This window comes from Colletotrichum lupini, chromosome 7 (genome assembly GCF_023278565.1).
Source record: "Colletotrichum lupini chromosome 7, complete sequence".
In the NCBI taxonomy this organism is placed as follows: Eukaryota; Fungi; Ascomycota; class Sordariomycetes; order Glomerellales; family Glomerellaceae; genus Colletotrichum; species Colletotrichum lupini.
In genome coordinates this window covers 4,875,895-4,947,983 of record NC_064680.1, presented here as the reverse complement: position 1 = coordinate 4,947,983, position 72,089 = coordinate 4,875,895, and the positions used below count along the sequence as shown (strand labels likewise).

Below are 72,089 nucleotides of genomic sequence, written 5' to 3'. Positions count from 1 at the left end.
ATACGAATAGAAAACCCGTTTAAAAAAATAGATAATAAAAAACTAAAAAAGCTAATTATAAAAGAATAATAAGGAATAAAAATTAAAAAAAAGTTCCTATATATAACTATATAACGTCCCCCCGATAGAGTAATCCGCCGGGGCCGTATTATATATTACGTATTAAAGAAAACTAAATATATTACGCTCTATACCTAATTATTAATTAAAATAGCTCCCGACTTTCCCCTATATAAAGTCTTCTAAGTTTTAGCTATTTAAAGGGCGAGCTATACTTATTTTAACGTATATAAAACCTCTTAGTATTAGCCTACGTAAGTAGCTAAATCCCGTATTATATACTCCTTCTTATTAAAGGTTAGGGGGCCTTTTATATATATTTTTATATTTATAATATAGCCTATATCGGAGGGATTTTTAATTTTATAAAATATAATTTCTAAACTAGCGTTAATATATTAAATTTTAATATCCGTACTAGCCCGGCTATTTATAATATTTATATTATTACTTAGCTAAATTCCGTACTATTAAAAAGTACTTTATTAATCTTTAAGTGTATTTATATTAATTATAATAGTTATAGTATTAAGCTAGTTAAAGAGAGCGCTTAGCTTAAGAGGGGTAGACTTATTAACGAGTATCTTTAGCTTACTAATTACTAATTATATACTAAAAAAGTAGGTTTTTATTAAAGTAGTAGTTTATATATTAATAGGTTTATTTAGTAAATTTATTTAGTAGATTTATTTAGTTTAAATAAAGAGTAGCTTTAGGCAATATTAGAAGCGATAAAGATAAAAAAGATCTTTATAAGCTTTAAAAAGTAGTAAATATTAGCCTATTTAGTCCTTTTTTTAAAAACCTCTATATTATTATTAAAGTTTAGAACCTTTATAGTTAAGGAAGGCTATTTCTAACTATTATAGCTAACTATTATAGCTAATTATTATAGCTAACCTCTATTATTAACTTTTTTAACTAGCGCCGCTGCGTAAGTATATTACTTAGCTTATTATTAATAAGTAGTAAAGTAATTTACTTATCCCGAATTATATGGCGGGTTTTATATTAAAATTATTATATTACGTTAAGCGCGTGCTTAGGGTATATTATACGTATTATGTAGTTAAAAAGTATACCGTATTATATAATTTTTTTTAAAAGCGTAATCCCGTTAAGGTCGATCTTTTATACTTATAAAGCTAGAAAAGAACTACTATATAATTATATAACGTAATAATATATACTTATAAATTAACCTTAATATTTATAAATAAAGATTAAATACTATTATTAATAACGGTATATAAAAAACCTATATCTTATTAAGAATAATAAATAAACTTAACTTATTATAAGTATATAAAAATAAATTATTTTAATTATAAATAGTAAAAAGAGAACGAGTTAATTATAATTATAAATATATTAATTAAAAAACCGTATACTTCTTAATATATATTAATAATTAGTAAGAATAATTATAATATAATATTACGAAAATTGGAAATATTAATATTATCTTAGGACTCTCGTAGTTATAAAAGTATGACTTATAAATAAATTAAATTACTAACTAGATCCTTTAAAAAAATCTAATTACTAAACGACTTAAAAAAAAAGGATTTAAACGGATTTTTAAGAACTTTTAAAAAACGAGAATAAATACGATATATAGCTTTTATTAAAATAGTAAAAAGCTATAAGAAGTTTATAATTAATATTAATAATTAGGGATCGTAATAACTCTAAACTATACTTAAAAAATATTATATATATATAAAATTATTTATAAAATTTAAAACAATAGGATTATTAAAATATAATAACTAAGATATAAAAATCGAACTTAAAAAAGAGATATAACCTAGGTTCTATTTAATATACTTAATAAATTAAAAAGAATAAAAGTACTTTAATAAATATATTAATAAAAAACTTAAAAAAGGATATATTTAATTATTAAATTCTCTTATAGGATCTCCCTTATTTTTTATACTAAAAAAGGGGAAAAAATTAAAACTTATTATTAATTATAAAAGACTTAATAAAATTATTAAAAAGAATTACTATCCCTTATTACTTATTACTAAGCTTAGAGATCTATTTTATAAAGCTAACTAGTTTATTATTATAAATTTTAAAAAAGTATTTAACTAAATTCGAATTAAAAAAAAGAAATAAATAAAAAACGGTATTTTAAACTCGTAGAGGACTTTTTAAGTACCTCGTTATACCCTTTAGACTTACTAATACTTTAATAACTTTTTAAATAATAATTAACTATATACTCTAAGAATACGTTAATATTTTTATTATTATCTATATTAATAATATTTTTATCTTCTCCCCTAACTTTAAAATATATAAAAAGTATATTTATATAGTATTTTAAAAACTCTAAAATACTAAACTATATACTAAACTTTTTAAATACGAGTTCTATACATAAAAAGTAAACTTTTTAAATATATTATTATATTAAAATAAATTTATATATAAGTATTAAAAATAAAAGTAATTAAGGACTAGTTTATATTATAAAATGTTAAGGACGTATAAGGATTCTTAAGATTCGTTAATTTTTATTAATAATTCTTTAAAAACTATACTAATATAATTAAACCTCTTAATAACTTAATATAAAAAGATACCCTATTTATTTAAAATCTTAAGTATAAAAAAGTATTTATTAAAATTAAAAATATAGTTATTTCTAAACTAGTTATTATAATCCTAGACCCTTAAAAGCTTTTTAAAATTAAAACCGATACCTTAGACTTTATTATAAAAGTAGTCCTAAAATAACGAGATAAGTAAGAAAAGTTTTATTTATATTACTTTTATTTTAAAGTATTTTATAAAGTAAAATTAAATTAGTAAATCTATAATAAAAAACTAATAACGATTATCGAAGTATTTTAAAAATAAAAACTATAGTTATTTAAAACTAAGTACGAAGTTATAGTTTATATAAATTATAAGAACCTTATAAACCTTATAATAAATAAAAATCTAAATAAATAATAAGTTAAATAGAGCGAATTCTTATTTAAGTATAACTTTCGAATTATTTATTAAAAAGGTTTAGAAAATAGTAAAATAAACGCTCTTGATAAAAAACCTAATTATAAAATTGCGGTCCCTAAAGAGATATAAGTTATTTTTAAATAAAGAAAGGACAGTAGCCTCGTATTAATTATAAAACTTTTTATAATAATTAAAAAGATTAATACTAGCCCGATTAGAAAAATAACCCTTAAACTTATTATAAAAATTTATAATATACTTATATATAGCTATTAAGGAATTATTAAAATATAAAAACGGATTCGTTAATATTACGATAAATCCGCTATACGTATTAAAATTATAGAAGTAATTAAGGACTACGTAATTTATAAAAAAATAAAAATAGCTCATATAAACTTTATAACGAGCTATAATTATTATAACTATTAATAAAAGTATAGTAATTAATTATATAGGATTTTATAGTTAAATTACTAAAGTTTAGAGAACTATTTATTAAAGTATAATATAATAGTATCTTAGTTATAGTTAATTAACTTACTAAGTTTACTTATTTTATTTTTTATAAAGAATTTAGTACTATAAAAGACTTAGTATACGTATTTACTAAGGTTATATTTTTAAACTACGGTTTATTAAAAAAGATTATTTTTAATAAAAATAAGCTATTTATTTTAAAGTTTTAAAAATTTCTAATTTCGTAACTTAGTATAGATTATAAACTATTAATATTATTTTATTTATAAACCGATAAATAGATAAAAAGAATTAATTAGATCCTCAAAATATACTTTTAATATTATATAAATTATAATTAGGATAATTAAGTAGCGCTTTTATTAATAACCTAGTTCGTATATAATAATATAATTAATAAGAGTACGAGAGAATCTCCGTTTTATCTTAACTACGGATTTTAGTTAATAATATATAAAAAAGTATAATAAGGATTATAAGTTATAAAAGCTATAATAAATATAAATAAAATTAAAAAGATCTATAAGTAAGCTTTACTAAACCTTAAGTTTATATAATAATATATATAAAAAAACGTAAATAGATTAAGGACTAGAGGACTATTTTTAAAAAAGGGGGATAGTACTTATCTTTTTTATTATAATATTAAAATAAAATAATTAAGTAATAAGTTAAACTATAAAAAACTTAGACTTTTTAAAATTATTAAAAAAGTCTTACTAATTAATTACGAATTAAAATTATTAAATATAATATAATATTATTCCGTCTTTTATATCTTATTATTTAAACTTATATTAAGAGGTTTATATATAGAAGATTATATTATTATTAAACTAAATTAATTAGAGTACGAAGTCGAACGAATTATTAATTATAGAGTTAGGAATAAAATACGGGAATTTCTAATTAAATAAAAAGACTATAAATATAAAACAAATATATAAGAACTTATTACGAACTTTTAAAACTCTTAAGAATCCTTTTTAAAATACTAAAGTTAAAATTAAAACTAGAACTCTTAGTTATTATAATATTTTAGTTAATTTTTCTAAAAGTACTACTAAACTATACTTTTTATATAATAACTAACTTATTCTTATTAATAATATTAAGAGGATTAGGGATTACCTTTCTCTTTTTAAATACTATCCTTTTTTTTTTAAATAATCTAATTTTAATAAAGATTAATCTATTTTAGCTTATGTACGATATAAAGCCTTTATTTATTTTTTAAAAAAAAAGCTCTTTTACTTTTTCTTTATATTCTAGCCTATTAGCTTTAAATAAAAAACGATTTATTATAAATATAATTAATATCAAAAGTATTAATAAAAAAAAAAGACTTATAATTATATATAGTATTAATAGTCGCGTTATAAAAACGATTATAACGTATATACTTATAATACCTCGATTTACTTTTTAGTATTTTATATTTTTACTTTAATAAATAATAAAATAAGTAAAGCATTGTAACCTTAAATCCTCGCTCCTTAATTTTAAAAATAAGCTTCAATTAATAATATATTAAAGATTTAATAAATATCTTAGTATTTTTAAAAAAACTACTTAACGAGCCCTAACCTAGGCTATAACCACTTATTTATAAGTCTATAAGAATAAGACTTTTAAAAAAAAGACTTAATATTATAACTTAATATATATAACTAAGACTAGGGCCCGCCCCATAAGCTTATAATAGCTACGGTATATCATATATATAAGAATATAAAAATATAAAGTAACTTTTATAAAACGAAAGAACTATAAATAAATTATATATAAATAAAAAATAGTAATTATATAATAAAGTAATTATTATAATTATTCTAAATAATCGCTTATTAATATTTACTAAGCAATTACCTAACGAATAAAAATAATTATTAATAAAAAGTATATTTATAAATAGACTTATATATAGTATAGACTTAAACTAGGCTTAAGGATAGACTTTTTATAGCTTTTTTAATAATTAACTTAGTATTAAATCTTACGATTATTTTTAGCTATTTTTACTAAAAACCCTCTTTTAATAAGACTATAATTAATTACTAAAGCCTTACTTATTTTACGATTTATAAATATAGCTTTAAAAAGGCTATTTACGTTTATAATACTATTTACTTAGTACTCGTAGCCTTAACTTTTACTAATATACTTATTACAACTAACTAGCTATAATATTAAGGTAGTAGTTTATATATTGATAAGTTTATTTAGTAAATTTATTTAGTAGATTTATTTAGTAAATTTATTTAGTAAATTTATTTAGTAAATTTATTTAGTTTTAATAGAGAGTAGCTTTAGGCAATATTAGAAGTAATAAGGATAAAAAAAATCTTTATAAGCTCTAAAAAGTAATAGATATTAGCCTATTTAGCCTTCTTTTTAAAAACCTCTATATTATTATTAAAGTTTAGAACCTCTATAGTTAAGGGCCGTTTCTAACTATTATAACTAACTATTATAGCTAATTATTACGGCTAACCTCTATTATTAACCTTTTTAACTAGCGCCGTTATATAATAAAAAAAGTAGCTTACCTATCCCGAATTAAATAGTAGTTTTCGTATTAAAATTATTATATTACGTTAAGTACATACTTAGGATATATTACGTATATTATATAGTTAAAAAGTATATTATATTGTATAATTTTTTTTAAAAGCGTAATCTCGTTAAGGTCGATCTTTTATACTTATAAAGCCAGAAAAAAACCACTATATATTATTTATATTATTATTATTTTTTAATTATTTATTTTAAGTAACGTTATACGTTATTAAAATACCAAGACGCTATTAATAACTCGTTAACCCTTAGGGCTTTTTTAATAACTAAAAGTTCGATCCTATAAGTATTATACTAAACGACCTCTAGTTATAAAAAGACCGTTTTAATAAATACTATATTAATAATATTAATTTATAAAAACGGATAAATATATTATTATAAGCGTTACCCTTATTGAATATTTTTTAATACAATAAAATATACATAAGCCTAAAATTTATAATATAATTAAGAACTTAAAAAGAGTATAAGTAAATATATTAAATAAGAAGATTAATAAGGAGAGGTTATTATTGAATAAAATAAAAAGAGAAAGTAAGGAGTAGTATTTAGTTATTAAAAAGATAATTAATATATTATAATAACGGGGTTATTAGTATTTTAAATTTAGTTAGTATTAATAGTTAATAATAACTATAGCTAGCTATAGTTAGTTATGAAGTTTTATTAAAATAATTAATAAAAATACTTAATATTAACCCTAATAAACTAGCTTATTTATAAAAATAAAGATAGCCCTTAATAAGGCGGGCCGGACCCTAAAGGACTAGACTTTTAGTATAATTAATATAATTATAGGCTTAGCTTTCCCCCTAACGGAGCAATCCGCCGGGGCCGTATTATATATTACGTATTTAAAAGAAACTAGGTATATTGCGCTTTATATTTAATTATTAATTAAAATAGCTCCCGGCCTTTTATTACCTATTTAAAGAGTAAGTTATATTTATTTTAATATATATAAGACCTCTTAGTCTATCGAGACAGTGGGAGTATCCATTAATACTATGTATTAATACCGTGTAATCGATATCGAGAATCGCCCGAGTAGCTAATAAAAGCAGAAATAAAAACAAATATAAGACCTCTTAGTACTAGCTTATATAAATAGCTAGATCTTATATTATATATTCTTTTTTATTAAAAGTTAAGAGACCCTTAATATTTTTTTATGTTTATAATATAGCTTATATTAAAGAGACTTTTAACTTTATAAAATATAATTTTTAAACTAATATTAATATATTAGATTTTAATGTTTATATTAGCTTAGTTATTTATAACGTTTATATTATTACCTAGCCGAAGTCCGTATTATTAAAAAGTATTTTACTAATCCTTAAGTATATTTATATTAATTATAATAGCTATAGCGTCGAGCTAGCTAAGGGCGCTTAGCTCGAGAGGGGTAGACTTATTAATAAGTATCTTTAGGTTCTCTTCGAGGTAGTATTTTAACTAGCTAACTTCTTAATTAGTTATTTAACTAGCTATTTAAGTAATAGTTAATATATTAATAAGTTTATTTAGTAAATTTATTTAATAAAATATTTAGTTTAAATAAAAAGTAGTTTTAAGTAATATTAAAAACGATAAGGATAAAAAGAATTTTTAAGAGCTTTAAGTAGTAAATATTAGCTTATTTAGCCTTTTTTTAAAAGCCTCTATATTATTATTAAAGTTTAGAACCTCTATAGTTAAGGGCCGCTTCTAATTATTATAACTAACTATTATAACTAATTATTATAACTAACCTCTATTATTAACCTTTTTAACTAGCGCTACTATAAAGTAGCTTACTTATTCTAAATTATATAGCGGTTTTTATGTTAAAATTATTATATTATATTAAGCGCGTACTTAGGGTATATTATATATATTATATAATTAAAAAGTATACTATATTATATAATTTCTTTTAAAAGCGTAATCCCGTTAAGGTCGAATTTTTACGCTTATAAAACTAGAAAAAAAACTACTATATATAATACGGTATACCCCCCTAATAGAGTAATCCGCCGGGGCCGTACTATGTATTACGTATTAAGGAAAACTAAGTATAATACGCTCTATACCTAATTACTAATTAAAACTCCTAACCTTTTACTATAGTCCTCTTAAGTTCTAGCTACTTATAGGGCGAGCTTTACTTATTTTAACGCACATAGGACCTCTTAATACTAGCCTATATAAATAACTAGGTTTAGTATAATCTATTTTTTTATATAAGTATTATTATTACCTAGGGGGTCCTATAAGAGCTATTTAAGGCACTAGCTTATTACCCTAACTTTATATACCTCTAGCTTATTTATTATAACTATTATAACTAAGCTAATATTAATATATTAGATTTTAATATCCGTACTAGCCTAGTTATTTATAGCGTTTATACTATTACTTAGCTAAATTCTATATTATTAAAAAGTATTTTATTAATCCTTAAGCGTATTTACGTTAGTTATAATAGCTATGGTATTAAGCTAGCCGAGGGCGCTTAGCTTAAGAGGAGTAGACTTATTAATAAGTATTTTTAGCTTACTAATTACTAATTATATACTAAGAGAGTAAGTTCTCGTCGAGGTAGTAGTTTATATATTAATAAGTTTGTTTAGTAAATTTATTTAGTAGATTTATTTAGTAGATCTATTTAGTAAATTTATTTAGTAAATTTGTTTAGTTTAAATAAAGAGTAGCTTTAGGTAATATTAAAAATAATAAGGATAAAAAAAATCTTTACGAGCTTTAGTACGAGTAATAAATATTAGCTTATTTAGCCCTTTTTTTAAAACCCTTTATATTATTATTAAAGTTTAGAACCTCTATAGTTAAAAAAGGCTACCTCTAATTATTATAGCTAACTATTATAACTAGTCATTATGGCCGACTTTTATTATTAACCTTTTTAACTAGCGCTATTATAAAATAACTTACTTATCCCGAATTAAATAGCGGTTTTCGTATTAAAATTACTATATTACGTTAAGCGCGTACTTAGGATATATTATATATATTATATAATTAAAAAGTATACTATGTTATATAATTTCCTTTAAAAGCGTAATCCTATTAAGGTCGATTTTTTATACTTATAAAGCTAGAAAAAAACTACTATATATAATACGGTATACTTTTTAATTATATAATATATATAATATACCCTAAGTACGTACTTAACGTAATATAATAATTTTAATATAAAAACCGCTATATAATTTAGGATAAATAAGCTACTTTTTATATAGTAATACTAGTTAAAAAGGTTAATAATAAAAGTTAGTTATAATAATTAGCCATAATAATCGGCTATAATAGTTAGAAGCGGCCCTTAATTATCGAGGTTCTAAACTTTCATAATAACGTAGAGGTCTTTAAAAAAAGGGCTAAATAAGCTAATATTTATTACTTATATTAAAGCTTACCCTTTAGGGTCCGGTCCGCCTCATTAAGGGCTATCTTTGCCTTTATAAGCAAGCTAGTTTATTAGGGTTAATATTAAGTGTTTTATTATATAATAAACTTTATAACTAATAATAGCTAGCCGCAGCCGTTATTAAATATTAATAATCCTATTATAATATATTAATTACCCTCTAAATAACCGAAAACTACCCCCTACTTTCTACCTTATTTAATAACTTTAAAATATCCCTTTTAATCTTTCTTAACTTATTTTTATACTACGTTTTTAGAGTATTAATAATACTCTAGAGTTAGTTAGGTATTTCGAGGTTATTATATTATATAAGCTAGGTACTTATTAAGGTAATAGTTATATTAATATATATTTTTCTGATTTTTAAATTAATAGTATTTAATCCGTATTCCTTAAGACGGCTGTATTATAATTCGGGGTCTTTTAGTATAATACTTATAGGATTAAACTTTTAGTTATTAAAGAAGCCCTAGGGGTTAATAATAACTACGCGTCTCGGTATTTTAATAATATATATTTAAAATAAATAATTCGATAGTAATAATAATAATAATAGTAATAGGGTAATAGTAATAGGGCGATAGTAATAGGGTAATAGTAATAGGGCAATAGCGATAGATAATAAGGGAAGCGTTTTTTAATTTTAATAAAAAAAACGAGGTAATAAATATATATATATATATACGAGTCGAAGTTAAAAGCGTATAGATATTAATAATAAGAAGGTTGGTATTATTCTTAATAATAGTAACGAGGGTATCTCTGATACTATACTATTATAAGCTACTATTACCTAGAGGATAGTAAACTTAGCTAAGTAAGCGGCTTATAAAGTAATAGCGTTGGGCGCTTAATATTACCGTTAATAATCCGTAGTTATAAACTTTATAAGAGGGAAAGTTCAAAAATTAAAAAATCTAAAAAAAATAGTCTATTAAAATAGTAAGAGTATTTATTAATATTATATATTAATACTATATAATTAATATTAAGAACCGCCCGAGTAATTAGTAAAGGTAGAATAAAAAAAATAAAAAACAAATACTAAAGCTTATAAAGATTTTTTTTATTTTTATTATTTTTAATATTACTTAAAGCTCTATTTAAACTAAATAAATTTATTAAATAAATCTACTAAATAAATTTATTAAATAAACTTATTAATATATAAACTACTACTTAAATAGTTAGTTAAATAACTAGTTAAGAAGCTAGCTAATTAAAATACTACTTTAATAAGAACCTATTTTAAAAATGCCCGTTAATAAGTCTACCCCTCTTAAGCTAGGCGCCCTCTTTAATTAGTTCGATACTATAGCTATTATAACTAATATAAGTATATTTAAAAAGTAGTAAAGTACTTTTTAATAGTATAAAATTTAGCTAAGTAATATTATAAATATTATAAATAACTAGGCTAATATAAATATTAAGATTTAATATATTAATATTAGCTTAGTTATAATAATTATCATAAACGGGCTAGAGGTATATAAAGTTAAAGTAATAAGCTAGTATTTTAAATAGCTCTTATAAAACCCCTTAAGTAATAATAATACTTATATAAAAAAAGAGATTATACTAAACTTAGTTATTTATATAAGCTAGTATTAAGAGGTCTTATATATATTAAAGTAAGTAAAGCTTATTTTATAAGTAGTTAGAATTATATAATAAAAGGTTAGGAGCTATTAATAAAAGGGAGATAATAATCGAGTTAGTTAATTACTATTTTAATTAGTAGTTAGGTATAGAGCGCAATATACTTAGCTTTCCTTATTACGTAATATATAGTACGGTCCCGGTAAATTACTCCGTCGGGGGGATTATTATTATTATAACTACGGTCCTTAACCTACTTTTACTTAGCCCTAAGTATAATATCAAAATTAATATAATAAATATAAAGTTGTTATTAAATATTTAGAAACTACTCGTTTAGTATAGCCTTTATTTATTTATCGTAATTTATAATAATAAAAATAGGGTAATAAACCAAGTATTAGTTTATAAATTAGCAAACACTTAGTAAAAAAAACTAAAAACCCTTTAGTTTTTTATTATTAATAAAGCTAAATGCGGTATTATAAATAAATCTAAAATAAGCTTACTTAAAAATTTTAATAAAAAAGGGAGCTTAAAACGATTAGTATTATAAGTATTATTAAAGCTAATTACCTTAGGGAATCGCTTTTATATTTAAAAATAGTAAAAAAAGGTCTAAATAAAGCTAATAAGGTAGTTTAGTTCGTCGTTTACTTATTTTATTATATATAGGATATTTCGCTTATTAAATAGCTTAATTAACGCTATAATTAGCGAGTATTTAACTAGTTTCTCTTAGTTTATATAAGCCCTAATATTATAAATATTTTACTAAGTAAATAAGAACTTTAAAAACTACTTTTAAATAATAATACGTATATCGCGAGCTTAAATCCTAACTCGTTAGCTTATAGTTTTAATAATACTCTTAATTATTTTAATAAGTTTATAATTTAAAAGGTATATAGAGGCTTTAGAACTAAGGCTATAATTATATTAATTATACTAAGGGTCTAAATAATAATATAATAGCTACTTATTCTCTTCTTAAGCCTTAGTAATAACTTACTATTTATAATTATATTTACGAGATTTACGTTATTAAATATTAGCGCTTTATATAGGCCTAGGCTTACTAAACTAATTATATTAAAAAATATATTAAATAATTCAGCCTCGAGCTTTATACTTATTCCGCTTTATAATACTAAATTTGTTAGTTTTTATAAAGTTATTAACTTAGTTAAAAAGGGTATTATAAGTTTATTTTAAATTATTAAGAATTAATAAGTTTAGGATTTAAATTATAAAAAGAGAGAAGAATTAGTTATTTAAAATATAATAAGAAGTTATAGTTTAGAAAAATACTTTACTTTAAATAGAGGATAGCTATAGAGGTAAATAGGGTAATAAGTTAACTTAAGGACCTTATATTTATTATTATTAATAAATATATTTTTATTATTAAAGTAGTATTATTATTAGTTATTAATTAATTTTAATAACCTATTTAATAAGCTAAAGAGTATTACTAAACTACTTTATTATAAGATAAGAAAGTTATTAAGACTATTTATTAGGAAGAGAGGGGTTATATTTTAAAAAAAGTTATAAGAGGGTAGTCCGCTAGGTTTTTATTATTCCCTTAGGGAAATAATAAGTAAAATATAATATAAGCTCTATATAATAGTTTTTTTCTAGCTTTATAAATATAAAAGATTAACTTTAACAGGATTATACTTTTAAAATGAATTATATAATATAATATACTTTTTAACTATATAATATATATAATATATCCTAAGTACGCGCTTGATATAATATAATAATTTTAATATAAAAACCGCTATTTAATTTAGGATAGGTAAGCTACTATAATAGCGCCGGTTAAAAAGATTAATAATAAAGGTCGGCCGTAATAATTAGCTATAATAGTTAGTTATAATAATTAAAAGCGGCCTTTTTTAACTATAGAGGTTCTAAACTTTAATAATAACGTAGAGGTTTTTTAAAAAAAAAAGGGCTAAATAGGTTAATATTTATTATTTTATCGTACTAAAGCTTATAAAGACTTTTTTTATCCTTATTACTTTTAATATTACCTAAAGCTACTCTCTATTTAAACTAAATAAATTTACTAAATAAATTTACTAAATAAATTTACTAACTAAATCTACTAAATAAATCTACTAAATAAACTTATTAATATATAAACTACTACTTTAATAAGAACCTAAAAATACTTATTAATAAGTCTACCCCTCTTAAACTAAGCGCCCTCTTTAACTAACTTAATATTATAGTTATTATAACTAATATAAATATACTTAAGGATTAGTAAAGTACTTTTTAATAATACGGAATTTAAATAAGTAATATTATAAATATTATAAATAACTAGGTTAATATAAATATTAAGATCTAATATATCGATACTAGCCTAGTTATAATAATTATAATAAACGGGCTAAAAGTATATAAAATTAAAATAATAAATTAATATTTTAAATAGCTCTTATAAAACCCCCTAAGTAATAATAATACTTATATAAAAAAATAGATTATACTAAACCTAGCTACTTATATAGGCTAGTATTAAGAGGTCTTATATATATTAAAATAAGTAAAGCTCGCCCTATAAGCGGGCGGTAAAAGGTTCGGAGTTTTAATTAGTAGTTAGGTATAGAGCGTATTATACCTAGTTTTCCTTAATACGTAATATACGGTACGGCCCCGGTAAATTACTCTGTCGGGGGGAATATAAGCTTTATATTAAGGTAATTATTTATAAAAAGTTATGTATTTTATAGTATATTAGCTAGGAGCTTAGTAATAAGGTTATACTACTTTTTAAAATTACTAATTTTATAAAATTAGCTAATATTAGGGTAGTTACTTTTTAAAAAGGGAGATAATAGTAGTCAGCTAAATACTAATAAGAGGCTATAATTAATTAATAATCGCTTTTATAAAAGGGGAAGTCTTTTAATAAGGGTATTATTTTAAAATTAGCCTTAAAGAACGTTTTTAACTCTAATTATAAAAACTATTATAAATAAATATTATAAATTAAATTTCGAACCTTAATAATATAACTTAAGTATAAAGGGAGTAAAAAAATAAAAACTTAGGATATTTTATAGGTATTTAATAGAATTTAACTATATTAATAATTTTTTTTAAACTAATTAAAAAATAAAATAGCGACGCTTATATAAGAGCGACGCTTATATATTAATTTATAACGCCCGTATATTAATTCCCTAAAAATGTTAGCGTAGTTATAAACTTTATAAGAGGGAAAGTTAAAAAAGTAAAAATTTTAAAAAAAAATAGTTTATTAAGATAGTAAGAGTATCTATTAATATTATATATTAATACTGTATAACCGATATCGAGAATCGCCCGAGTAGCTAGTAAAGGTAGAATATTAAAATAAATAAAAATATTAGCGGGCTTTTAATTATATTTATATAATTATTATAATTCTTTTATTTTACCTATTTATCTATTTTATTTACTTATTATTTACGTTATAATATATTTAATTTCATTCTTTTTCTTTTAAAAATATTATTATATTACTATATAACTTTTTTTCATTAAAATTTACTTATTTAATAAACATTTTCAAAATCTTTAATTATTTTAAATACTTTCAAACCCCGAAACATTTTAAAGTTAAGATTTTAAATAAGACCGATATTAACTCATTAAAGCCTTACCCTTAAGCTATATAGAACTTTTTATCGGAATCGACTTTACCTAAAGTCGGTAATTAGGCTTTATTAAATATACTAGAAAATCACTCGTTAATGTTCTAGTCGCTAGGTGAATAAGCTCAGGCAGAAGATTCCCACGTTAAGGTGTTTGAAATTTCTCAGGATCAAATGTACTCTTTATATGTTTTATAGGAAATGATCGTCGATTAAGTAGTACAAAGTATTTAGGTCTAGACGTCCTGACGTAACACGTACTCAATATTCTCTAACTAAGTTAAAGTATGACGTCAAGGTAATGCCTAAAGAAGTTCTGAAAGTTTAAGCATTTGCTTTGGCATAGAAATTGAAAATCCTGCTCTCAAATATCCGAAGCTTTTTATCTCCCTTGTCGAAACAGGTTCGTCCATCTAGTTAATTAGCGAGACGGACCCCTTTAGAACCTTAAATAAATCTTTTTTTCGCTTAACGCCATAAGGTTCGTGTCTCGCAGAAGAGTGCGTTATATTGCAATACAATAATCGCTAAAATTTCAATACACCCATTCAAGCTTCCGTTATCGACTGGACTAGACGGGAGGTATATTATACCTCTATTACGCGGCGGAACAACAAGCTTAAACTACTAATACGCCGAGACCCCTTCTTAACGTTTATCTTCGCTTCAGATATCTTTTTGCCAATACTCTCGCGGAGCCGCTTTATCGCAATAAAGCTTTTCTCACTCTCAAGCCTTCTTTTTGCGACTGTTGTGCTTCGGCCTGTTTTTTATAAAGTAAGTGTCAACTTCCCTAAGACATGACGAACACCTTAGGGAAAAGTACCCGTGCTTACGAATTGTCTTTTGCAGCTTGCGGTATGCAACCATGATGATGTGGAAGCTTCGAAGTTACTATAAGACTCACTATCTGCTTAGGGCCATAGCGCGTACGATGTCACGGAAGATAGAAATGAATATTCCGTCTTTACCAATGGTTACGAGAGAGGTCGGATCGCTGTGACTAGGGTCATCATCAAGAAGCCAAAGACACTCGAGATCAAGACGGCATATAACGGCAAGGATACGACCAACTCGAAACTACACCTTAATCAAATTCTGATGGCGCTGTGGACGGAAAAGGGAGGTTTACGAGCTTCGTCTTTAAAACGCGTCAAGTTTCTTGAGGTGGCAAACGACAGTGTCAAGGCTGCCATACAAGCAGCTCGACAAGAATTGGAACTAGAGGATGTTGATGACTTCGAGTTGGACGTAGAAGACGCCGATGAGGATCTCTTGTCTAATTTCCGAAACTCTGTGTTTGGTAAGGTCGTCGCCAGATTGTGTGAGGCTTCTGGGCATACACCGGAGTCTATTTCAATTGAGCACACGGCTGGCTGGGACGATATCACCTGGGATCTCGCGTGAGACTCGCCGGCTGCCAGTTGTTCTCAGACATTTTCTTTCACTAGTGGCACCTATTCATCATAGACTTTGAGGTCTTAAGTCAACAGTGAATAAATAATGGCTAAGATGCCAGCATCAATAATTTCCAACCGGCATTCAGATGTTGACGGAAGCACCCTTATTCTCAAGCCAACCACATCCGTCTATAGCAATACTCAGTGATGACACAGAACTTTCTTTTCCTGTTTTCCTGCCAACTACGTCTGACTACCTTCCATAATTTGAAACCTCCAGTCGACTAGCTTCTGTTATGATCAAGGTAGGTATATCATATGAAGCATCAACGCGGCCGAGAACTTAGTAGAAGATATTGAACGCAGTTTGATACTTGCCTACGATTGCTCTTGACGTGGTATACAAGTAGAAGGGCCGTTTTCATGGCTTGACTACCGTGCAGGTTCATAAATCTTCGAACTGTGCAATTAAACAGTCTTATCTATGCCATCTTCCGGTGCCAATTATTCTAAATGACGGCAGTCCGAGGGCTTTTGAATAGGCTCGGAGAAGGGCTAATAAAAGCTGCCAAAGTTACATTACAGCTTCATACATTCGTTTGTCTCGCGGGCGGACCCCAAAACGGACTGCGTAGTGGTTTAGCTTAAAAAGTCCCCTCGTGAGTCAGATCACCTCATGTCTCGGTGATCGCTTCAGAATGAACTCCGAAAGAAGGAAAGTTCGATATATTGCAGCACATAATCGTTCAAGGTGTTTGAAAAGAAATAGGACCAGTCTCAGATCTCTGTAGCTCAGCTGGGGCAGACAACTCATCGGTTTCTCTTCCAATTGATTAGCTCAAGCTGGTATACTCTTTCACTCTCAATTAGAATTTCCCTAAGCATCTTATACTCATGATCCTTGCTAATCGATAGAGAAAACATTCTGCATCACCACATAAGTACATAGATTGAGCTAAGCAATTTAAGGATAGCTGCTACGAGGGCACGACCAGTAGTGCAATGCGAGGGAAAAGATGACAAGATATCACTTGAATAAGTTGAATAGCTGCTTCATTTACCGTGGCAAAAGGATTTGAAATGCAATATTTGTCAGTAAGTGAGCGCGTGTGAAAAAGAGAGAGAAGGGAGGGCTTAATGTGGGACGCGAGATCTGAAGTATGAGGTCTCAAGTCGACGATCAGTCGAGACATTAGAATACACGCACATGATAGATAAATATCACAGAAATGTTTAAACTTTCCCTTTTCCTTCCCAAGAAATACGCGAGTACTTTCCCCTTGGATACCTATTTAGGACGCTCAGAAATTTCGGCAGAAAGATTGGCTAAGCAATTTGGGTGGTACGGCAGATGAGAGTCCTGCTACAGGTTGAATCATCTACTATTCCGCCTTAATTCCTCTGAAGTTATTGCGAAAATCGAGTCAGCAAAGCACCGAAGAGCAATAACAACAGCGTGGCCTACAGGAATATGCACATAGTTCACGGTTAGTATACTAACTTGTGTACGTAACCTAGGGTCAATCTAGCTATTCTTCTTGCCACATCTGGTAGAAGCCTTACTCATAATGATGAACCTAGGCCATAGAGATAGATCATTGTGGACTTCGACCCAAAAAGCAGCAGGCACAATAGTCTTTCACGCCCAAGACTTCTCATGGGGCTGAATCTGGGCACAACAAGTGGCAGAGTCATGGGCTGCAGCAACCCTCCTCACAGACGGAGAATAAAGAAGGAGATAAAACTAATCAATCAGATCATCTTGATGAAGTGATGAGCCGTCATGCTATCAAACACTGCTTTGAGAAGAGATTCCAGGATGCGGTTTTGGTGGTGCTGCAAACGCTCAAAGCCATGACTGATGTTCTGTGGTTTCCTCACTTTTTGGCCTCTTATCAAGCTTTGTTAGGTCGGAAAGCAGGGAATGATGGATTTGTATCTTCATTAAGATGAAATAAACCTTATTACTCAAGTGGGCATTCATACACCGATGTGCTCTAAGTCCCTGACACTCCACATGACACCTAGCTGCAAGAGCTATTGTCATCACATCTGCAGACCTACTCTAATCAGAGATCTACTCATAGAAGTTCTCCTAAATCGTGAGTGTACCTTAACGTCGGCGGTTCCTGATCTTTTGTGGCGAGATGTTTTTCGTCCCCGAGAAATGGCCATTCGCAGAATCACGAACTGGCTTCTACTTCTAGGCGTGGTATTTTTGGATTGGCATCGTGATGAGACGAAAGCCGGCATTATCGTAGTCAGAAACTCTTTTTTTTTCAGGGCGAACCGAGTCAGTAGACATTACCGGACCTCCTGGCGGTCGTGTTTCTTGGCGGTCTGAAGCAAATTGAGTTTCATAGTGTCGCTGTCAATCTCAGTAAGGTTTATCTATGCGCCAAGTGCTTTACTTCATTTAATTGACTTTCTGCTCAGACTTGTGTTCAAACTCTAATCATAACATTTCCGGATCAGCTCGGTTGACTGAAATGAAAGACGAGCGAATTTCAGCGTCTCCAATGAAAGTCTAACAAAGGCCTTTGGGGCATTTGTAAGCCTGTCGTCTCATGTCATTCCCATGTTGAAGGCGGGAAAGTTCAATCACGATCAAATCAGCTCTTCGTCGCATAGGTCCTGCAACTCCATCCGATTGTGATTAGCTTTTTGTCTCAGTCTTGGTTGTCAGCAAAATCGAAAATGGCCAAACAGACCTTTCCTAGAAGTTTCGTCACCCCGAGAGTTCGTCCCAGAACTTTGCTTTTGCTGGCTTTTGCTGGCATTGTCATTCATTTTTGCTTCAAATTGAGAAACGAATCGAGTGTGCAGCTTGTCTCCTGGCACGATGTTACACACGAACCTCCTCCCGAGGGCCTTGTCGACCAACCGCCTGTCTCCTCTATCGAGCAGCCCATTTCACCTATCGACCTGTCCAAGAACAGAGACGAAGAACTGCAACAACAAAAGGCAAAGGCATCAGAACAAGAGGCTGAGAGCTTGAAACAAGAGGCTGAAGCATTGCAACAAGAGGCGGAGGCATTGAAGAAGGAGGAGGAAGCATTGAAAAAGGAAGAAGAAGCCCTCAAACATGAAGCAGAGGCTGTAAAGCAGACCGAAAAGAAGCAGAAACAGGAAGAAGAAGCAAGGAAGCATAAGGAGGAAGAACACGAACAGAAGCTACGGGACCAGTTTGCTAGGGAATACGACGCGGCTAAGAAGTGAGTATTGTACAAACGTCCTGCCGTCATCGTATACACACACAGAGCTGACTTGACTTTGACACTAGGCTTCCCGGTAGTGGTGCGATCTATGGCAATACCTTGAACTCCCTGGTCGACATAGACAACAGAACAGATCTACATGCGGCGCGATTACGAGAATCCAGCGAGGAAGAACAGCCATATTCAAATCATCGACCTGTCCATTTCAACCCATATCCCGATTATAACGGAGAGGATTGGAAGAAGGAGAAACATCGCCCATATGTACCATGTATCGGTGCTACTGGGGAGCTTGTGGAGGACTTACTTGTGTTCAAGGGCAGGCCTGCTAAGTTTCCGAAGCCGTCTTTTGGCAGCTTCGACATTTTCAACATGGACGGCAATCTCTGCTATGAACGCGAAAGTAGACTGGGACCTTACGGCCACACATTGCAACTCAAAGCGAACAGTCTACCAGTAAATTGGGACAGCGTCGATTGGGGTAGCCTTCAAGAAAACTGCGTCAAGCAAAACGCCGCTCGTTTTGGTACTGGAAAGCCCAATGCATTCGTTGACACCGTTTATGGAACTTCCGGGACCGCTCAGAGACGAGAGGTCAGAGCAGATGGAGGGTTCATGGAGGTCCCGAACAAACTGTCAACAACATCAGCAGGGACTGAGTCCCGAACTGCTGTTCTTCTTCGCACTTTCACTGGCAAACGATATACGGAAAACGATAAACAAGCTATCAGATCGTTGATTTCTGAGCTTTCCCTCCGTTCGGGCGGCGAGTACCAAGTCTTTCTTCTATTGCACGTTCACGACCGTTCAGTCAACCTGAAGGGCGACAAGACAGCGTATCAACATGTTCTAGATGAACACGTGCCTCGAGAGTTCCACGGAATTACCAAACTATGGAACGACCAAATCGTGTGGGACATCTATACAGCTCTCACCGAAGATGACGAGAAAAGTGTTCACCATGCGCAATGGCTATCAGTTCAGAAGTTTAGCATGGATCATCCCGAATTCGATTATATATGGAATTGGGAGATGGATGTACGGGTCGTCGGGCATAACTATGATTTCTTGGAGAGTCTGAGGGGATTCGCGAGGAAGCAACCACGAAGGGGTCTTTGGGAACGCAATGAGCGTTACTACATTCCTGATCATCACGGAACGTGGGCTGAGTTCCGCGACTATGTCGAGAAGCAAACCGCTGGTACCCAGGTTTGGGGTCCACCAAGCGTACCCTTCATCAATCCGGTCGGACCGAAGCCACCTACTAGAGATCCCCGAGATGACCAATATGACTGGGGAGTGAACGAGGAAGCAGATCTGATCACTCTCGGTCCCATTTTCAACCCGATCAATAGTAGCTGGATTTTCGCAGACCACATTTGGGGTTACAAAGATCAACAGCATCCAGCAACGTCGCTACCTCGACGATGTACTATTGTTACACAATCGCGCATATCGAAGCGTCTCCTAGATATCATGCACGTCGAAAATCTTCGTGGTAACCACATCGCCTCGGAAATGACGCCCCAAACGGTTGCACTTCTCCATGGGCTGAAAGCAGTTTTTGCTCCCCATCCCACTTGGTTTGATCGACCTTGGAACGGAAAGTTTCTTGATCATTGGTTCAACCCTGGGCCAAAAGGTGAAAGTGGTGGTCAAGGGAGTGCAATGGGGTACGGGAGAGAACGCAGATACCAAGGGATTACTTGGTACTATCGTGCTGAGCCTCCTTCTAGGTTGTACAACAATTGGATGGGGTATATAGATACCGATATTGGGGGTCGGGACTGGGAAATAACCAACGGCAGACCTTGCTTGCCGCCCATGATTTTACATCCCATCAAGGATGTCAATCCAACCAGCCCGGGGTTCGCGACTAAATTTGAGCTTTTCTACGGCTAGTAACCTCCAACAAAAGAAACCATAGTGTGATGGATCTTAATCATGAATAGAACTCAATTACGAAAGGAGACCCTAGTGCTATATGTGATGAAGAGTTGTTTCCATCCTGCGAAGAACATGGAAATTCGTGGCCGTTAAAAGACCTGTCAGACAGGAAAGGTGATCCAGTAGAAAGCACGCAGAATAAAATTAGGTTTAATATCATCACAGGCTTGACGCCGAGAATCGTAGATTCAAAGGACAGGAAGGATAGATGAAAGATAAAAGATGCTAAATCTTCACTTCCTAAAGTCATATTAGTTAGCCACGTCAAACCTTCTAGTGAGGTCTCCGCTATTTAATCCGCAACTTTTGCAGCACGAATAACCTTTTTTTAACCAGTCTCACGGCCTATGCATGTCAGGAATGTTTTGTTACGACGCTCATTTCATCGAGGAAAGTACAGGTTGACTCCAAAAGGCCATTATGTAGTCCACGGAGTATTTGCTTGGACTATAAGTATTAAAAAGTCATCACGTAATACCAGAAACAGCCGTATAAGTATTTCACACGGTCTGGACCCCAGAGGGACAAAGCCAATGACTGGTAGGTCCACTTCGAGGTCTCATGTTCTAATGCAATATTCTGCCCATGCTTGAAGTCTCAAAGTTGAGATCATTTGCCTTACCAAAATTCCCTAGCTTTATGACCACAAGTAGGAACATTGAGGGCAGATCCTTAACTGTAACTGAGACAACTACGGTAGACTATAGACATAGCACACAGTCAAATCATGAATTTGGACAGCACTCAGACTCCTTTGCACAACAAGGGCCAAGTCAGGGGTTATAGTTGAAACAGTCTTTTTGCTAATCTTCCCACTTTAGTTGTTTCAATGCAGAATCGATCTTGACCATATTGAATAAGAGAAACATCCGTGTTTCTGGTATTAAGGATTGTCATGCTCATAGTGGACGAGTCTTCCTTTGTCTCTGATTGAACGCGAAAATAATGCCCTCTACGGGCACTTCGCAGTGGCCAGCTTAGTTGACTGTTTGACGACACCATCAAGCTCTGTGATAGAGATCTCACCCTCGCCCGGGCCATCACTGCTCATGCTCAAGTAGTTATTGATAATCATAGTGAACTTGCCTCCGTTAGAGTTGCAACCAGACTGGAATTCGGTGGAAAGATTGTTGGTGAACTCGGTTGCAGCATCAATCGGTGCTTTGAAGGGCCATTCCAGGTTGATAGTTCCCCGGCTTCCTTTGAACTTGTATTGGTTCTGGTTCTTGGCCCACGCCCCTTCGGTCAATCTGACGTGTCCCTTATAGGTTCCGCTGCGAATTGTCAGTGTGTCAAACATTTCTAAAACGTTTGGCTACATAAGAGTCGCCATGTGAAGATCTTGATGCATACCTCAAAATAACCAGCTGTCTATCAGCAGCTGTCTGGATGTCGACTTCGATCTGACACTTGACCTTTACTTTGTGGTCTCCAGCCTCTGAGAGAGAGACATTCAGTGGTTAGTATAAGGCGCTTGCATTTATTCTCGAAAAACGTACTGATCGTGGTGTTCAAGGCTTCATATAGCACATCAAAGCTACCACTAGGGTCGAGATTTCCACTCAGGGACCCAACAGGACAGCCCTCTCCAGTGTATCTGATACCAGTGACGGCAAGAGTAGCATTATCTCCAGAAACCTGACGTCCTAGGACGTCACGTGGCGGACTGGCGACAGCAGCACCGGCAAGGAATGAAACTAGGATCGAAGATATATGGACCATGGTTGCGATGCAATCGAAAAATCTGGAAAGCCTAAGATAGTACAATATAGTATATCGTGAGGACACGAAAGATTTAGTCCTCATGAAACAATCGATCCCCAGGTTAGTACTTATAGCTCTTCAAAGAGCCAAGGAGAAATAATAATGTTCAAGGTGGCAGAAACTTAAGTTTCGGGAAGCCCGAATCTCAATTTCATCAAGTGGAGCTGACACGAACAGATCTACATTGGCCGGTTTTCACTTTCAACTACTCTTGCTAGATTCGGGATTTGTCTAATGAATTAACAAATCTTTATACAGATTCTATAGAACATAATGCCTCAGTGAGTTGGACGCCGGTGCGGTCTTAAACGTTTATTATAAAACTCGTATTATTTCTAATTTAGCAGCTAATCCCTAACCTAACACTCCCAAGATAAATATTTTCTCATTTTTACGCTTCTTTTAATTTTACAAAATTACTATTCTATTTTCTAAGACTTACTTTACCGTCGTATTAAGTCCATATCAGTCTTACGTATTAGTAATTTAATAATTAGTTTATTAAATTAAAGAAAAACTTCTTTATATACTAACTAAGTTTAATTATAAGAGAATTCTACTTAAATTAATCTTTAAACTAAATAAATAATCTTATTATAACTTAATATAGGCTTTATACTTAAATAACTATATATTTTTATTTTTATATTCTATTTTTACTAGCTAGTTAGGTAGTTCTTAATATTAATTATATAATATAAATAACTATATTTAAATAAGAATTATAAGTATTATAGTCGTTTACGAAATAAAAGTAGGATTTTAATATGGTAGCTAGGCGGGATTTATTCGTAGTCTTTCCTAGCTAAACTAACCCAAATCCGGTGATACTCGAAGGGAGAAGAGCAACATTGATATAAGTGATTTGACCTTGTCTATGTCTCTCTCAAACTTTAATTCAAGTTGCTAAAAAGGATAGCTATAGAGCGATAAAAATATATCTTAAGCTAATGTAACTTGCACGCATCTTCCAAAGTAGTTCCGACACTCTGTGTTGAAATTATTATAATCTAGGTAGGCGTTTGGCTTGCCTGCGCGCCAGTATGTTGCAGCTTGTGCACCATCACTTCCCTCTACCCACAACCCCGAAAGTTTGTGGACTTGACTAAGTCTGCAGGTGGTATAAGGATGACGGTAAGGCACATATATTGGCATCCAGTTGATGTTCTTGCGAAAACAGCAATGTCATTCATTGAACACTTTTGTTGGGGATGCCAGGATATTAGTAAAATCCCTGTGGAGTCGAAGAAACGTCGACTCGCACTTTGAGAAAGGAAGGCAAACGAAATTGGAGCGGACTGCCGAGCCAAGGCTCTGTCAGTGATGTTTGTTTCATTGTTTAACGCCGGTTGCGCCCTTCTATCAGTGATTGCGCCAGCCCGGCGCGACTTGGCCGGTTGGGTCGTTCAGTTCATACGGTTCCGCTTGCCAAGCCATGATCAAGCTTCCCCGTATCATAGCTGTGGCACCACCTCCCACCTACCTAATACATTGATCACCTAGCCTTCGCTGCAGAGGAAATGAGTGAGCAATTATGTAGTATGAATGGCGATGACAACGCAGAGGGATGGTCACGTATTGCAGTAATAGTAGCTGCATCACCTGACGAAATATATTCCCAAAGAATTTTTTTTGAAGAAAGACAAGCTACGGGGCATGTGTGTTGGTTCATTTGAAGAGACCCCGACACAGACCAAAGACATTGCCCATGTTCGCTGATCGGTCAAGTTCGCCGCTCGGCTCGGAGGCTCGGAGATTCGGATGAAACTCCACACATTTAGATTTTAGGTTCGTAAGGTGTGGAGATACTCAATGTGCTTATAGTGAACAAAAGAAAAAGGTGGCAGCTTTCGCACCAACGATTAAATTGCTCTTCGTGTCAATTTGACAGGAGGCATACACCACTGACCAAACAATTAGCAACAGTGAAACAGGGTGAGGATTTCCAACTATTATACATGGTTAAACATCAACCTATTTCTATAATCCACACAGGGTAGTAGTGTTTATGAATCGTTGACCAACGAGTTTTGGCCGCAAAGCTCGTCAGCATGGTCTCCGCCGAGCACGAAGACGGCCACCTCGTGTTCCCGGCCATCTCTCCGATAAGTCAAAACGGCTGGTGGAAACCGTGGATCTGACTCGAATTTATCCCGACTTGACTGTGATTGCAAGGATGTGATGCTCGGTAAAGGTCGCTTATACGACAAGTTCTCCAGATCAGGAAGTCAGCCATCACTAGGTACCTCAGCAAGATTTTCCGTTCGCCTGTGAATCGAATTCTTGGCAAGGCTATCTCGGAGAAAACCCCAGCGAGCATCCTCCCGGGGCGAATTATCAGATTTTCAAGATAATCGCCAATATAGCGGGGACACGGTTAATCATATGATCTCCACGCAAGTCGTGTTGTGATGTGGTCGACTCCCTTTTTCATTCTTCACTCACGTCAACGCCCCAGAAAAGTATCGAAGTGTAGCAATGCTGAAAATGAAGACCTCCGAAATCATGTTGACCAACAAGAGATCCGTCGGAGAGAAAGTCAGAAGTGAGTTGCGTTGCGCTGCGGTGCAGAGCTTACCTTGGAATCAGTCTGACCGGAGTCTTGCAGCTTTCTTCCTTGGAGAAGGGGCCAAAACTAAGGAAGAAAGACGACTCGTACAGAAAATCGGTGAGTCGAAATCTTCCGCTCCATGCGTTCTCTGGCTGCTATTTGATATCTGACTGATTTATCAGACTTTTTTATTTTGGTATTTGCTAGGAAGCTTGCTTGCTTGACTTCGATTGCCTGCTGATCTTCCTGACAGACATACTGTTGTCTAAGTTATTTTTTCAACTTTCTAGGTACGTTCGCTTGTCAAGTCAACCATTCTTAGAGATAATCTTCCGTTGTACTTACTTGCCTACGGATCGAGCCGCCTTTGCCAACGCCTATGTAAGTCAAAGACGTCTTCCTGATCTCTCCAAGGTGTACTGAATTGTTTGACAGGTTGCCGGGCTGCGCGAGGCTCTTCACATGTCAGGACATGATTACAACACTGTTCTTTCGGTCACAACTGCTGGGTAAGTTACTTCATGACAACATGGCATTGGCGATAGCATCTGGCAGTAACTAACATTACGGAAGCATGGCGATTGGTCAAATCCCTCACGGGCTGATTATTCAAAAGGTCCCGCCAAGAATCTGGCTTCCGTCGATGGTTGTAGTTTGGGCTGCGTAAGTGACAACCTGAAGCATCTCACTCAAATTTTACACGTGGAACTTCGAAAATTAGAAGCTGATGTCAATAAAAGGTTGACCATGATCAGCGCTACAGTCAAGACCGTAACACAACTGTGTGTCGTTCGGTTTTTCCTTGGATTAGCTGAAGCTAGCACATATGCAGGGACTATTTACACCATTGGATCATGGTATACCCCTAGCGAAATTGCAAAGAGAACGGCCATTTTCACTGCTTCTGGTCAAGTCGGGACCATGTTCGCTGGAGTTATGATGGCAGCCATCTACAAAGGCATGGGTGGACTAGGTGGCCTCGGAGGCTGGCAGTGGGTGTTCCTCATTGGTAAGATACTTCCATCAAAGTCAAAGTGAAGCTCGCTAAGTGGCTCCAAGATGGCATTATCACTCTTCCAGTCGCATTCTTCGGTTTTTACTACTTTCCTGATATTCCAGAGAACACTCAGGCATTGTACTTGAGTGACTCAGAGAAGAAGCTGGCGGTCAGCCGCCTCCCGCCTATTAAAGAAGGAGGGCATAGTATCAGTCCCATATCACTGATGAAACGATTGGCTATGTCACCCACTTTGTAAGCTTTGTAAGCGCCATTGCAATTTGAATTCAGCTGACACTGCATAAGCTGGATTCTCTTATTTTGGTCTCCAGTATGCGCCACCTTGGAAGCTTGGGCAGTTCAAAACAACTTTCTCATTTGGCTCAAGTATCAATCGTCCCACTTCTCACAGACCCAGATCAACACGTATCCTCTCGGGGTTCAAGCTGTTGGGATTGTTTCGAACATGTTTGCTGCTTGGCATATGGATGTAACTGGCACTCGCATCCCCATGGCTACTCTGGCCATCGTTCTACAGCTAGTCTGTGCCATCTTACTTATCATACCCAATATTCCTTTTGCTGGCACATTCTTTGCTTTTTATCTTTCCGGTACTGCTTATATGGTCAACCCTCTCATTTTTGGGTGGGCAAGTATCATCCTTCAGAGGAGTGGCGATGACGCTGTGCGCAGCGTCACGGTTTATTGCATGAACGTTGGGAGCTTGACTCTCTATACGTTCTGGGGCATCGTGTTTTATTCTGCCGATGAAGCACCATACTGGCGGAAAGGGTGCATAGTCATGATAGTTTGCTGCTTCGTCATGCTTGGCTACATGTGGGCAGTTTGGAAAGTGAGTTAGACTACAAAAGGCCAGAAATCTCGATACATGCTAACATATGTCTAGCTTGACAAACACACTCTCGAAAAGTTCGCCCAGCCAGTATCTCAAGACGCAGAGGCTGGGACTCCTGTGTCGGAAGTTGTGTCTGGGGTTCCAATGAGTGATAGCAAGGAAATTCAGAAGAGAATTGCCCCAGAAAAGGTACCGAGCATTTGACAACAGCGGTGGCATACTGTACGTGACATCATAGCTAGCCTAGTGAAGGTACTGCGGCTTTGGTGAAGATCATTCTCGTGTATGATTCTGAAGAAAAGAAAGCCGTGCTTCCAATCATATTATGCCAGAAGGGCGGCGTATAGAATGCAATACTCTCTCCCTTTTCAGAGCTATAGTTGGCTCAATCACATGACGTTGCTCATCTCTGCGGCACTTTGCTTGAGCTGTGTTGAACCTAGTCCCGTCTACTGTTTGTACTTATAGGTAGACTGTAGTTATTGGGATCTCAGCATGAATTCTCGACTACTCTATGAAGAAGGACACTGACTCACTTAAGTATTCCTCTACTTAGACGTGGGAAACCTGATTCCTAAACGCTGCTTTGCGAAGCTCTGAATCATGCGTGGCTGATGAGACTCTTTCAAGTGGTTGCCTCGAAAGTTATTCGACATCGAGTAGCAGAAAGGCTAGGGCGTGCAATCTTTTTCAATTTGTTTAAGCCATGAATATGAGGCTGATCTCGCCATGAGAATCCTAGAAAAGCAATATTGTTGACGACTCGTGTCCTGTAGACATGAGTTCTGGGTCAAAGTTTCGTTCATGGGTAAGGACATCGGAGGAGTAATACTATTTGATGGCAGTCTCGAATAACATTACGTTTGTCATACTATCCTAGCTGTGGCACGGGAAGCAAACCCGGGCGCATATCTCGATGTAACGTAGTAGAAAGTGGTTTGTAATCGTATCTGAATGCATGTCATTGCCAACGTGCGTGTTGGTGAAAAGCAATCACAACCCAAGTGAGGGCGGCAGCTGCACAACTGTCAGCCTCACGGCCGTCACTTGCATTCGGCTCTAAGGAACAAAAATCTCTTACATTCCGCTGTCTCACTTCACCCAGGTAGATACTACCTATGTATGCTTTCAAGCGCGGGTTCTGGATGCCATTGCTAGCGATTGGTATGTGCCTTAACCAGCGGATTACGGCGTAGTAGACCCGCATGAGAATCAGGAGGCAAAGTGTCAAAAAGTTCATCCATCAGGTAGCCATGATGCAAACGCGCGGGGCTCCCCTGTGATTGTGTCAAAGGGGGGGGGGGGGGGCAGGCAGGATTTAACCTTAAAAGCGACCATGCCTGTTGGTCTCAATCAAGTGAGAATATGTACATGGTTGGATGCAAGGGGCATGCAGAGCAGTCCCTTTATTCTGGTTCAGAGACGGGGTCATGGAGATAACGCCCATGCGAAATGGATGAAGTTCCATCCACTATTCGTAGAGAGCAAACTGAAAACCCCATGGACAGGAATCGTTCTTCGGAAGAGAAGGCTTGGCTTTCTTTTAAGAAGATGTTCATGTGTCTTTGCGCCAAGTTACTTCACCAAACAACCGCGATATGGCCTTTGTGGGCTGAAGGTGTGGGCTGAAGGAGGGGGCTGGTACGGAGTATCCATTCCCAGGACTGTACATAATCACGTGAGTGAAAAGTTCCGAGTCTTGAGGGAAACGAGGAGACAGAGAGGAGGGGGAAGGGGGTGGCGAATGGTACAGGGAAGGGAAAGAGCCACAAGCACAAGGTGAGATAGGTATTGCCAGGACTGCATAGGCGGGACTGAAGTGGAGAGTGAGATCTGAGAGTGAGATTTGGGAGTGAAATTTGAGGGTGAGACTTGAGAGTGAGACTGACAGGAACAAGAAGAGAGGAACTGTTAAGTCCATTGCACCTAAGGCGCCCAAGCTACGTACCCACCGCCACGAAGCAGAAAGGTAAGGAACGTACCTGCCTGAGAAAGGCACGGAGCACATGCCTACTCCGTACACACTCACGGTAAGGTAGGAAAGGTGACTCCAGGCTTCTCATCAGGGTGACAACGGCGGGAAGCCGCAAATTAGCCGTTGAGCGGACCTGGCCGAAATGGACCGAATTAGGGAAGCCAATGAGAAGTCGTTTTCGTCAGCAGACTGAGTGGCTCGTAACCGCCCGGACTTTGATTGGGGGAAATCCCTGCCATTAGGACCGAGAGTGGATCTTCTTGCTGTACGTACCTCGTGTAGGGGAGGTGAGAGGTGGAGAAGGACGCGTCCAGACCGCCGTGAGCCGTCATGCCACGCTGCATCATCCATGTCATTTCTTCCTGCCCACGCTATTACTACTATGGTAGCCGCCAAACAAGGCACAAGAGTCAAAGCTGCTTCGTACATACGGAGAGCCAGTAGTGAATGATACGTACAGCTACAGACTGGAGTTAGGGCTCACAGGTTACGGAAACTGAAGCACATTTTAGAAAGATGTCCATAGCCCCGACTTTTCACCGTCTATGATCTATCCAAAAGAGCACCGGCCAATACCCAAGGTAACTGCCAACTGGCGGTGGTGGTAGTGGTGGTGTTGGTGATTGATGGTGCTCCGCCCCTCGTCACAGTCTCCGGCCCTAGCCTATCCTCGAGCCCACATTCGACAAGCCCATGTCTCCGTCTATTGCTCCAGTCCAGTCCAGCCCAGTCCAATCCAGTTCAGTCCAGTCCAGTCCTGGCAACTGGTTACCGCTGAGGAAAGACACATGGAGAGGAGAGAGAGAAGGAACAAGAGAGAAGAGGAGAGGAGACTGGACTTGCAGAGGAGGCGAGGTGAGGCGAGGCGAAGCCAAGCGAGCGCAGCCAGGCTCATGCGAAAGGAGTGAGTGGGCGCTTAGCTTACGGATGCCTTAGCTTAATTACTGTACGGAGTACGTACGGGTACGAATACAGCAAGGTAATTATGGTTGCTTTGCTCTGCTCTGCTCTGCTTTGCTCTGCTCTGCTCTGCCTTTGCTTCGCCTTGCTTGAAAGAGGCTGAAAGTTGGAGCCTCCTCCACGTGTCAAACGCCATCCCGTCTCGTCTCCGCCTCCTTGGGTTTTCCCCTTACTCGCCCGCTCGCGCACCCGGCGGAAGTGTGCAGTGTGTGGACGCGGACGTGGACTGTTGGAACTGGAAGTGAGACACGATGCGGATGCCCGCCAACGCCAACGCCAACGCCAAAGCCGTCGCCGTTGCCGTCACCGTCGCAGCCGACAACCGGCCGGTCGTTGCCGCGGCTGGTGCTGCTGGTGCTGCTGTTGTTTCTTCACCCTCAGAGATTCTTCAGCCTCCTCCTGCTCCTCCGCCTCCACTTCCTCCGCCCTCAGTCCCGTCCATGTCGTTGCCGCTGGCTCGCCCGTCGCGCCATGACACCGCCCACGCTACCGGCCGCCTCGAACCTTATTCCTTCTCTGTCAACCATCCGCCGCCGCCAACCTACTACCGCCGCCTGGCTGCCGGTCCAGCTCCGGCTCCGCTGTCGGGTGTGCCTTCGGCTTCCACGCCGGGTCCTCCCGCTGCAGCCGCTGCAGCCTCCCGTCATGACGCGCTCAGATTTCCTCCATCGCCCTCGCCAACACCCTCGCATCCCGCCACCTTCGGCGTCCTCGGCGGCAGCAACCACGACAGAAATCACAGTAATTCAAGCTTCGTTAGCAATGCCAGCCATGGCTATGCCACTCTTACCCCGCGTTCCGATCCCAAGCCCAGCCGCTGTTCCGTCATGGACCTTCAGAATGTGCTGTGCGACCCGGATGACGATGTGAACATGTCTTCGTCGCGCTCGAGTCACCCCCCTACGCCCCCCCATCTTGCTGATGTACTTAACCCTCCCGCCTCGAGTTCCATGCCCGCCTCTCCAACGTCGGATTCCTTGGAGCCCCTGACATTTGTCGCTCGTCCGAATCCCTCTCACGTCGTCATGACTACGAGGCCTCAATTGCAGACCTCTCAACCCCAGCACGCGGAGCCTGGCTGCAAGACCTGTCAAATTCGTAAGATGCCTTGTGATGAGGGGCGTCCCTCATGTAAGTTTGTACCTCGCTGAATTAGTCGCGTCTATTCGTCGATCAATGGCTTTCGTGGTCCGAGTCTCCGTCTGACAAGCTCAACAGGCCAAAACTGCTCACGCATGGGCATCCATTGCTTGGGCTATATTTCTCCGAGTCATGCCAGCACCCAACAGGCGTCGGACCGTTCCGTGCCCAGCGTTAGTGCCAACGCCAGACGCCAGGATCAGGAAGAGTATCTCTTCTTCCTCCTTGATCATTACCGACACACCAAACGCCACTGCATGTGGGAACTCATCACCCTCGATTTCAATGAGCATTTTTCGTGTAACATGCGTAAGGAGGCTCTACAGATGATCAAACGCCGAAGATTGAAGGACAAGGAGTAAGTCGTTCATGATAACCATGATTTCTGTCCGGGCGCCTATATGTAGCTAATACGATTCTTAGTACTCGGGAAGCTTCACCAAATGATGTCTTGGGCAATGCGCAACGTCACAAGGTTAAGAGAGGCCGCCGACCGAAATCTAACGTCCCTTCTCTGCAGTCAAATAGGGATGGGCACGGCAGCGAGTCTGCCGCCGGGTGAGACAGCAAGACAACTCATCATTCTCGTGACGTCATCTACACTGAATGGCCTATCTCGCCTCTCCTCTTGGCCTCTATCTGCTCTGGGCCAGTCGGTCAACGCACCAATTTGAGTGGCGTATCTAGCGGTTGTCGGCCAGTCAGCTAGAACGCCCACCTATCGAATCTAGATGGGGTTCATTCCGGCATGATCTATCACAAGCCGAGCGTTTCAGAAAGAAGGCTCTCAACACCTGAAGACTGGTCTTAGCTGGATCCAAGATCAAGGTAGCAGACTAGTACAATTATCCAGTCTCTGCAAGTTCTTGTCCAGCAACCTCCGGCAACCTACCTATAAGGACTCGGTCAAGGCAGCGTGAGAGACAGATCTTGCCACTCTGTCGACTCTATTATTCGTTATCCTCCATCATCCACTTGGCTTACAATGCGTCCCACGACGCTGGCTCTCTGAGGGTGCACTGCCAGGAACAATCAGGCGGTGGCCAATTGCAGGATCAAGGGACCTCTCGAGACTGCCATGGGTGCATCGAAGCCAGTTCTGTATTCATTCGCCGAACATTCGCAATGTACGGCAATGTACGGCAATGTTTTAGAGGTGTCACCGAGACCCAAAGCCAATGTCTGCCCGTAGCTAGCTAGCTATAGGGTCTGGTCCCCATGGCTTGAGAGATCTACCCGAATGCTCCGCATCTAGAGGTTAGCAGAAGACATGATGCAGACTTGGCTTGGCATTTCTTCAACCCAAGCCGGTGTGCGTTGATTTGCGCCAAGGTTCGGAGGCGACGAGTGCGATACCGACCTCGACCGGTCACCGTAATTCACTGTCAATTCTCATACGATGCCCGCGTAGATCACGGAGGGCTACTGAGAGCACGTAGGCTCGGCTGTTTGGGGTTTTGACTGTCCATATGACATCACCAACACTCGGAAGACCTCTCACTCGCGAATCCAGCCAGCCTTGAGTCGATCACGAGGCATTCAAGGCCACTCATATCCTGCCTTCTTTCTTTGTACATCCCTGTGAGAAAACAGTTCCTCGAACGTCGCAGCCGGGTTGGCGGGCCGTCGTTCCTGCTGGCTACTGACGGGAGAAGGCAGCCTACGATTTTGAACGCCTCTTTAGTCACAGCACCTATGTATGAGATCGACAGTATGTTCTCGAGTTTCTCAAGCGGAGCTGCTTTCGCCCCCGAGACTTCTTGCACAGGGCAGGGGCCAATGGCATCGACAATGATGCCTCACCTTGGTGAACGATGATCTCCTGTCCACCTTGGCGCGAGTTTGACGCAAGGGAGTTCGGGCAACAGTAGAACCTCACACAAGAGAGCATAAATATGTAGTAATGCGATTGTGCTTAGGTGACAAACTCATCACTATGGCAGACTAGATTAGCGAGTTAAATTAGCAGCATAGATTAGCAGCTCACACCACAGTGTGCGCATTAATAAGCTTCGCTTTTGATGCGGCCATCAGGTGGTCGCCCTAGAGGAATATTACTAAACTAGAGATTATGCAGTTGTCTGTCTGTGCCGCGTGCACTTTGTTTTGCATTTTGTCAACTTTCTTGGGCGAATAATCCAAATACTCCTCTCTCTTGCTCTCGATCACGAGTGGATCTTAGTAGAAAGTAATACCTAGATAAGGGTGGCCGTTGAGAAGCACTTATTCACTTCACTTCGTCTCTTTCCTTCTTTTTTTCTTAGACTTTGTCGTTCCCTTGGTTCTATTACCAATTGAACCCATGTAAACTTACGAGAGATTCCGTTATTTTGTGGTCAATAAAAATGGCGTATTCACTTAGTCTCGCGTGCTGTAGGAGCACGATAAGCTGTTGTGTTCACACTGTTGGATATGCCGTAGCGCACCGATCAGCCATTCGGATTTAAGGTACGTCAAGCAATACCGACATTGCTTCAGCCACAAATGATGTATGCTACGATAGACCTTAAACTTGATGCGGCTGTTATATTGGGAAACTTCTAGAAATCAGCTGAGACTTTTAAGAAATACTTCGTCAAAGGGGACATGCAGTCAGTATTATCCAACAGCGCCATGCATAGGGAAGCACGACAGCTGAATCATTGATCATTTCACTTTCCACTCGCAATGAATACGACCAATCAAATTGTGCGTTCGAAAAGCGCACGAAACATTCAATATGAGCATCGCATTCAATTTACAAGCGATGATACAATTTCCAATAGATCTCATAAGTCTTTTTCAGTTTCATCCCCGAACGTGATATTTGACATTATGAGCTAGGATCATAAACGCTTGGCTACTGTCAGGCCTCGCCGGTTAAGGGATAGCTTAAGGGGCATGAGGAGGGGGACCAAGCAACAAAGGAGCAGCTCAGGCATATATAGAGCGCTGGTAGTACACCTCGAGGGAAGGGCAGATTTCAGTAATTCATCTTCTAGACCCTAACAGCAGTTGGCCTCTGTGAGCTTCTTCCCTGTGTCACACACCTATTGACAGTCTACCTACATAGGGAATCGGCTTGATGTGATACCACCCCGTACGGTTCTTATCAATGTAGCCACTGATAGTGGGTGACATAGGTCCCAGTGTACCTAGAACATGGAACCGCTCATCTCAACTCATCTCATGCAATTTTCTAGCACTTACATTTACAGGGTTCTGGTTCCGTCTATTACCTTGTGCAGAGGCATAGTCTCGATAAGAGGGGGAATCGGGGCACCCAGCACACCGGTCAACTAAGTAGGCTACCATAATTTGACGATTGGAACAAGCACTTGATCTGATACCATTGATTTATATTCTGACTACATTGTGGCCATCGCTCAGGAGCTACAGCTAGCGGCATGAGGCGACATGCAGAATACCACTTAGCCATCCACAGTCGTAGTGAAGGATCTCATACAGATCTTTAGGTCGTCTCGTGGACCTAAATTGACATGTTTCCGGCGTCCTTCGACTAATCTCCTGAAGTTCGGTAATGAGAAGGTGCGGGGTAATTATTACGGAATCGATTCACATGCGGGCGGGTGGGTTCCCTTTGTTTCCTAACGTTGGTCTCACTTAACCTCCTTTTTAAGGACTAGCCTGGCTAGCCTGGGATCTCGGGTCTCATTGAAGGAGGCGAGTGGCGTTGAGTCCCAAGAAACATCGAGCATGAAGCCGCCCAACGCAGTTTCTCCTCAAACAACTGATTTTGAGAGAAGAAGTCGCCACCTGAGCAACAATTAAGGAGACTATTCATGTCTAAGATCCCACGTATGATCTATTGTATCTCGCCTTTGCATGACTCAGCCTCAATAATGCTTCAGTTGAGCAACCTAACTCAGAATGGTATCCCGCAAGCCCCGGCCCTATCGACCTAAGATAAGAGGTCGGTACTTCTTCCAGATTCGCCGTCTTATAATACCCATCTAGCTCCTTGAAACTGATCGATATCGGCGGCAGGTTGCTACGAATGCTCGAAGCGTCGGATCAGCTGCGATCGCGCGGAGCCTGAATGTGAGAAGTGCTCCGGGAAAGGGTTAAAGTGCAGCGGTCTAGGGGTTCGACATCGATTCAGCGATGGGGCGGCATCGCGAGGCTTTTGGAGAGGCAAAACCGTTCAGCAAGCCTACGAACAGTGAGTGCAAACACGCAATGTCGTTGGCTGAGAATGTTGGGAAGTAACCACTCAAAAGACCACGAGACCACGAACGGGGCTACCATAGTGTACAAATATGGCGCACAACAAGAAAAAGGCACTTCTCCCCGACTTCAGGTCCGGTCGGCATGGCACAAGGTCTGGGACCAGTTACCGTCTACTCTGGATTATTCCCACCAGCTAATGATGTGCGAGAATTCAGCTGGGCCAGCTCACGTAGAGTCCGACGGTGCTACTATTGTGCCCTCCGAACGGCATGAAAGCACCGTTCGTAATATTATTCTCGAGAGTTTAGACAGGCCTGCTACTCTATGGTCCGAGATGGAAGCCGGTGCCACCCGCTGTTTCACTCATCAACCAACCTCAAGCAACTTGACCCCTTGGGAGACTCATTTGCTGTCGTATTGTAATGACATGATATTCTTTCTGTAACTATAACGCGCTGCTAACAATGACATCTTCAGTCTCAGCCCACATTGCGGTAGAAATGGTGGCCGCGGATGGTCACCATAACGGCTGGCGCCACCTTGTTCTACCTATCGCTCATATGGATCCCTTAGTATTGAAATCCGTGCTCGCCGTTTCTTCGTTTCATTTAAGTAATCAAAGACGTACGGCCGAGTCTGAGGGCAACACGCACCAGGTCACAAGGTCAAGGCTACACAACACGTCGGTGGTTCCGATGCAGCTATACGCAACAACAATTCATGATCTAGGAAGACGACGTGACCTCGAAGCCCATGATCGTTCAAGTAAGATTCGCACATTAGTCGTCATACTTGTCCTACTTGTTTCCGCCATGGTGACAGGATCGGATGACTTCCCGATGTTGTTTCGTCTCCTAGAATCTGCACTGGCAACTATTGGTGGAGAAGACTGTCTGGGACACGATGAGCTTTCAGCCTTTATAATGCGCCAGGTTTACAAGTAAGTGACTTAGATTCGATTATCTTGTGGTAAGGTAGGGAGACCAGGTGCTCGGTGGCACAGCCGGAAGTTTCCCTTTTGAACGGTGAACTAATTTGTGGCCTGGCAGATTACGCGTATATTCAGCTCCTCTTCTGAGCGAGGATAGTGGCATTCTGACTCTATCTTCACGAAAGCAAGTCACTAGAGCATTCGAATGCATGAAATACTGCTCGCAGCAGCGACCAGAGCATTCGGAGACAGTATCGCGCATTATGAATCTAGTTCAGCAGTCGCACAATATCTATCTCCACAGAGCAGGTACTAATGTGATGATATCACAGTCTGCCGTAATCAGTCTTGATAATCACATGAAGAAATCTGTCGAGAGAGTGCAATTGTTTATCGAAACTTTCCAATCATTCCCCGCTGACTCACCAGGAAGAGAAGTGTTGGTTTGGGCATTCTTTGTGGCAGCTTCAGGATGCATGACGGATGAGCATAAGGACTTTTTCAGAATCACTCTACGTGAATGTCACCAGAAGAGTCGTTTTGAGAACATCTTAAAGGCTCTTAATCATCTAGAAAGAATCTGGGATCGTCAGCTCTTTGGACTTCGCTGGGCTTCTCAGCTCCCTGAAGCTCGTTTGCTCATCATGTAAGGAAGCTATTTGACTGTCTGGACAAGTCAAGTAAGGTGTGGGACGAGGCAGAGGATTGCATAGCTTGAGGTATTTTGGAGGAGGTGTATATGATGTTTGGAACTTACATTCTAAATGGGGTTTACGGCCTAGTAATACGCACAACATACACGGGAATAATGATTTTTTGGAGTATATCGATGGCTTTTTCGCGATAGGCAGTGCAAATATTGAAACTAGAATAGCTAGAAGTATACTCCTTGTTCAAGGGCTGACGCAGCTTATTCCCCGTTATCAGTAGGAGGCTAATCTCTTATTCTACTTCTGTGCGTGACTAGGTAATTTGAAAAATGCAAATACAGAGAACAAAGGCATCATTGATCTAATTTCCCGTGCCTCAGAACGTCTGATTGCACTTGTTAATACTGTTGACCCATAGCCATAGCTCATTTTCGATCGAGTAAATAGGTAGAATATTCGGTCATTTGATTCTAATGTCACTTGGATTTCATACTAAGCCCCAGAAAATCCAATGATACAAGACGCGTCGGCGAAGAAAACGATAGCTGCAGACAAGGATGTCTTCGACAGTTTAGACCAAACTCCTTCGTCAAATACGCTAACACCAGCTACATGCCATCCCGTATCATAGCATTTATGAGTTGGACATGGCGGTTGGCGTTTGTCTCACTCCACTCAGTATCGTAGTTCAGCCCATAAGGCCAAATGTGCGAACCACCACAGTTGATAACTGCTCCTGAGCCATCCCACGACCGTAGTAATGGCAGCGCAGTGGCCCAATCTCCAGCAGCGCACTTCCGATCGAACGCAGCAGTTTGACCAACTCCCAGAGTATGAGAGACCTCATGAAGGGCCGTTCTCTCATTCATATATGCTCGGTTTGAGCCAAATCTGACGTCGCCGTTGTAATTTGCCTCCGCAGTTGGTACGCCAGGAGTATAGTAAACGCGCAAGTTCTTTGTTGCGCTTCCGAGGCGAGAATGACGGGCAACAGCAAGACGCATTGCAGCTTCGATTTTGTTATAGGCGTCTGTCTGATCCGCCGTAGGGCTTGCGGCCTTCTCGAGGCTCCAAGTGATTGCGCTCTGCACAGCTGCGGCGTAAGTTGCAGCTGTCATGAGAAGAGACAGCTTCATGGTGGTAAGTTTGTGACAAAGTTTCTCTCCAATGATTGGCAGTGTATGTTGACCGATGCTCTACAAGAAGGAGGAGTGACCCCAAGTTGTGTGGTTATGAGCGCCACTCGGAAGAGTGAAAATGACATCTTCTTATACCTCTTCAGTTTTGCGGGCTCGGCTCTCATCTCGGACTTGAATGCAAGAGTCCCAGGTAGTTTTTCGTAAGGAAAAGCTGATTTGCAGATTTCGGTGCCGTGGACTGGCGACAATGCTAGCCTCGCTTCGCATCCCTGGATGGTGTGATTCGACGCACATGGGAAAGGTCCCGGATTTGAATCACCCGGCGAGTATGACACCGAGCGCCCAATAGAGATACTTGGCCCGAGAAAGGCCCCTCAATTGTGACATATTTAACCCATTTCCCCGCAGGCGTCAAGCTCAACTGCCGTTCCAAGACTATGTTTCCGGCGAGCCATCTAGGATCGTCGCCGGGCTTTAATATAACCTTATCTTCCACCAACCTGCTCTCCAAAATCGACATGGCGCTAAAACAATTCTGGCGAGCCTGTACGACAAATTGAGGATCCTGCGTAGCAGTTCGGGGGCGAAAATGGAAGGTCATAAACCCAATTTGATCCACAGACTAGTACTGATCATACCGCGGAAATTAAGAAGATAGATGATGAACAGGCTTGTTTTGTGAACGTGTACTTCTCGTCGATTGGTCTTTCTAATATCAAGTCCCAGCTCCTCTTTGTTTGTATTGCCTGGGGCTGTCTAGGTACGTATACACTCTGGGAATGTGCAAGCTTTACTCGGCGCCGGCTGTGTGATCACTTACGTAGTAGATGCCGTCATCGATGAACGATACCTTATATGTAGAGAATGACCAGCCACTAGTTTTTGCTCATCTCAATTCTAAGCTTCCCAGTTATAATCGTGGCGACGCAAAGTCTCGATCCTGGTTTTGCAGCAAGTTACAGCGTACGCTGTGCTGCTGAGAGCCTGGAAATGTGGATCTGACTCTCAAGATAGACATCATTTACATCGGGATTTGGAAGCGGTCAGATAGGGGAATCTCGAATCGCAGCCACCTCGCGCATCCTTCAAATCTGCTTGGAGTGTCTAATGGCCTTTAATAACAGATGAAAGATTGTTATACAGTTCATGACGGCCACGTAAAGTGGGACTCTCCGGCCAGCACTCTGCTTTGTCCTTAAGAACTGCAATGGTGAGTCTTTCTATGCCAATTCTCTTTTCAGATTCTAGTCAGTTTCTGTGGATCTTGTGGTCTCTGGGTTGTGCTCCATCTGAGCAATATCCCCTGCCACCCTCTTTTCCAGGCTCACGGCCAATCAGGCGTGGCAGGCCAGTAGAGCAAAGTCATGCGCATAGCGAACGACACAATCAGTATCAGCTCAAAGTGCTACAAGCTTTTCCAAGCCGATGGCAAAAGCATGAATGAATTAATATATGGGATCTTAGTACGTTAAGGTATCTTGTACGAAATTTGTTGTGAGAGAGGGTTATTAAACCTTACAATGTCAGCTTCTCTTGGTCCATAGAGGGATTAACGAAAGCCTACTTTGTTTCTTCTGAGTCCAATCATTTGCGCCATTTCAGTCCAAAAGCCAACTGGCGGATCAACCAGGGAATCTTCATAGGCTTCGATCAAAGGCCGCTCCCAAACAAGATCGACCTCGTGAGGTCTTATGTATCTGGTCTTCTTAAAAAGCTTCCATCCACAAAACAGAACGACAGCTAGTATCTGCATAGTGTAGCTCTGGAAGAACAGCTCTACTGACCATGGGCGGAACGCGTAGTAACCGTACACCAAGAGAATGAGTAGCTGAAATCCCAAAGCAATATATGCACCGTAAGGCTGGAAATATCCATAGTAGGGTCGGGTTTTGCGGTCAACTCCCTGAGCGACACAGGCCTTATGATAGTTGATAAACGTGATCGACATGATGATGAAGCTGATCAGCCCGCCTCCCGTGATAAGCGCAGTCAGCCACGTAATAACAACGGCAGAACTGCTGCTAACTTGGAGGAAAGACAGCATCGGGAATAGCATAACAATGGCAAAACAGTAAATGGGAGTTCCATTCTTGTTACAGCGACGTAGGAAACGAGGCGCTCGTCCTTCGAGGGATAGCGAGTAGAGCGCTCTAGTGGCACAGTAGGTGTAGGTATTGCCAGCCGAGAAGATAGATGTAAGGATGAGTGCGTTAACGATGTGAGGAAGCACGCCAATACCGAGGGTCTCCATGGCAATCACATACGGAGAAGCCGCAGCAGTACCGCCACCACCGTCCCCAAAGTAGAGATCGACTAGGGTCGGGTGATTGTACGGAACTACGATGCCAACAGCCAGTGCGCCAATGATGAAGAAGATACAGAACCGGTAGTAGACGGTAATGAATGCTGATTTGATATAGATGCTTGGGCGTTGGGCTTCAGCAGATACCATGGAGATGTACTCAGGACCGACGACGGTGAAGGAGGCACTGAAAAGTGCGGCGAGAAACCCTTCGAAACGACCCAGGTCGCCGCCCGATAGATATGTTGCAAATGAGCCGGGGTTTGTAAAGTGGCGGAAGCCGTATGCATCACGTTGAGGGTTGCCGCCGACCATAGTCACAAATGTGAAAGCGAAAAGCATGAAGATCAATATCAGCTTGCCTCCGGAAAGCCAGAACTCAGCTTCGCCATAACCCCGTACCGCTAGAACGTTGATCAACCTGTGGACAAAGGTAAGTGTTACATTGCGTTTATGTTTTCAGCAGGTCTCCCCTTCATAAAAGGGGGTAAGAGATAGAAGCAGAGGGGGCCTGCAAATTAGAACGTTTTTCTTACCCATAAAGAATGATCACAGCAGCACAAATCCCCGCTGTCGGTCCTGGTTTAACGACCTCGTCACTCCAAAACGAAATGACGATGTTGAGAGCAGTAATCTCAAAGGGAATCAAGATGGCTTCGTAGAGGAAAAAGTTCCATCCAGCAAGAAATCCAAGTGCGTCATCGACCCAATACCCAGCGAGACGGACAAAGCCACCTGCGACGGGCATATACGTGTTCATCTCAGCAACAGAATTGTTGACGAGAGCGAGAATCAGGGTGTAAATGGTGTAAGCAATCAGCAAGCTGCCGGGACCACCTTTGGCGAGACCACCGCCGATGCTAATGAAGAGTGCCGTTCCAATGGATCCACCTGCTGCGATGAGCTGGATTTGGCGATTGTTGAGCCTCCGATGCAGGTGACCCATCTTGTCTTCCGAGTCGACATTCCGGATGCTACCGAGCTCGGCGGTCATTGCGTCGCCGGAGCTCGGGTGCTTCTCTGTATGCGACTCCTTCATTGTGGTAGCACCGGATGAAAGGGGAATGAAGGCCGCAGCCGTTAAGCGGTACCACAAGAATGAACCAAGAACGGGTGGGATTAAAAGATTCAATCACAGCAGCATGTAAAGTTTGCGACACATGAAGTCTGGCAGGCTTTGCGGAACGAAGGAAAGGGGAGTGAGGAAGAAGATCAGCGTCAGGATGAGTGGGAAAGATGTCGCTTTTGTTAAACGACTAGCAACAATAGGCTTGTCGACTGTTATCGGGCTGAATGGTTGGTATCTCCAGAAACCGAGACTCCAGACACAGACTAGCTCCACACCGGCCAAGGCATACCTGTAAAGCGAAGGGAACGGCAAAGTGGGTTGGCAACGGCACAAACAGTCCAACACCGACGTTGCCTAGAAAATAGCACGGAATCCTCTTCCATGTCGTATCGCGACAGGGCCTACAGTATGTACATAGATGATAAGGGAACAGGGACCAAGATTCTTGGCCCCATACTAGTTAAATTTGGGCTTGTATAATTGGTTGCACCCCGCGTCCGGCGTTCATTTCTTGAATCATCCTAGCACTTGGCACGCTTCCCAGATAGAGTGCTACGTCAGCCCAGCTGTCTAGCCCTGGTCGATACGGATCAGCAATCAGTCGCTGTCTGAGTACCTTGTTATCGAAGAAAATAAATTCTTTGTGAGTCACAAATACGAGGATACAGTTTTGATAAAATAGTGTAGTGCTCATCCAGCACTTGAATTGATATGCTTCTTCAAGCTTGCCATGAGAGAGATGGCTGTACAATCAGTCGCTGTCAGACGACACGGATATATATATTCGTACGGAGTACGGAGTACATGCAGGTGAGCATCTGGGGCTGTTTTTGATAAGATGGCTTGCACCCCCCTGCCATAGACCCCACAACTATCAACAGGCGGAGTTACGGACGCCTGGGGTACCCGGGGGAACCATGCAGTCACGATAGGTAACTTTGTCCTTTGCGACGATGGCCGCCATCGTCCGGTCGAAGTGTCTGAGCGCCTAGGGGAAGTATTTTCCGTACGTAGTATGTACAGGCTGGGTTACCCAAGCACGCTAACAAAGGTAGCTTCACTGCCAGGGTCTTGGTTTGATCACCTGATCCGCCAAGCCCCTACTCTTCACAATTGGCCCCGAGAAGCAAAAGTGAAGCGTCGCAATGTTGCCCGCAGGCCTATTCAGCAGGTTTTGAGCTATATGAATACGCCGTCACAAGGCCTACGGGGTCAATCAATACACAAAGACCAATAAGCAGCGGTATCGACTCGCCTTTATTAGGAAAAGAACATGACCTAGTCTCCTCTTACTTATAGTCATCCTCATAGAGTAAGATGTAGCCAACCGACTAGGCACTCGTACTATGGATATTGTCTAGATCCTATCAGTTTCAAAATTTTCCTTGATCCTCGAAGAAAGTATGTGTGCTAGCTGTCACGACTGCCTACTTATGTATGTGTCTCCTTAGCAACAGCGGATATCTTTCATAATTCTCGGTGGCTCCCAATTCACTTCAGTGCGCGTTATTCAATCAGGATAATGCTGCCCAGGTCCAGATGCTGACGCCTTTGCCGGGCTGGGCATCTATGTATCAATACAATGCTAGACCTTTCAAGCGGCCACAGTCGAAGCCTTCAAGCATTGCTATATATACGATCGTCAGATGTATATAGGCTTCCGCATACTCATAACTCGATACCTCTTGTTCCCCAGTGGCGACGCTGGCAGTTGTATCGACGTTTTCTTGTCTTGCCAGTCATATCTGTGGCCATGGTGAATCGACACTCTGTAACTTTTTTCGTGTTTTTCTGGGCTAAGACACCTGACACTGAGCTCTTCGTAGTTCTCTATTGGTCACACAGGAAGAACACGAAGTTCGTTTAGACAACCCATGCTTCTTTCCAGTAAAATTCGATGCGCGAAGGGAATCCGGAGAAAGATGCAGCCCGAACCTAGCGGATTGGGGTGCGCAAGGCTCTGAATACACATTCATGCCCATTGATACAACCTTGCTCGATTTCGGATTTTCAATTATTTTGGCTCAATCTGTAGCCCAGAAATTACAGCTACTAGAGAATTTCCCAACACAACGTCAACATACTATTCATTTTACACAGCGAAAAACGATGTAGTCCTTAGACCATCTCTGGGACAGTGTCGTCCCCTTAAATCCCCCACTGCTAAGCCGAAGGAGAGCAGGCACGACAACGGATCGCAATACCCTTTTTCTCTGGTAAGTTAGAAAAACATCAGATCGTGGGTGATTGTCCTACCATATCAGTTCCGTTGGTGTTTGAGCATTCTGCAGAGAGTGGGTAGTACTGTTGAATTGACCAGAGAGACGTGATAGGGGAATAGTTGAATAGAATCCTAGCCCGAGGCACTTCATCGCGATATAGTTGCACAATATCTATAGGTTTAGCAAGTTAGTACACAACACAATGCCTAACCCAGAGGAAAAGCAAACTCATGAGACGGCGCGTGATCACTGGCGTCGGATTCCCCCGAACCCCGAAACCAACACCCGTTCCGATCCAGTCCACACCCTTCAGTTCATCAGAAAGAAAGTCCAAGCCATCTTCAGGACCAAGAAGAACAGCTACGATCGAATTAGTGTATGGAAGCACAGTAATAGGAAAGTAGTAAACCCTTGATGTTATAGCCGGCCTTTATAATTGCTGCCATGTCTGCCCGGATGCCGGCCTCCACCTGCTTGGGGGTATATCCACTTGCTGCGACAGCAGGATGATTCCAAGGCAGACCTCTATAAAGCGATTGTGTCAGTATGTGTAGGGGAGTGACGGGGCTACAGCGTCTCTAGTTTCTGATTCTAGGTGCCTACGTGAAAATAAAATTGCGTTTGCCGCAATCTGATGAGCATCGGCCGGTGTTAGAAGAACCGGATCTTGGGGCAATTGAGGTCGTAGCGCTTGGTTTGATTGGTGAAGCCGCAATCATAGACCAGAGTCCAAATGCGATAATTGCCCAATAATTGACCATGATGTTGTTCAGTTGAGGGAAGCAGTTGGACGATGAAGTGTCCAAAGGGTGGCTAAGAATGATGAAGATGGTGACTGGTATACCCAGACCGAGGCTCCTGGTAGAGCATGATTACCGTAGCTGCAAGGCTTTTGAAACAAATGTCAATTCCTCCTTTGTCTTCACGAGGGGGAATGCTTGTAAGGCCCCCCTCCATAATGACTTTGCACGGACGATCAAGACGAGGCGGTCGACTTTAGTTTATTTCGAAACCCCGCATCTGATAGCACGAGTCAGTTACTTTCCGGCCCTACTTTACCTTGATTAGTTACTCCTTTATATAGCGATCTAGCGGACATAGGAACATCTATTAACCCGGCTGGCTCAGCTATTTACCTCGCCTTTTATATTCTAATGATTCATTTTAAATATTTGTTTTTATATTCTACTTTCACTAGCTATTCGGGCGGTTTTTAATATTATTTATATAAAAGTAATATATAAAATTAAGAGATATAGTTCTTATTTTATTTTTTAATATTATTTTCTTAATTTATTTTTATTTTTTATTTTTATTAATTACTTAGGTAGTTTTTAATATTATTTATATAATATTAATATATAATATTAATATAGTCTATCGAGCCCCCCGACGGAGTAATCTACCGGGGCCGTACTATATATTACGTATTAAGGAAAACTAGGTATATTGCGCACTATACTTAACTATTAATTAAAATAGCTCCTAACCTTTTACTATATAAAGTCCTCCTAAGTTCTAACTACTTATAGGGCGAGCTTTACTTATTTTAATATATATAAAACCTCTTAGTACTAGCTTATATAAGTAATTAGGTTTAATATAATCTCTTCTTTTATATAAATATTATTACTACCTAGGGGGTATTATAAAAACTATTTAAAATACTAACTTATTATTTTAACTTTATATATTTTTAACTTATTTATTATAATTATTATAACTAAGTTAATATTAATATATTAGATCCTAATATCCGTACTAACCTAGCTATTTATAGTATTTATAATATTATTTAACTAAATTCCGTACTATTAAAAAGTACTTTATTACTTTTTAAGTATATTTATATTAATTATAATAGCTATAGTATTAAACTAGCTAAAAAGGGTGCCTAGCCCGAGAGGGGTAGACTCATTAACGGGTATTTTTAACTTATTAATTACTAACTATATACTAAGAGTAGAGTAGGTTCTTATTAAAGTAATAGTTTATATATTAATAAGTTTATTTAGTGGATTTATTTAGTAAATTTATTTAGTAGATTTATTTAGTTTAAATAGAGTTTTGGGCGATATTAAAAACGATAAGGATAAAAAGAATTTTTATAAGCTTTAATATAAAGAGTAGTAAATATTAACCTATTTAGCCCTTTTTTAAAAAACCTCTACGTTACTATTAAAGTTTAAAACCTCTATAGTTAAGGGCTATTTTTAATTATTATAGCCGATTATTATAGCTAATTATTATAATTAACTTTTATTATTAACCTTTCCGGCCGGCGCTACTATAGGGCAGCTTACCTATCCTAAATTATATAATAGCTTTTATATTAAAATTACTATATTACGTTAAGTACGTACTTAGGGCATATTATATATATTATATAATTAAAAAGTATAGTCTATTGAGATAGTGGGAGTATTTATTAATACTATATATTAATACTGTATAAACGATATCGAGAACCGCCCGAGCAACTAGCAAAGGCAGAATACCAAAACAAATAATTTAAAAGTATATTATATTATATAATTTCTTTTAAAAGCGTAATTCCGTTAAGGTCGATCTTTTACGCTTATAAAGCCGGAAAAAAACTACTATATAGTCTATTAAAATAGTAAGAGTATAAATTAATATTATATATTGATATTATATAATCGATATTAAGAACCGCCCGAGTAGCTAGTAAAGGCAGAATATAAAAACAAATATAATATTAATATTTATTTGTATTTTCTACTTTTACTAGTTACTTAGGTAGTTCTTAATATCGATTATTTACTTTTATATTTTACTTTTACTAGCTACTCGGGCAGTTCTTAATATTACTTTTATAATATTAATATACAGTATTAGTAAATACTTATACTATTTTAATAAACTATTGTTTTAAATTACTTTTTTCTTTTTTATCTTTTCTTTTTATAAAGTTTATAACTACGGATTATTAATAATAATATTATCGTAATAGCTTTAACTATTTAGAACCTTATTATACATTATATAATGGTTTTTTTCCGGCTTTATAAGCGCAAAAGATCGACCTTAATAAGATCACGCTTTTAAAAAAATCTTACGATATAATATACTTTTTAACTATATAATATACGTAATATACCCTAAGTACGTACTTAACATAATATAATAATTTCGATATAAAAACTATTATATAATTTAGGATAAGTAAGTTACCCTTTTACTTATTAATAATAAGTTAAGTAATATATTTACGTAGTAATACTAGCTAAAAAAGTCGATAATAGAGGTCGGCTATAAAGGTTAGAAGCGGCCCTTAACTATAAAGGTTCTAAACTTTAATAGCGACGTAGAGGTTTTTTAAAAAAGGGCTAAAAGGGCTAATATTTAGCTACTTATACTAGAGCTTATAAATATTCTTTTTATCCTTATTATTTTTAATATTATTTAAAGCTCTATTTAAACTAAATAAATCTATTAAATAAACTTATTAAACGAACTTATTAATATATAAACTACTACTCGTTAAGAACTAAAAATACCCCTCGATAGGTCCCCGCCTCTAGGGCTCGATAGATTAGGCCCCCTCGACGCCCTAGCTATCGTAGTTAGTATAAGTATACTTAAGGAGTAGTATAGTACTTTTTAATAATACGGAATTTAGCTAAGTAATAGTACGAATACTATAAATAGCTAGGCTAATACGGACGTTAAAATTTAATATATTAATATTAACTTAGAAATTATGCTTTATAAAACTAGAAATCCCTTTAATATAAACTATATTATAAATATAAGACAATATATAAAAGGTCTCTTAACTTTTAATAAAAAAGAATATATAATATAAGATCTAACTACTTACGTAAGCTAGTACTAAGAGGTTTTATATATATTAAAATAAATATAGCTCGCCCTCTAAATAACTAGAACTTAGAGGACTTTACGTAGCAGAAAGTTAAGAATTATTAATAAAAAAGAGATAACGGTCGAGTTAGTTAACTACTATTTTAATTAGTAATTAGGTATAGAGCGCAATTTACTTAGTTTTCCTTAATACGTAATATACGGTACGGCCCTAGCGGATTGCTCTATTAGGGGGTTATTATACGTTATATAACCTCGGTTATATAATTACTAAAGCCTACTTTCCTTATACCCTCTATATTAGAGCGAGCTTTATACCTATTTCTTATTTTTAATAAATAACTATTCTTTTTATTTATATTAATACCCTTATAATAACTATATAATAATTATAAACTTAGCTCTAATTTAGACCTATATACCTCTATTAAAAAGTTATTTTCTAGGGATTATAGTTTACTATATCCTTTTTTATAATATTATTTAACCTCTATTATATTTATTAACCTTACTCCTAAACAAATTAATATGTTTTAAAAAGACTACTAATATTCCTAAGTAAAAGCTTAATTACTAACGAGACTAGCTAAAATAGTACTTTATTTTATAAATTAAGGCTTAGTTAAAAAACGTCTAAGACTTATTAAACTTAAATAACCGTATTCTTTTATTAAATCTATTATTTTTTATTAAGTTTATTTCTTTAATTAAGGAGTACGTTAAGATATAAAATAGTACTTAAAATTAAGTATATTAGGTAGCCTTAATTAGATTTTCTAGTACGTATAGCTTTAACGAGGTTATGCGGGATATTCTTTTAAAAGAATATAGAAAGTAAATATTTATATAAGAATAAGAATATATAAATATAAGGGAAAATGTATATATAAAAGAGGTTTATATAATAAAGAGAGTAATATAGTTAAATTATTATATAAGAAGTTACTTACTTAACGAAAGGTTAAGATAGGTGAATAGACGCTTATATATAGGTATAAAAACCACCTACTAGAATATTCCATAGCTTATTAATTATAATATAATTAATAAGCGTATACGTAAGTAAAGACGTAATCGTGGTACGTAATTCCGTCTAGAGAGAATTCTAGCTTATTTAGTTACCTTTTAGTACTTTCTATTACTGACGTAAGCTTACGTAAGTAGTATTGCTTATATAATTAATACCTATAATAATTAATAGAAATTATAAATTAATATAGTATATAGTTTGCTTACCCTTTTAGGGTCCGGTCCGCCTTATTAAGGGCCATCTTTACTTTTATAAACAAGCTAGTTTATTAAAAGTTCTTATTACGTACTTTAATAAGACTTTATAACTAATAATAACTAGCTATAGCTAGTATAGCTATTATTAATTATTAATACTAACTAAACTTAAAATATTAATAACCCTATTATAATAATATATAAATTACTTTTTCAATAATTAAATACTACCTCTTACTTTCTCTTTTTATTTTATTTAATAATAACCTCTCCTTAATATTTCTATTTAATATACTTAACTACGCTCTTTTTAAGTTCTTAATTATATTATTAAGTTTAAGCTTATTTATATTATCTTATTATATTAAAAGGGCGTTAATAAGGGTAACGTTCATTATAATATATTTATTTATTTTCCGTAAGTTAATATTATAAATATAATATTTATCAAAGTAATCTTTTTATAACTCGGGGTCGTTTAGTATAATACTTATAGGATTAAATAACTTTTAATTATTAAAAAAGCCCTAAGGGTCGACGAGTTATTAATTATAAAAGATTAGGCTATAAGTACTCAACTAGCGAGGCTATAATATTAGTATAGGTCTATTATAAAACTAAAGCTTATAGAGTCCTTTATATAAGCTTTATTCTTTTAAAAGTTCTTTTATAATACGATCCGTATACTAATTACTAAGTTATTAATATTTTATTACTAACTATATCCCGAATTTATTATAATTACTCTCCCTTTATAGAACTTTAGTTCCTAAAATTATTATATAATATCTTTTTTTAATATTAATAATAAAGTTATTAACGTCGTTATTTATAATAGATTTTTGAAATGTTAATAATATCTTTTTTTATATAGGAATAAGGTATTATTCTTATCTTATTATTTAACGGATAGTTTATTATTATTATTTAATAATAGCGCGCCGACCGGTTACTAAGTTAGTAATACGTATTTATAATAAAATATTCCGATTATTATAATATATAAAAGCTTACTTAACCTCGTAGTTATTATTATTACTAAGTTATTAAATAAAATAAAAGATTTCTTTTATTACTAATTACGTATTTACTTTTTTTCCCCCCTTTTTATTTGGTGACCGTTTTACGAATTCTTTTTTATATAGTAGTTATTTTCTAGCTTTATAAGTATAAAAAATCGACTTTAACGGGATTACGCTTTTAAGGGAAATTATATAATATAATATACTTTTTAATTATATAATATACATAATATATCCTAAGTACGTACTTAACGTAATATTATAATTTTAATATAAAAACTACTATTTAATTCGGGATAAGTAAGCTACCTTTTTTATTACGTAGTAGCGCCAGCTAGAAAGGTCAACGGTAGAAGTCGGCCGTAATAATTAGCTATAATAATCAGTCGTAATAATTAAAAGCGGCCTTTTTTAATTATAGAGATTCTAAACTTTAATAATAACGTAGAGGTTTTTAAAAAAAAGGCTAAATAGGCTAATATTTATTACTCTTTAGAGCTCGTAAAGATTCTTTTTATCTTTATCGTTTCTAATATTACCTAAAGCTACTCTCTATTTAAACTAAATAAATTTACCAAATAAATTTACTAAATAAATTTACTAAATAAATTTACTAAATAAATTTACTAAATAAACTTATTAATATATAAACTACTACTTAAATAGCTAGTTAAATAACTAGTTAAGAGGTTAGTTAGTTAAAATACTACTTTAATAAAAACTTAAAAATACCCGTTAATAAATCTACCCCTCTCGGGCTAGGCGCCCTCTTTAGCTAGCTTAATACTATAGCTATCGTAACTAACGTAAATATACCCGAGGATTAGTGAAGTACTTCTTAATAATACGGAATTCGGCTAAGTAATAGTAAAAATATTATAAATAGCTAGGCCGGTATAAATATTAAGATTTAATATATTAATACCAACTTAGTTATAATAGTTATAATAAACGGGCTAGAAGTATATAGGGTTAAGGTAATAAGCTAGTGCTTTAAATAGCTCTTATAAAACCCCTTAAGTAATAATAATATTTATATAAAAAAATAGATTATACTAGACCTAGCTACTTATATAGGTTAGTACTAAGAGGTCTTATGCATATTAAAGTAAGTAAAGCTTGCCTTATAAGCGGGTAGTAAAAGGTTAGGAGCTATTAATAAAAAAGAGATAATAGTCGAGTTAGTTAATTATTATTTTAGTTAGTAATTAGGTATAGAGCGTATTATACTTAGTTTTCTTTAAAACGTAATACACGGTACGGCCCCGGCAGATTACTCCGTCGGGGGGGAATTCTTTTTTATATAACTATACTTTTTCTTTTTATAATATTCTAATTCCGTATCGTTTTTTAATTACGATTCTCTTATTATACTATTACTAAGTATTTACTAAAATATTTACTATTTTGTATATTTAGGATATACTTAATATAGAGTATAATCCTAAGAAGGGCTTCTATAGTTTCTATAATAATACTCCTTATATATACTACTTAGTTAATATATATTATAATATAGTGGTTTTTTTCCGGCTTTATAGGCGCAAAAGATCGACCTCAACGGGATCACGCCTTTAAGGGAGATTATATAATACGGTATATTTTTTAATTATATAATATACACAGTGTACCCTAAGTACGCGCTTAATATAATATAATAATTTCAATACGAAAACCGCTATATAATTCGGGATAGGTAAGCTGCCCTCTTTATTACGTAGCGGCGCCGGCTAAAAAGGTTAATAATAGAAGTTAGCTATAATAGTTAGTTATAATAGTTAGTTATAATAGTTAGAGGCGGCCCTTAATTATAGAGGTTCTGAACTTTAATAGCGACGTAGAGGTTCTTAAAGAAAGGGCTAAATAGGCTAATATTTACTACTCGTACTAAAGCTTATAAAGATTCTTTTTATCCTTATCGCTTTTAATATTACCTAAAGCTACTCTCTATTTAAACTAAATAAATTTACTAAATAAATTTATTAAATAAACTTATTAATATATAAACTATTACTTAAATAGCTAGTTAGATAATTAGTTAAGAGGTTAGCTAGTTAAAATACTACCTCGACGAGAACCTATTTTATTAAAGATACCCGTTAATAAGTCTACCCCTCTCGGGCTAGGCGCCCTCGGCTAGCTCGACGCTATAGATATTATAACTAACATAAGTATACCTAAGGATTAGCAAAGTACTTTTTAATAATACGGAATTTAGCTAAGTAATAGTACGAATACTATAAATAGCTAGGCTAATACGGATATCAAGATTTAGTATATTAATACCAGCTTAAAAATTATATTTTATAAAGCTAGAAATCCCTTTAATACGGGCTATATTATAAATATATAGGAATATATAAGGGGCCCCCTAACCCTTAACGAGAAGGAGTATATAATATAGGATCTAGCTACTTACGTAGGCTAGTACTAAGAGGTCTTATATACGTTAGAGTAAGTATAGCTCGCTCTCTAAATAGCTAGAAGCGGGGGAAGGTTGGGAGCTATTTTAATTAGTAATTAGGTATAGAGCGTAATATACTTAGTTTTCCTTAATACGTAATACACGGTATGGCCCCGGCGGATTGCTCCGTTAGGGGGGATATATATTATAATATTAACGAGCTTATTTATATTACTAATACTTACGTTACTAAGTATATTATTTATTAAGTTAATAAGAAGAAATATTTTATTATAAGTCGTCGAGTCCTTACTAATCCGTTATTAACGTCTTAGGTTAATAATATTTTTTAAGTTCTTAAAGAGTTATGTAGTACTACTTAGTTTACTTAGAATAAATACCCTTATAAAGTTTTATAATACTAAAGAGTAGGGTAACCTTAACTCTTATAAGCACAGCTACGTTTTTTATATTTTTAGTTATATTACTAATATATAAAAAAAGGTCGCTACTTATATTACTAACTTATTAGTAAGTAAAAAAAAAAAAGGTTTATTTCGAATAAGCTACTCTTTAAGAGCTCGCTACTAACTATAAGTATTTAAACTTATTAATCTTAATTATAATAAATCGTTAATAATCGTTTAATAAAATTTTTTTTTTACTAACTTAGATTTCTTTTCTTAAGCTAGTATTTTTAATATTAATAATAAGGCTAAGATTATCTCTTACCTTAGTTACCTCTAACTAGCTTATTTTTATAATAATAACTATATAATTATTTTATAAAATAACCTCGATACTTTAGCTTAATATTATAAAAAAACTCCCTAGGGTATTATTATTATATATATTTAAGAGTTTCTTAATTTTCTTATTTTTTCTAAGCACGTTACTCAGTATTTAATAAATAAGGTACTTATTTATATTATTATTATATATAACGCTACCTCTATTTCCTATAGTCTTAAAACTCGGACTCTTATTAAAAAGCGTACTCTTATTATTAATTATATTTTTAATAATAAAAATAAGCAGAACGATTTTGAATTTAAGTTTAATAAGTCTTAATACGAGGGTATCGAATTTAAAAAGCTTAATATCGATTTAAAAAATTATTTTTCTTAGTATTATAATAAGCGTTATTATTTTAATATTAATAACTTATTAACCCTTACTTATACTACTCTTTTTAATATAAATAAAGGTTCCCTAGCCCTAGGTCGTATTATTTTAAATTTTAATAAAGCTAGTATTACGTTTTTTTTATTTTAAATAAAGGCTTTATAACGACTTAATAAAGCTATTACTTAGACTAAGGCTAAAGCTACGGATTATAATAAGTAATTTAATATTAATAAGTTCTTTATAAATATTAACGTTACTAAGGTCCCTTAGCTTAACTAGGACTACAATAGCGTTATTTTAAATAATATCCCCCGTCCTTAACTTATTATTACTAATAATAATATTATACCCCCTATTTTACCTCTTACTCCGCTTCTTATTATAGCTCCTATTATATTTCTTATTATAGCTCTCGTTATACTTCTTATTATAGCTTTTATTATACTTTTTATTATAGCCTTTAATGATAACTAAGTAGTAAACGCTTTATAAACTACTATTGTTAATATATATAATACTCTATATAACTTTAACTACTTCCCTCTTACTTATTATAATATTAATAAGGTTAATAGTTTTATTTGAAATAGTTAGCTAAGTACGTATATAAAGCCTCCTTAGGTTTTATTTATTAAGCGGACTACTATTGCTAATTATTATATTTTAAAAGTATATACTAAAGCTACTCCCTTTAGGGTCCGGTCTGCCTCATTGGGGGCCATCTTCGCCTTTACGGGTAAGCTAGTTTATTAGGGTTAATATCAAGTATCTTTATTACGTAATAAACTTTATAATTAATAATAGCCGGCCATAGCTATTACCGAATACTAATAATCCCGCTATAATATATTAATCGCCCTCTAAATAACTAAAAACTACCCCCTATTTTCTACCTTATTTAATAACTCTAAAATATCCCTTTTAGTTTTTCTTAATTTACTCTTATACTACGTTTTTAGAATATTAATAATACTCTAGAGTTAGTTGAGTATTTTAAGGCTATTATATTATATAAGCTAAGTACTTATTAAAATAATAGCTATATTAATATATATTTTTCCGATCTTTAAGTTAATAATATCTAATCCGTATTCTTTAAAACGGCCGTATTATAGTTCGGGGTTTTTTAGTATAATACTTATAAGATCGAACTTCTAACTATTAAAAAAGCCCTAGGTGTTAATAATAACTATACGTCTCGGTATTTTAATAATATATATTTAAAAATAAGTAGATAATTCGATAGTAATAGTAATAGTAATAGTAATAAGGTAATAGTAATTGGGCAATAGCAACAGGGCAATAGCGATAAATAGCGAGGGAAGCGTTTTTTAATTTCAATAAAAGAAACGAGGTAACGAATATATTTATATATATACGAGTCGAAGTTAAAAACGTATATTAATAAGGTTAGTATTATTCTTAACGATAGTAACGAGGGTATCTCTAATACTATACTATTATAAACTATTATTACTTAGAGGGTAATAAACTTAGCTAAGTAGGTAGCTTATAAAGTAGTAGTATTAAGTACCTAATATTACCGTTAATAATCTATAGTTATAAACTTTATAAGAGAGAAAGTTAAAAAGTTAGAAAATCTAAAAAAAATAGTTTATTGAGATAGTAGGAGTATCTATTAATACTATGTATTAATACTATATAATTAATATCGAGAACCGCCCGAGTAACTAGTAAAAGTAGAATAAAAAAATAACAAATACTAGAGCTACTATTATTATTACTAATATTATATAAGTTACTCTTTTTATATAATTAGATCTTAGTAATTTTTTAGTAATATATTACTAAGGGTTATAATACTATATTCTTTTTAAAGAATTGCGCTAATTAGATAAAAAGGGTTTTATAAAGTATTATTAATTAATTTATTTTCAATAACTTTTTATTACGAACTTAACGTTTATTATCCTATTTTATATATACCCTTTTTTTATAGTATTCGAATTTTTTAACTACTTTTACTACCTTTTCAAATACTTAATAAGCTTTTACGTATTATATTTAGTAAGCTACTTAGCCTATTTAATAAAATATTATAAGTTTCTTTTTTTATTTTACTTCGTAAAGATTTTTTTTAACTTTTTAAACGTTTTACTTATCCTCTAACTCTAAGAGATTGACTATTTAGTTATTAATTATTTAGTAATTTCTTTATAATTTAAGTTAGGAAACTAGGAAAATATTATATATTCTCTAATATTATTCTAATAAATATACTTAATAAGCCTATTTACTTACCCTTTTAGCTATTACTATTTTAATATATCTTAGTACTAGTTTATTATTTTTAAATTATATATTTTTCGTTAATAAGCCGACGACCTTTTTATAATTAAACTTTTTTAAGGTATATCCTTTATTATAATAAGCTACTTAGCTTTTGAAAACTTATACTTATACTTACGTAGCCTAGGCCCTAATTCCTTTAATTTTTTAAACTCTTTTTTAAACCCCCTAGACTATAGCTTTATAATTAAGTATATATTTAAAGTACTTAAGGTAGTAATTATATAATACTATATACGGGGATACTTTTATAATAGAATGTTAGTTATTATTATATATAAACTCGGCCTTTTTAACTATATTACTTACTTATTTAGCGAGCCCTTAGTATAGATCTTTGAATACTTTTTTAATATTTAATAAGTCCGCTCTTTTTAACTATCCATTTATAAATAATATATAATAAATAATTAGTAACGTATTACCCGTTTTTTAGCGAACTCTTTTTAAAATACGCTTATAAAAAGCTTATTTCTATTTATAATAATACTTTTTAGTATATTAAACTTATATTTAACCCCTTAATATAAAATACTTATTATATATATTACGTTAAGTATTTTAATAGTAAGTAGGAACTTTACGAACTTTATTATATAATAAATAATAACTAAGATATAGTTATAGTTAGCGCCGTTATTATAAGCGCTTAGTAATAGCTCTATAATAAAGTTTATAAATATTCTTTAAAATAAATATAAGAGTAGTAGTAATAACTATAGCTACTCGTACGGCTTATATTTTAAGGTTATAATTCCTAAATAATACTTATAGTTCTTAACGTATTCCTAAATATTTCGTTAAATATTTATTTAATAAAACTTTTTCTAAATTAGCTTAAGAGTTTTTATAATTCTTATATAACTTACTTCATACTTATTATAATATTAATAAAGGATCTCTATTTAAAAAGACTTTACTTAAAGAATAACGAGTTTTTTTAAAAAAAATAGTATACCCTATTTATTAAGTAAATATGCTCTTAGCTCGCTAATTTTAATACGAACTCTTATTAATTATAATATATAAAACTCGTTCTTAATTTATAATCCTCTAATAAGTTCTTTAGTTTTTAATAAAAAACGAGAAGCGAATACTATTTTATTTCTTATAAGCTCTTTTATAGCGGGACGTACTATTTTAATATAATAACCCTAGCTCTATCTAACTCCTTTTTATTTTTATTAAACTATTAACGAGCGTTTATTCATAACTTTTTTATTTTCTTATTTTAAATTATTATAATAATAACTATTATTACTTTATTAATACGCCTTATAATACGTTATTAATATAAGAGAGAGGATTCCCTATTTTTAGAGCTAATTAATATCTAGCTAGGATTATAAAAAGAGGCCTTAATTACTTAAATATATACCTTAGTAATATTCTTTTTTAAGCTAATTATTTTTTACTAAACGTTAGGTAGTAGTTCGTTAATAAAACATAGTTTTTAAGCTAGTATAGGGAGGACGTTTTTATAAAACACTTCCCTTTTTATATAATTTAGCCTCTTAAATAAACCGTTTATTAAGTTTTTTTTCTTTAGCTAGTGTTTTAAGTAAAGGTTAATTATTAATAGTTTATATACTTATTTTGCGAGCCTTTTTTAAAAATCCCGCGTTAATATATTAATTATTTTCTTAAGTACTTAGTAGTCCGTTAGAACTATAAATTTTTATAAAAAACCTTAGAAATAATAAGCTTAGTACTCTAGCTTTTTTATTATAATAAGTAATTCTTATTAACCTATAGCCTATTACTATTCTATATCCGAGAGCTTTTATAATTAATAAATAACGGGTTATTATTTTTTATTAACTTATTATAATAAGATTATTATAATAGTTTTAACTAAAGTATTCGTTTTTATTTATATAATATATTATAAGTTTTAATATATAAGTACGGTTACCGAGGTAAAAGCGACCTTTAGCTAATTAAATACCTTATTTACATCTTTAGTTTATTAAAAATCCTTTATTTACCGCTTTTTTATTTTTAATAATATTATTATTAGTATAATAATACCTAAGTATTTAATAATAAACTTTAAATAAAAGTTATAAAACCCTAAGAATACTTAAATATCTTTAATAAACTTCAGTAGTTTTTAATTAGTAATCGTTTATATTTATAACGAGTTAATTTCAATTTTTTTAATATAATAATATAACTTAGGAACTCGACCCTTTTTTAATAAAATAAGTACTTTAATAGTTTAGTAAAAAGCTTATATAATTATAATTATTAGAGGACCTTCTTAATATCCTCCGTATACTATTTTTTTATTATTAAGTAAATTATTAAACCGTTTATATATATTATATAATAAGTATTTAGTAAGTTAGCGAGCGCTTAGTAAATATATACTTAGAACGTTATAGGTACGTTTATTAGCTTAAAAGGTATAATAATATACTTAAAATAACCGTATTAGCTCTAGAACGCTATTTTTTATCGGTTTTCTTTTTAATTTAAATACGGTAATAGGTATCCTTAATATTTATTTTTAAAATCTATTTTACTCTACGAAGCCTATTTAGGAGCTTATTAATAAGTAATAATATATTACGACCTAATATACATAACTAAGACTAGGGCCCGCCCCGCAGGCTTACGGCGGCTACGGCATACTATATATATAAGAGTATAGGAATATAAGGTAACTCCTATAGAACGGAAAAACTATAGATAAGTTATGTATAAATAAGAAGTAATAATTATATAATAAGGTAATTACTATAATTACTCTAAGTAATTACTTATTAATATTTACTAAGCGATTACTTAACAAATAAAAGTAATTACTAATAAAGGATATATTTATAAGTAGACTTATATATAATATAAACTTAAGCCGGGCTTAAAGATAAACTTCCTATAGCTTCTTTAGTAATTAACTTAGTATTAGATCTTATAATTACTTTTGACTATTTTTACTAAAAACCCCTCTTAATAAAACTACGATTAATTACTAAAGCCTTACTTATTTTATAACTTATAGATATAGCTTTAAGAAAACTATTTATAACTATAATACTATTTACTTAGTACTCGTAGCCTTTACTTCTACTAATATATTTATTACAACTAGCTAGTTATAATACTTTAATTACTCCTATTTAGTAAGTTTACTCTTTAAAAACTAACTAAATAGTACGAATATATTAATTAATAATAATAATAATACGGCATAGCTTACTAAAATAGCTATACCTACTATTTAGTAACTATATAATATAATACTTAAACTTAAGAACGAAAATAAGTAACTCCATACTTAGCTTATAGCGCCCCGACCTCTTTTAGTACTTAGAGCTAAGTACCTTAAACTAGAACCCTATAACAGGTCCCTAGATACTCTCTAAAGATTCCTTACTTAAACTAGGGCTTATTTACGCTACTATAAAACCTCTTTTATTACTAAAATTAATAAGGTTTACTACGTAGTTTTATTTTTTAAAAAGGATACCCTTACCTAGTTCGAACCTTTTATAAGAGACTACCTCGAGAACGAATATAATATTTAAAACGAAAATACTAAAAAGATCTTTAATAACTATAATAAGTTTAAAAAAAGACTTAAAAAAACCTTTAATAACCCTAATAAAAAACGAATTACTAAATAAAGGCTTATAACCCTTATATAAAAAGGATTAATTAGTAAGTATATATCTAAATTTAAATAGATTACTTTTAAGCTTAATTAGGGTAATAAAGTACTTATAATAACCTTTTATTATAACTTAAAAAAAGAAGTTAAGGACGACCTCTCTTAATAAAACTAGCCCGATAAACTTTATAATTATATTAATATAATTATTAAAATTAATAATCGACTCTACGAACGACGCTTTAAATAAAAAGAATAAAACGCTTAGAATAACCGATCTAAGCTTAATAATAGACGTAAATATAAATTAATAACTACTATAACTAAGTATTATAGCGGACCTATAGATCTTAGTATTACTAAAAAAGAATAACCTCGCTAAAAAAATTTTTTAAATACTATAACTATAATAAACTAAGATATATAGCTAGAGACTACTAATAACCTAAGTATATTTAATACTAACTTATTTTAAAAAAGCGAGCTAATATTATAAGTAAAGAAGTTCCTTACGGATAACTCTTATAAATAGCCTATTATAATAATAGCTACCTTACCTACTAAAATAGTAAAAAGTAAATAGGATAATACCCTAAATAACTTAAAAATAATAAACGATCTACCTTATTACTTATTAAAACTCTAATAATAATAATAAAAAAAGAAAAGATACCCGCCTATTAACCCTATACTCTTAAAAAGAATAATATCGAATATATTACTATACTCTCTTAGATTTATAAGAATATAAAAAAAAGGGTAAAACGGACCTTATTATAAAGAATATACTTAACTTTTTTAAAAAACGAATTAAGTAAAGACTCCTAGTTAATATAAAGGAGTAGCTCCTTAAGTTTAAAAAAAGAGGACCCGATATAAAAGAAATTATAAATAGCCTCGTTTATATAATATAATAAAACTATATAAACTAGAAATAACCTACTAAGTTTAAAAAACTAAATTTAGATAGAACCCTAACTAAATTTATTTATATAATACGACGAGTAAACGCTAATAAAAAATTTATTTATAAGGTTAAGGAATAGCTTAAGGACCTTATGCGCAAAAATAAAATCAAAGTACTTAAAAAACTAACTCTTAATTTCGGAATTACTAATAAAAAAAGAATCGATTTTAAAATTAAAAAAGAAAATATCGAAATAGGAACTAGTTCCTTTTATTTTAACGAAATAGAATTACTTTATAATTCGGACGAACCTCGTAATATTACTTAATAACGTACTTAAATAGAGATCGATTATAAGGTACTACTTATTATTAATAATACTAGCTTTAAAAAGGATAACGATAAACCATAGTATAAATATATTTATTTATTTAAAAATAACTAAGTTATTTAGTTTTATAAAACTAGAGAATATAAAAAGGTTACGATAACCCCCTATATAAACGAAAATTACTCTCTACTTAACCCTAAAAACCCTTTTTATAAAGAATTGTTCTAAATAAAATACCTAAATAATAAATGCTTTTAATATCTTATATCTAAGTAAGATAGTCGTTTTTACTTATAAAAACGTAATAATAAAATTATTAAGGATATTTACGTAAAGGATTAACTACTTAGTTAAATATTACTAAGCTTTAATAATAATAATAAAGCTATATTCGGTCTAGACCCTAACTTTCTTATAAAGTACTTTAATAATAAATATATAAAATAGGAAGACTATAAATACGACTAATACTAAATTTATTATATTAAAAAGGCTAAGGCCTAGAGAGAGTATTAAAAAAAACATAAATAAAAAAACCGTTTAAAAAAATAGATAATAAAAAACTAAAAAAGCTAATTATAAAAAAACGATAAGAGGCGAAAATAAAAAAGAAGTTCCTATATATAACTATATAACATAACGACGCATATTTATAAATTAACCTTAATATTTATAGACAAAGATTAGATATTATTATTAATAGCGGCGTATAAAAAACTTATATTTTACTAAGAATAATAAATAAACTTAACTTATTATAAATATATAAAAATAAACTATACCGATTATAAATAGTAAAAAAAAAACGAGTTAATTATGTTACGGCGCTAGGCACTGGGCCCCTTAGCGCCTAGGCCTTAAGTACCTAACGGACTACTTATAGGTTACATAACTACTAAACCGCTAGGCCTAAAAGCCTAGCGCCCTAGATTCCGCTTATTAATTTACTTTTTCCCTCTTTATATTAAGTTACGTCTATTAAGTTAATATAATAACGTTCTAACCTACCTCGAGTTCCTTTTTATAATACTACTTAACGTTATTTATAAAACCTTATTCTCTAAAAACGGAACGATAATATCTTAACTTATTAATTTATTATACTAATTAGCTACCCCTATTAAGAAAAAGCGTAATACTAAGTAATAGCTAACTAATTAACTATATAAAATAATTAATACTCCCTAGATATATATACCCCCTTTACTAAATATTATAGTCCGAGATAAGAGCTAAGGAGGGTAAATATCTCTTTATATTAATAATTTCTAATAGGGTCGCTATTTATATAAGTAACGCTAGAGTAGTATAGGCACTAACGAGAATACTAAACTCCTTATATTCGACCCCGAGGTTAACTTTTCTAACTAATCCGTAGAATAGCTCTTACTTTTTATTATATAGGCCGATCGACTTAAGTACCTTTATTATATTAATAATAAGCTTATATTCCCTATTTAAATTCGTAACGAGGGCCTCTTTAGTAATACTAAATAGTACGACGCTAACCTTAAGTTTATTTAAAACCTATATAAATAGGATTAAGGCGTTACTTTCTAAGCCTAGGTCGAGAGCTAGCTAAAAATACGTATTACTTAGTACTACTTCAAATAAGTACTTATTTTTATAATTAGCTAACTAAGTAATAATACTAAGTAGCTTTACGAGATAACTAAGGAAAATATTAAAGTTATACGCATAATAACCGTAGAGCTTTAGAATACTAAAAAGTAGTTAAACCGTACCCTTTATATTAATATTATACTTAGTAAGTACGTTAAATAATTAAAGAACGGCTCCGTAGTTAGTATTAGTAATAGCGAGTATAGTAATAATACTTATTATATATTAAAATAGTACTTTACTAAACTCGAGGTATAGGGTAGCTATAAGAATACCTTAGCCTCGGTATATTAGCCCTCTTATAAATCTAAAATACTTAACGTCCCTATTTTTACTAATAATAATAATAATAATAAAGGCTTAAAGTTCCCCTACTAGCTCTAGTATATTATAAAGTGCCTCGAGAATGCGAACTTTAGTACTAATAAATATTACTTAGAGTACGTTATTAGTAAAGTTAGCGGTATTATAGTAGAGTTTATCTACTTAATACTAGTTTTTAATAAGATTACTATTATTAACTAGCTATTATATAAGCTTAAGTTAGCTTATATTAGCCTTATTATTATAAACGACGCTAGTTATAAGCTAGATACCCTCTTTATTATCCTTAAGGATATTTACTAAAAGCGCTCTATTTTTACCGAGCTTGCCCGTATTAATAAGCTCCCTAAGTCTTAATAAAAATACCGCTTCTATAATAAGCTCCTTATTTATTTTAAGAACTAAGCTATTTCTAAATACTTAAATAAGGACGCAACTTTTTAAGAATATATTAAATACGTTACTTAGCTTACTAATATAATATAGCTTTTATTAATTAGTAATAGGGCCTTAAAAAGTACTATACTTACCCATATTATCCTTATTAATAAAGGAGGCGGTACTACTAAATAAAATATTTATAGCTAAACTACTAGTTATAAACTATCCCTAAGGCTCTATATTAAAAGCTTAAGGATAGCGGCGCTTACTTCGTTTATAATAAGCCTAGCTACGTCTCCCGGGACTACCCTAAGAAGCCTATTATTAATATAGCTACTATAAATATTATTACTAACGAATAGCAAACCTTAGACTTAGAAAACTAAGCCCCCTAGTATAAAGAACCTCCTAGCTAGGGAATAAGTATAAAGAAAATAAAAAATTAGTAATTTATTTAGTAAACTTCTAAAATTTTATAAGAGGGTAGCCTCTTAAAATCGAGCTTATAATAGTATTTAATAAATATAGAATTTACTTAAAAGCCTTACTTAATATAGGAGCTAATAAGTATAGATTTATAAATAACTATATAACCCTATTATTATAAAAATTCTGCGTAGCCCTATTTAGTAAATTACTACGCCCTATTCTTATTATTAAATTTAATAATAAGCGATTAAAAAACGCTAATATAATATAGATTATTAACTTATATATTAACCGCTAGGTCCTCTTAAAAATACCCCTATTTTAACTTAATATAGGGTACTACGACCTAATCTTAGGGTAGAAGTAGTTCGAGTACTATAGAGTTAACTTAAATATATACCGTAAGCGCTTAATATAGCCCGAGGATCTATTATTATAAAACACCCCCTTTATTATCGTTAGGAATATAAAAGACCTATATACCCCTAAGGTTATCGACGTATAATATTAAATTAATACTAAGTAACGGTAGGAAATATTTAAAATAGATATAGTATAGTACGATAAATAACTATAAAAAAAGCGAGTATTACCTAAACTTATTAAGATCCTTTATTAATTATAAGACTCACGAGACTAATATATATAGCGGTTTAATAATATTAAAAATGCTTAAAAAGTAAATTACGCGCTTATTAATATACTATCGACCCCTTTAAAAAAAACTAAACCCATATAGACCTTTATTTAGTATAAGGGAGCTAATACTACCCTTAATATTACTTTTATCAGCGCCCCGGTATTCGAGACTAATTTAAAGCGCAAGGACGTTAAACTAAGCTCTATATTATTATATAAGCTAGACTATATAATTAAGAATAAATAAGTAGGATAAGAGGACCCCCTAAAAGGTAATAATTAAAAGACCTAAGACCTTATTATTATAACGCTTTTAGAAATACTAAAGCCTTAGATTAACGTTTTTAATAAAATAATAAGTAATATATTAGCGCCGTACCGTAATTATAATTATAAAATAGAGCTCGTAAAAGGAGGCTAAGAAAAGCTTATTTACTACCCCCTTTATAAATAATTAATACCCGAGCTAGAAGTAACTAGAGCTTACTTTTTAAAGTACCTTTATAAAGGATTTATTAAGCTTAGTAATACGCCCTTTACGTCGCTTATATTATTTATTAAAAAGTATAATAATAGCTTATAGTTTTATATTAACTTTAAAAAACCAAATAAGATTATAAAAAAAGATCGGTACCCTTTATTTCTAATTAACGAGATATTAACGTAGCTAAGCCGAGCTAAAGTATTTACTAAACTCGATATTAAATAAGCTTTTTATTATATCTACCTTAACCCTATTTTAAAAAACCTTATAACCTTTTATATTTATTATAAAGTTTATAAATATAAAGTACTACTCTTCGGCCTCTATAATAAGCTAGCTACGTATTAGTAATATATAAACGACGTACTAATAGAGTATTTAAATAATTTTTATACTATATATATAAACGATATCCTAATCTTTTTAAACGACCCCTTATAATATTATAAATACGTTATAAAAGTACTAGATCGCTTATAAAAAGCTAGATTATAAGCCGATATTAAGAAGTACGAATTTAGTATTATTATTACGAAGTACTTAGGTTTTATTATTAATATTAATAATATATAACCCGACGAGGATAAGATCTCTATCGTAAAGAACTAAAAGCCGCTAATATTACTTAAAAATATTTAATTGTTCCTTAGTTTTTATAATTTTTATAAAAAGTTTATAAAAATTTACGGGCGCTTAGCTAGATTATTAACGAAGCTAATTAATAAAGGCGTACTTTTCTAATTTAATATTAATTATAATACCGCGTTCGAGGTACTAAAGCTAGCCCTTATAATAGTATTTATACTCCGTTACTTTAGGCCCGAACTACTTATATACCTAGAGATTAATATATTAAACTTAGTATATACTAGAGCCCTAGTTTAATAATAAATAAATAATAACTTATAGTACCCCGTAGCGTTCTACTTAAAAACTATTAATAAGATAAAGCTTAAATATACTATATATAATAAAGGGATATTAATGATAATAGTTTATTTAAAAAAGTAGTACGCAGAACTAGTTAGCTATTACTAAAAGTTCGATATTATTATGAACTATTAGCCGCTCTTATTTTTTATAATAAAGCGTCTCCTTAACTTATAATAAGCCCGCTAAGCTAGCGCCCTAGCCGACTTTAATTTTTAAATTTAGTATTACTTAGGGTAGGAAAACGTACTTACTAACGCTCTATTAAAAAAGAACGAGAATATTAGGACCTAATAAGTACTAAAAAAGGCTAACTGAACATAGGTCCTATTACTACTAGAGCTACTATTATTAAATATTATTACTAAGTTACGAGCCTTATTAAAAAACGCAGTATAGTAGCCCGAGTTTATAATTAGGTCCCTTATACTAAAGGACGAGCTCTAGGGGTACCTATTAGTTAAAAAAGTATTAAAGCTTAATTACGACTTAATAATAGTATTACTTACCCTAATACGAGCGCTAATAGCTAAGGGCCGCGAGTACTAAAAGATTTAAGATAATAAATTACTTATAATAAATAATAAGCTTATTATACTTAAAAAAAATAATTTACGTACTATAATTATCTATAAAGTATACAAATAGAGGCTCCTAGCGTACCTAGGGTATAATAAAATAGTTAAGATAATTAAATAATAATATTACTAGCCTAGCCTTATAATAAATATATACTAATATATTAAAAACTATTATACGTACTATTACTCTTAAAAACCCCGTAATAGGCCCCCGGGGGAGCTAAGGCCTCTATTTATACCTAATTACTTATAATAATATATTTCGATAGACTTTATAATAATACCCCCTAACTAAAAGGGCTATAATATAATATATATTATAATTAATAAACTAGGTAAAAGAGCTATATTAGTACCCTATTATAAAACTACTACTACGTAGGATATAAATAGGATATTCTATAAATAAGTATTACTAATCTTCGGGCTACCTAAGACTATTACTTTTAATCGCGGTCCTTAGTTTATATTAAACTTTTAGGGGGAGCTATATAAGCTCTATAACGTTGAATTATAGTTATTGATAATAAATTACCAATAAATAAATAGTTAAATAGAGATCTTAAACTAATATATCCTTTAGTAACTACGACCCCTAGTTAACTACTACTAAAATAACTAAAGTAATATACTACCCATAATAAACTTTACTTACGTAACCTAACTTAGTAAAACTATAGGGCTATTATTTTATAAAGTTAAATTCGGCTACTAGCTTTGACTATCTTTTAACTAAGCTACTAGAACCTAACACTTTAACTTAACTAAAGAAAAGCTTAACTATACTAAGGCTTAGAAAATAGCCTAAAGTATTTATAAGGCCTAAAAGATTACTAAAAGTAATATAGGGGTTACTTAAATAAAATATTAAAAATACGCTAACCGCTACTAACGGCCTAACGACTTAAAGATTAATAATAAGGTATTTATAAATATATTTTATTAAAAGACTTAAGATATTAATAAATTATAATAGCCTTAGGCTAGCCCCTAGCTTATTACCAGTACTAGCCTAGGTAGTATATAGATTATAAAACTACTTATAAAGAGCAAAGCCTACCTAGTCTTTTACCTAAGTAAGCTAAGAAAGACTATAGAGGACCCCCTATCTGAATAATACTAAGACCTCCCGCTATTAATCCTTTATAACTTTAATAAGCCTAAGTATAAGGTCTCGTAAGTAGTTAAATTATAAATATAATATAATAAGTTATAATACTAAGCCGATTAAAAAGGGTATAATAAGGACCCTACGTAATACGACATAAAGAGCTTTTATTATATATTAATAGCTTTATAAGCGTTCTATAAATAATACTTAACGGCCGCAGGACCTCTAAGGAACTTCGTATTATGAATAAAAATAGTAGTTAGTAATAGCCCGGCCCTATTACGGGCTAACGATAATATAGTAGCCGCCCTTATTATAAGCTTATAAAAAGTAATTATAAAGGATTAAATAGGGAATTAAGCACTATAAATAGCGCTTTTTATATTAAAGGGGGGGGTAATATTACGGCGCTAAGTACTAGGCCCCTTAGTACCTAGGCCTTAGGTACCTAACGGACTACTTATAGGTTACGTAACTATTAAACCGCTAGGCCTAAAAGCCTAGCGCCCTAGATTCTACTTACTAATCTACTTTTTCCCTCTTTACGTTAAGTTACGTTTATTAAGTTAATATAGTAGCGTTCCGACCTGCCTCGAGTTCCCTTTTATAATAATTATAATTATAAATATATTAATTAAGAGACCGTATACCTCTAGATATATATTAATAATTAGTAAAAATAATTATAATATAATATTATAAAGATTAGAAATATCGATATTATCCTAGGACTCTCGTAATTATAAAAGCATGACTTATAGATAAACTAGATTACTAACTATATCCTCTAAAAGAATCTAATTACTAAACGACCTAAAAAAAAAGGGTTTAAACAGATTTCTAAGAACTCTTAAAAAATAAAAATAAATACGATATATAGTTTTTATTAAAACGGTAAAAAGCTTTAAGAAGTTTATAACTAATACTAATGATTAGGGATCGTAACGACTCTAGACTATACCCGAGGAGTACTAAATATATATAAAACTATTTATAAAACCTAAAGAAATAGGATTACTAAAATATAGTAACTAAAATATAAAAATTGAACTTAAAAAAGGGATATAACCCGGGTTCTATTTAATATACTTAATAAATTAAAAAGAATAAGAGTATTTTAATAAATATATTAATAAGAAACTTAAAAAAGGATATATTTAACCATCGAATTCTCTTACCGGATTCCCCTTATTCCTTATATTAAAAAAGAATAAAAAGTTAAGACTTATTATTAATTATAGGAGACTTAACAAAATTATAAAAGAAAATTGCTATTTCTTACCGCTTATTACTAAGTTTAGAGATCTATTTTACGGAGCTAACTAGTTTATTATTATAAATCTTAAGGAAGTATTTAACTAAATTCGGATTAAAAAAAGAAACGAATAGAAAACGGTATTCTAAACTTATAAAAGATTTTCTTAAATATTTTATTATACCCTTCGGACTTACTAATACTCCGGTAACTTTTTAAATAATAGTTAATTACGTACTCCGGGAGTACGTCGATATCTTTATTATTATTTATATTAATAATATTCTTATCTTCTCCCCCGACCTTAAAATATATAAAAAGCATATTTATATAATATTTTAAAAACTCTAAAATACTAAGCTATATACCGAACCCTCTAAGTACGAGTTTTATATATAAAAAATAAACTTCTTTAAATATACTATTATACTAAGATAAATCTATATATAAGTATTAAAAATAAAAGTAGTTAGGGACTAGCCTATATTATAGAACGTTAAGGACGTATAAAGACTCTTAGGATTCGTTAATTTTTACTAATAATGCCTTAAAAACTATATTAATATAATTAAACTTTTTAATAACTTAATATAAAAAGATACCCCCTTTATTTAGGATCCTAAGTATAAAGAAGTATTCCTTAAAGTTAAGAATATAATTATCTTCGAACTAGTTATTATAATCCCGGACCTCTAAAAACCTTTCGAAATTAAGACTAATACCTTAGACTTCGCTATAAGAGCGGTCTTAGAATAATGAGATAAGTAAAGAAAACTTTATCTATATTACTTTTATTCTAAAGCATTTTATAAAATAGAATTAAATTAGTAAATCTATAATAAAGAACTAATAGTAATTATTAAAGTATTTCGAGAAAAGAGATTATAATTATCTAGAACTAAGTATAAAGTTATAATTTATATAAATTATAAGAACCTCGCCCCTTTGGGGTCCGGTCCGCCTTATTGGGGGCCATCTTCGCCTTCACGGGCAAGCTGGTCTATTAGGGTTAATATCGAGTGTTTTTATTACGTAACAAAACTTTATAACTAACTATAGCCGGCCGCAGCCATTACTAAGTAAATATTAACGACCCCGCTACCGTAACATATTAATTACCCTTCTAATAGCCGAATACTACCCCTTACTTTCTCCCTTTATCTTATTTAATAATAACCTCTCTTTATTAATATTCCTATTTAATACGCTCGCCTACGCTCTTTCTAAGCTCTTAATTATATTATTAAGTCTAGGCTTATTTATATTCTATTATATTAAAAGGGTGCCGATAAGGGCGATGCTTATTATAATATATTTATTTATCTTTTATAAGTCGATATTACTAATATAATATTTATTAAGGCGGTCTCTCTATAGCCCAGGGTTATTTAATATAATATTTATAGGATCGAACTTCTAGCTATTGAAGAAGCCCTAAGGGTCGACGAGTTATTAATAGCGTCTCGGCATTTTAATAAAGTATATTTAAGCGTTTTTGACTTTAATAAAAGAAAGGAGGTAACGAATATATATATATATATAAGTTAAAGTTAAAAATATTAAGTAAATATCGTACTTATAGAGGTTAGTATTATTCTTAACGATAGTAACGAGGGTATCTCCGATACTATACTATTATAAGCTATTATTACCTAAAAGGGTAGTTAACTTAGTTAAGTACGCGGGCTTATAAAGTAGTTGCGACTAATATTACTATTAATAATCCGTAGTTATAAACTTTATAAGAGGGGAAGTTAAAAAAGTAGAAAATTTAAAAAAGATAGTTTAGCGAGATAGTATAAGTATTTACTAATACTATATATTAATACTATATAAACGATATTAAGAATTGCCTAAGTAGCTAGTAAAGGTAGAATATAAAAATAAATAAGAACCTCGCAAACTTTATAACGAATAAGAATCTAAATAAATAATAAGTTAAATAGAGCGAATTCCTATCTAAATATAACTTCCGAATTATTTATTAAAAAGGTTTAAAAAATAATAAAATAGACGCTCTTAATAGAAGACCTAACTATAAAGTTGCGGTCCCTAAAGAAATATAAGTTATTTTTAAATAAAAGAAAAACGGTAGCCTTATATTAACTACGAAGCTCTTTATAATAACTAAAAGGATTAATACTAGCTTAACTAAAAAAATAACCCCTAAGCTTATTATAAAAATTTATAATATACCGGCACATAGTTACTAAGGAATTACTAAAATGTAAAAACGGATTTACTAATATTATAATAAATCCGTTATACGTACTAAAAATTATAGAAATAATTAAGGACTACGTAACTTATAAAAAAAGTAAAAATAGCCTATATAAGCTTTATAGCGAGCTATAATTATTATAACTACTAATAGAAGTATAGTAATTAATTATATAGGACTTTATTATTAAACTACTAAAATCTAGAGAACTATTTATTAAAATATAGTATAATAATATCTTAGTTATAATTAATTAACTTACTAAGTTCGCATACTTTATTCCCTATAAAGAATTAAGTACTATAAAAGAACTAGTATATATATTTACTAAGGTTATATTTTCGAACTATAATTTACTAAAAGAAATCATCTCTAATAGAGATAAGCTATTTATTTTAAAGTTTTAGAACTCCTTAATTTCGTAACTTAGTATAGATTATAAATTATTAATATTATTCTATTTATAAACTAATAGATAGATAGAAAAGATTAATTAAATCCTTAAGATATATTTTCGTTATTATATAAACTACAACTAGGATAATGAAGTAATACTTCTATTAATAGCCTAATTTATATATAATAATATAGTTAGTAAAAATATAAAAGAATCTCCGTTTGATTTTAATTACGGATTCTAACTAATAGCGTATAGAGAAGTATAATAAGGACTATAAACTATAAAAGCTATAATAAATATAAATAAACTTAAAAAGATCTATAAATAAGCCTTACTAAACTTTAAGTTTATATAATAACGTATAAAGAAAAACGTAAATAAATTAAGGATTAGAGGACTATTTTTAAAAAAGGGGGATAGCGCCTATTTCCTTTATTATAATATTAAAACAAAACGACTAAGTAATAAATTAGATTATAAAAAACTTAGACTTTTTAAGATTATTAAAAAAGTCTTACTAATTAATTACGAATTAAGATTACTAAATATAATATAATATTATCCCGTTTTTTATATCTTATTACTTAAACTTATATTAAAAAGTTTATATATAGAAGATTATATTATTATTAAACTAAACTAACTAGAGTACGAAGTTAAATAAATTATTAACTATAAAATTAAAAGTAAAATATAGGAATTTCTAATGAAATAAAAAAACTATAGATATAAAGAAAATATATAAGAACTTATTACGAACCTTTAGAACTCTTAGGAATCTTTTTTAAAATACTAAAATTAAAATTAAAACTAGAACTCTTAGCTATTATAGTATTTTA

The 72,089-nt window shown here is 33.4% G+C and overlaps 13 protein-coding genes across 13 annotated transcripts; 7 read left to right on the top strand and 6 right to left on the bottom strand.

Moving 5' to 3' along the window:
• Window positions 1-15,658: 15,658 nt before the first annotated feature.
• CLUP02_14497 (uncharacterized protein) lies at window positions 15,659-16,197 on the top strand (the record flags this gene model as incomplete). Its single annotated transcript, XM_049293425.1, has 2 exons — window positions 15,659-15,719; window positions 15,779-16,197. 2 exons carry the CDS (start codon window positions 15,659-15,661, stop codon window positions 16,195-16,197), a joined length of 480 nt encoding a protein of 159 aa, XP_049150571.1.
• Window positions 16,198-18,887: 2,690 nt separating this feature from the next.
• CLUP02_14496 (uncharacterized protein) lies at window positions 18,888-21,310 on the top strand (the record flags this gene model as incomplete). Its single annotated transcript, XM_049293424.1, has 2 exons — window positions 18,888-19,405; window positions 19,474-21,310. 2 exons carry the CDS (start codon window positions 18,888-18,890, stop codon window positions 21,308-21,310), a joined length of 2,355 nt encoding a protein of 784 aa, XP_049150570.1.
• Window positions 21,311-22,307: 997 nt separating this feature from the next.
• On the bottom strand, window positions 22,308-23,077 carry CLUP02_14495 (uncharacterized protein; the record flags this gene model as incomplete). The annotated part of the gene is made up of 3 exons (XM_049293423.1): window positions 22,308-22,629; window positions 22,709-22,793; window positions 22,855-23,077. 3 exons carry the CDS (start codon window positions 23,075-23,077, stop codon window positions 22,308-22,310), a joined length of 630 nt encoding a protein of 209 aa, XP_049150569.1.
• A 1,085-nt stretch (window positions 23,078-24,162) lies between these two features.
• Window positions 24,163-24,884, top strand: CLUP02_14494 (uncharacterized protein; the record flags this gene model as incomplete). Its single annotated transcript, XM_049293422.1, has 4 exons — window positions 24,163-24,210; window positions 24,394-24,435; window positions 24,498-24,581; window positions 24,819-24,884. 4 exons carry the CDS (start codon window positions 24,163-24,165, stop codon window positions 24,882-24,884), a joined length of 240 nt encoding a protein of 79 aa, XP_049150568.1.
• A 286-nt stretch (window positions 24,885-25,170) lies between these two features.
• Window positions 25,171-27,870, top strand: CLUP02_14493 (major facilitator superfamily transporter; the record flags this gene model as incomplete). The annotated part of the gene is made up of 12 exons (XM_049293421.1): window positions 25,171-25,250; window positions 25,314-25,381; window positions 25,578-25,664; window positions 25,728-25,787; window positions 25,993-26,051; window positions 26,106-26,179; window positions 26,244-26,333; window positions 26,411-26,679; window positions 26,730-26,922; window positions 26,974-27,520; window positions 27,575-27,712; window positions 27,766-27,870. The coding sequence occupies 12 exons, from the start codon at window positions 25,171-25,173 to the stop codon at window positions 27,868-27,870; spliced, it is 1,770 nt and encodes a 589-aa protein (XP_049150567.1).
• Window positions 27,871-28,261: 391 nt separating this feature from the next.
• Window positions 28,262-28,763, bottom strand: CLUP02_14492 (uncharacterized protein; the record flags this gene model as incomplete). The annotated part of the gene is made up of 4 exons (XM_049293420.1): window positions 28,262-28,354; window positions 28,413-28,473; window positions 28,524-28,540; window positions 28,605-28,763. 4 exons carry the CDS (start codon window positions 28,761-28,763, stop codon window positions 28,262-28,264), a joined length of 330 nt encoding a protein of 109 aa, XP_049150566.1.
• Window positions 28,764-30,191: 1,428 nt separating this feature from the next.
• Window positions 30,192-30,434, top strand: CLUP02_14491 (uncharacterized protein; the record flags this gene model as incomplete). The annotated part of the gene is made up of 1 exon (XM_049293419.1): window positions 30,192-30,434. The coding sequence occupies one exon, from the start codon at window positions 30,192-30,194 to the stop codon at window positions 30,432-30,434; it is 243 nt and encodes an 80-aa protein (XP_049150565.1).
• A 275-nt stretch (window positions 30,435-30,709) lies between these two features.
• CLUP02_14490 (uncharacterized protein) lies at window positions 30,710-33,416 on the top strand (the record flags this gene model as incomplete). The annotated part of the gene is made up of 7 exons (XM_049293418.1): window positions 30,710-31,589; window positions 31,677-31,956; window positions 32,166-32,298; window positions 32,375-32,514; window positions 32,625-32,786; window positions 32,878-33,033; window positions 33,116-33,416. The coding sequence occupies 7 exons, from the start codon at window positions 30,710-30,712 to the stop codon at window positions 33,414-33,416; spliced, it is 2,052 nt and encodes a 683-aa protein (XP_049150564.1).
• Window positions 33,417-34,265: 849 nt separating this feature from the next.
• Window positions 34,266-37,417, top strand: CLUP02_14489 (uncharacterized protein; the record flags this gene model as incomplete). The annotated part of the gene is made up of 13 exons (XM_049293417.1): window positions 34,266-34,286; window positions 34,638-34,711; window positions 34,781-34,819; window positions 35,054-35,126; window positions 35,259-35,346; window positions 35,433-35,471; window positions 35,586-35,639; window positions 35,701-35,760; window positions 35,819-36,187; window positions 36,246-36,708; window positions 36,779-36,793; window positions 36,857-37,345; window positions 37,381-37,417. The coding sequence occupies 13 exons, from the start codon at window positions 34,266-34,268 to the stop codon at window positions 37,415-37,417; spliced, it is 1,821 nt and encodes a 606-aa protein (XP_049150563.1).
• Window positions 37,418-37,957: 540 nt separating this feature from the next.
• On the bottom strand, window positions 37,958-38,485 carry CLUP02_14488 (ricin B lectin; the record flags this gene model as incomplete). The annotated part of the gene is made up of 1 exon (XM_049293416.1): window positions 37,958-38,485. One exon carries the CDS (start codon window positions 38,483-38,485, stop codon window positions 37,958-37,960), a length of 528 nt encoding a protein of 175 aa, XP_049150562.1.
• A 1,552-nt stretch (window positions 38,486-40,037) lies between these two features.
• Window positions 40,038-41,829, bottom strand: CLUP02_14487 (uncharacterized protein; the record flags this gene model as incomplete). The annotated part of the gene is made up of 2 exons (XM_049293415.1): window positions 40,038-41,211; window positions 41,327-41,829. 2 exons carry the CDS (start codon window positions 41,827-41,829, stop codon window positions 40,038-40,040), a joined length of 1,677 nt encoding a protein of 558 aa, XP_049150561.1.
• A 93-nt stretch (window positions 41,830-41,922) lies between these two features.
• Window positions 41,923-42,823, bottom strand: CLUP02_14486 (uncharacterized protein; the record flags this gene model as incomplete). The annotated part of the gene is made up of 5 exons (XM_049293414.1): window positions 41,923-42,148; window positions 42,205-42,260; window positions 42,350-42,602; window positions 42,664-42,701; window positions 42,755-42,823. The coding sequence occupies 5 exons, from the start codon at window positions 42,821-42,823 to the stop codon at window positions 41,923-41,925; spliced, it is 642 nt and encodes a 213-aa protein (XP_049150560.1).
• A 542-nt stretch (window positions 42,824-43,365) lies between these two features.
• CLUP02_14485 (uncharacterized protein) lies at window positions 43,366-45,038 on the bottom strand (the record flags this gene model as incomplete). The annotated part of the gene is made up of 9 exons (XM_049293413.1): window positions 43,366-43,450; window positions 43,528-43,590; window positions 43,701-43,819; window positions 44,116-44,163; window positions 44,227-44,252; window positions 44,310-44,441; window positions 44,491-44,606; window positions 44,685-44,894; window positions 44,932-45,038. The coding sequence occupies 9 exons, from the start codon at window positions 45,036-45,038 to the stop codon at window positions 43,366-43,368; spliced, it is 906 nt and encodes a 301-aa protein (XP_049150559.1).
• Between the last annotated feature and the right edge of the window lie 27,051 nt (window positions 45,039-72,089).